Source organism: Amblyomma mixtum, chromosome 10, assembly GCF_055824585.1.
Source record: "Amblyomma mixtum isolate Tamu chromosome 10, ASM5582458v1, whole genome shotgun sequence".
NCBI classification, from domain to species: Eukaryota; Metazoa; Arthropoda; class Arachnida; order Ixodida; family Ixodidae; genus Amblyomma; species Amblyomma mixtum.
In genome coordinates, this window is record NC_143021.1 from 14,628,122 (window position 1) to 14,700,210 (window position 72,089).

Consider the following 72,089-nt stretch of genomic DNA (forward strand, 5'->3'; position numbering starts at 1 on the left):
TGCTTAAAAAGAAACTGCGCCGAGGGTGGGAATCGAACCAGAGTCTTTGGGATTTGAAGCGGAGACGCTACCACTCCGCCACGAAGGCTCAAGGTTCGAGCTTGAATAAAGGCACATGTAGTGAATGCATGAGTTTCATAAATAAAACAAAAAGAATAAAGTGAAGGAAAGGAAAAATAAAAAATGAAGATAAGAAAATAAACAAAAATAAAAACAAAATAAAAATAAGATATGAAAACAAAAATAAAAAGAAAAAAATACGAAAAAGAGCACAAATAAAAAATAAAAAATATAAAAAAATAAAAACGAACTGCGCGCCAGGAAACGGTTTCGCCTTGCAGTACTTTAGAGAGCCAAAGTGCCCCCTGAATTTTTTTCTTTGAAACTGTGGCTGAGGAGGCTCGAATTTTTTTATGCAACCTGAATAAGTCTGGCACTCGCTATTGCAGGTGCTCCTTCGCGAGGCCTCTTCGATACTCTATCGGGCAACGCACCGTCACGTGCACTTCAAGCAAGCAACCATCGCGCTTCCCCGAACTTGGCCCCGCATGGTGCAACATTCCGGCGTTGCAGTTCACCGGGTAGCTTACAATGGTCTGCACCGATCCGAGATACGGATAGTACAGTCGTCGAGAAGTTCCGGAGAAGGCGGTATGCGCGCAGTGAACGCCCGCGGCTGTGGACAGCGAGGAGACCACATTAAGATTTCCCAGGATGCACTGCCCAATGTCAGCAGCGATGCTACCTCTCTGAGGAGGGCAGGTGAGCAGCCAGCCAGGAAACTTTCGGTGCTGGCTTCTTAACTAAATTACCGACTAAAGTACATTAAAGCTGCACATAATAAGTAAAGGTCTTATTTAACGTTCATACTATTTCTAGGTCCAGAATATATTGTGCGGCTGTTTTGCTAAGGATGCTCCTCGTCTTACGTTGGTATTAGAATGTGAGCATTGCAGCAATAGGTGCGAATTACGGATCAATCCAGATATATGCACTTTTATAGTTGCGTCCTAAAATATTATAGACAAGGCCTATGGGCCCAGCGCAGGTCTCGTATATAATGCACCGCCTCCTATTTGCATTTCTTCCTTGCATCTTGAAAGTGTCGTTTTATTCTAATTCTGGGACATGTAATGAGCACTTGGTGGCCTCTTCATTCGGTCATTGTAAATGAAATCACTTGCCTTGGTTATGGCTGAAAAGGAAAACGAAAGTGACGTACTCGTAGGCCCCATTGCTCATCTAGGTTTCTCCGCCAGTGCAGCACGAAGCCTGTCCTTGTTTTGAATAAGGTTCGCATTTTTGGCATGCACCGTCGACTTAATAAATAGGCTGCTTTCGGCGTAATCTTGTTCATGCATACCATCGTCGTTGAAAATTGAGTATTTGATGATTATGTATAATTGCAGTTTCTGGCTTATAGCCGACAGCAGCCGCCTGGTTATTCGCTAATACGACTCCTAAGCAGTAACTGCCACATATTGCTTAGTGATGTCCAGTGGAGCACGAAGTACATTATGTGGAGATTCAACACCCATTTAGGTGCAACAGCTGTATTCTTAAGGACAATATTTTGCGGTCGTTCCTGAAGAAGCCTTTGTAGCCAGAGTACGTTGTCTTAAAATATCTGGACCAATAGGTCTCATAACATTACATAACGTGGCAGACAAGAATATTGTAGCGTGCAACGCCAAAAAGTACACCAGCGCAGAGACGAAAAACCTGCGGCGTTCCCTCAGTGGTTCGAGCGCGCACGCGAGAGCCAACTAACTTCTTCCTCTTCTAGTGCATGCACTACTTCTGTTTCTTCGAATGCATGTATCACTGCCCCCCTCTTCGGCAGCATCGACACGATGCGACTAGGAGAGAAAAATCAGGGAAAGGGTACAACACAGCTGCAGTGGACCGCAGTTTAGTCAGGTAGCCGGTCGTGGTAAGGCTTCACGCGAACAACGTGTACGACTTCAGTTCGGTGCGACCGGCGCGATGAACAAGCTGTCGGGGCGGGAGCAACTGCATAAGTCACATCACTGATGCGGCGCACTACTTCGTAAGGGCCGAAGTATCGGCGCAGCAGCTTTTCAGAGAGCCCGCGGCGACGAACAGGTATCCAAATCCACACAAGGTCGCCGGGCGCATAACTGACTAAACGGCACCCAAAGTTGTACCTAGCGGCGTCAGTCTCCTGTTGACGGTTGATTCGCAGGCGGGCCAGTTGACGCGCTTCCTCAGCACGCTGAACGAAGGTACCTACGTCGAGGTCAGCGTCAGAGTCGCAGTAAGGGTCGACGGGCAACATAGCATCCAACGGAGTGGTCACCTGGCGACCGAAGACAAGCTGAAAGGGGGTCAGTCGGGTTGTTTCCTGCAGGGCGGTGTTGTACGCAAACGTTACGTACGGCAGAATGGGGTCCCAAGTTCGATGCTCGACGTCAACGTACATTGATAGCATGTCCGCTAGTGTGCGGTTGAGTCGCTCTACCAACCCGTTTGTCTGCGAGTGATACGCCGTAGCACGTCGATGGCTCGTGTGCGTCAGCGTCATCACGGACTGGGTTAAGCGGGCCGTGAAAGCAGTTCCGCGGTCGGTAACAACAACGGCGGGTGCTCCGTGACGCAAGACAATGTTGTGGACGAAGAACTGCGCCACTTCAGCAGCAGTGCCTTTGGCAAGAGACGTGGTCTCAGCGTACCGTGTGAGGTAGTCAGTCGCAACGACTATCCAACGCTTTCCAGACGAAGACTTCGGAAATGGACCAAGGAGGTCCATGCCCACTTGTTGGAAAGGGGTCTTCGGTGGATCGACGGGTTGAAGAAATCCGGCTGGTTTCAATGGAGGAGTCTTCCGACGTTGGCATTCACGGCATGTTTTTACGTAGGCCCGCACCGATGGGAGTAACCTGGGCCAATAATACTTTTGTCTAATCCGCGCGAGTGTACGGCTGACTCCAAGGTGGCCGGCGGATGGTGCATCATGACAGGCACTCAAGATCTCAGACCGCAGCTGTGATGGTACGACAAGTAGGAACACTTCTTCGCTGTTGGCAAAGTTGCGCTTGTAGAGAACACCAGACCGTAAAGTGAAGGAGTGAAGCCCTCGAAGAAAAACACGCGGAATGGGAGCTTCACTGCCTTCGAGGTAATCGATGAGCGGCGCCAGCTCCGTGTCCGCCCTCTGAAGCTGCGCCATTTGGGTGGTACTAACAAAGCCCAGGAAAGGAAAATCATCGGTGGTTTCTTCGGTATTGATTGGGATAGGCGCGCGCGAAAGACAATCATCATCCTGTTGCTTACGGCCAGACTTGTAAACTACTGTTAACCCTTTGAGGGTCGAATTATTTTGAAGAAAACTTTTCCAGGTGGTCAAATTACTTTATTGCGGATCTTGAATCTACAAAATGTATATAATCGAGAATAAATAGTAAAAAAAATTGGGAACAGTACTTTGGTGACAGCATCACTCACAACTGGAAAATGTTCAATAGAATAGAATAGCAACGGTGATAAGCAAGCTAAGAGCAGCACCAATAAAGATAGAAATCAACTTCGGCAGCCCCTGCAAGATAGTGCTGACAAAAAGAAAACTCAAATTTCGCGCGACTCCCTTGCGATCACGCGGCGAAACCAAAACTACAAAAGGGGTGTTGCCGCAGTCTGTGCCGCCGCGCTAAAGCTAGACATAAGTTCTGCTTATCTCCGTAAGAAGGCAGCACAAAATTCAAACACTTCTTGTAAGTCCTAAGAGGTGGCAGCACCCCCCAGTGAGCACGCACTGTTCTTTTGGCGCAAAATTTCAAACGGAAGATCGAAACCGTACCCGTACGGCAAAGACCTTGCGGGACAGAAAACCGCCGCCGTACATATACGGCAAAAACCTTCAAAGGGTTAAGTCGTATTCTTGCGAGCGTAATCTCCATCTAGCCAAGCGTCCTGAGGGGTCTTTGAGGCTCGCCAGCCAGCATAAGGAGTGGTGGTCGCTTACCACACGGAAGGGTCGTCCGTAGAGGTACGGTCGGAACTTGCAGATGGCCCATATCACTGCAAGACATTCTTTCTCCGTCGTAGAATAATTGGTCTCGAAGCGCGTAAGTGTTCGACTAGCATAGCTGATGACCCGTTCTGCACCGTCTTGCCACTGGATCAGTACTGCACCAAGGCCAACATTGCTGGCGTCAGTGTGGATGTCCGTGGCAGCATGCTCGTCGAAATGACCGAGTATCGGAGTGCTTTGCAGGCGGCTGCGAAGCTCGATAAATGCAGCCTCTTCGTCGGTCCCCCACAGAAAGGGCGTGTCGTCACGGGTCAGTGCGTTCAGCGGTTCCGCGATTTTCGAAAAATCTTGAATCAAGCGCCTATAATAGGAGCACAGGTCCAAAAACCGGCGAACGGCCTTCTTGTCAGTTGGGCGTGGAAAACCTGAGACGGCAGCGGTCTTGTCAGGGTCCGGGCGAACACCTTGTGCGCTGAAAACGTGACCGAGAAAGCGGAGTTCCTCAAAGCCAAAATGGCATTTCTCGGCTTTGATGGTGAGCTGCGCGGATTTGAGTGCTTGTAGCACAATGCGCAACCGCTCCAAGTGTTGGTCAAAGGTGGTCGAAAATATAACGACATCGTCCAGGTACACGAAGCAGGACTGCCATTTCAAGCCGGAGAGAACAGTGTCCATCATGCGTTGGAACGTGGCCGGTGCTGAGCACAGACCAAATGGAAGCACTTTAAACTCATAGAGGCCGTCAGGCGTCACGAAAGCCGTCTTCTCTCGGTCTCGCTCGTCCACTTCGATTTGCCAGTACCCGCTTTTAAGGTCTAAAGAGGAGACGTATCGGGCATTCCGCAATCGGTCGAGCGCGTCATCTATCCTGGGCAGCGGGTAAACGTCCTTTTTGGACACGTTGTTAAGTTTCCTGTAGTCCACGCAGAAACGCAGAGTATTGTCCTTTTTTTTTCACAAGAACCACAGGCGATGCCCACGGACTGGTGGACGGCTGAAGGACATCGTCTGCAAGCATCTCGGCAACCTGATTCTGAATGGCTTCTCTCTCCGCCGGGGAAACACGATATGGGCGCTGGCAGACGGGTCGCGTAGTCTCATCAGTGATACGATGCTTGGCGAGTGGAGTTCGGCCGACCTTCGAGCACGTAGCGAAACAGTCCGCAAAGTCTGCCAAGAGGTCCGACAGAAGATCCCTCTGAACCGACGGCAGGGCGGGATTTATTCTGACTGACTCAAGAACGTGATGTGGGCCAGCATACTCCGGAGTGGGTCCTCCCACGGTGCACAAACCTGGAACGTCGGCAACGTCGTGAAGGAAGGCAATAGCCATGCCTTTGGCCAGATGCTGATATTCGTTGGCAAAGTTAGTCAGGAGGACGTGGGTGCGGCCGTCACGTAGTTGGACGAGACCTCTTGCAACGGCAAGTCCCCGCTTAAGCAGCAGTGGACTATGGCTGTCCGCTAGGCCCTCGTAGTCGTGAAAGAGGTCATTCCGCACGAGCACCAGAACACTGCACCGCGGCGGCACCGTAACGTCGTTCTCGACAATGTGCAGGGCGTTGCTGCAGGGATCGCGGGAGTCAAAGCGCGCCACGGCCTGTTTGGTCGAGAACGTGACACGTGCCTCCTGAAAGTCAATCACAGCGCCGTTCGACTGCAGGAAGTCGATCCCCAGAATCAAGTCTCTGGAACACTCGGGGAGTACGACAAATTCACCAACGTACGTGTAACCACTAACCCCAACTCTAGCCGTGCACTTGCCCACAGGGGAAATTAAGTGACCACCAGCGGTGCGGATGGGGGTCCCCGTCCACGGTGTCACAACTTTCTTGAGTTCACCAGCAAAGGCACGGCTCATAACAGTGTAATCAGCATCGGTATCGAGCAGCGCGGTAATCTGAGTACCATCAATTGTCACACGCAAATCGGATGCAGCGTATCTGATACTGTCGCTGCCTCTCACTGTGGAGGTATCGTCGGCTCGAGGGTCGCAAGATGGAGGGTCTTGACACGTCCCGACGTCAGCGGCCTTGCCTCCGGAGGTCGCTGGTGTTAGTTTTCCCGACGCGGACTCGGCGAGCGACGGCCAGCAGAGCTACTCTGGCGGCCAGGGCTGGAAGAGCGATAACGGAGAGGCGAAGGCGAACGGGTCTCGCGCCTTCCAGAGTAGACAGGGTTCTGGCGTGCCCAGAGATGCTGCGCAATCTCATGCGGTCGTTCGCCGTTCTGAGGGCAAGGTTCGTCGGGATGGAAACCGCGAAGGCCCACTTGGCGGTGCGGACATGCACGGTATAGGTGACCGGGCTCCCCACAGTGGTAGCAAAGAGGCCTGCGGTCCTGTGTACGTCACAAATCCGACTTGCGAGGGCGTGGTCCAGCTGTAGCAGATGCGGTTGCGGAATATGCGGCGATGTTACTCACGGGGGTCGTCGGGGCGATACCGTAGCCAGGCACGCTTGCGTGACATTGCCGATGTTGCTCACGCCAGGCGTTGGGGTAATGGGACCGTAGCCTGTCGTGCGACGTACAACGGATGCGTACGTGGGTCTGTCATCGAACCGGGACGGCGCTTCGGGGACAGGAGGTGCCTGCGCAGCCTGTCGCACCTCGTCCCTGACGACTTCAGTCAGCGCTGCCAGCGGCGCAGGTGCAACCTGGGGCAGATGGATCCGTTGAAGTTCCTCCCGGACAACTGAACGAATTAGTTCCCGCAAGGTGTCTGCACTGCCGCCGAGACACGACGAAAAGCCTTCGGGCACCATGCAGTTGATGTCCCGGTTGTACTGGCGGGCCCGTTGTTGCAACGTCGTCTCCATCGTGGTCGCCTCGGTTAGAAATTCCGCCACCGTGCGGGGTGGGCTGCGCACGAGGCCCGCGAACAGCTCCTGCTTAACCCCACGCATGAGATGGCGCAGCTTCTTCTCCTCTGTCATGTTGGGGTCGGCGCGCTTGAAAAGACGGGCCATGTCTTCGGTGTACATGCGCACGCTTTCGTTCGTGCGCTGATTTCGAGAGTGCAGCGCAGCTTCAGCCTTCTCCCGGCGGTCAGCGTTGGGGAACGTAGCCAGGAGACTCCGGCAGAACGTCTCCCAGGTGGGAAGGGTAGCCTCGTGGTTTTCAAACCACGTCCGAGCAGACTCTTCCAGGGCAAAGTAGACGTTATTGAGCTCGCGCTCGTCGCACCAGCCGTTGTAGCGTGCGACCCGCTCGAAGGTCTCCAGCCAGTACTCAGCGTCTTCGTACACGTCACGGTGAAAAGATGGCGGTGTTCGCGGTGGGTGGCAAAGGATTGGCGCCAAGGGCCTGGTGTCAGCGGCCATGGAAGTTGGACTCGACGGTAGAGGCTGGATCGGCGGCGGGGTCCTGGTGTCAGTGGCCATGTCAGTTGGACTCGGCGGTCGAGGCTGCGTCGTCCTTGTTGGCGGGGGAAGAGGCCCAAATTCAGGCGACTCTTCGCGGAGACGGCGGCTGGGTCACTGGTGAACCGGTGTGAGGTCCGTAGTGACGCTGTACGGAGTGTGCAGGTCGAGAAGCGTACCCAGCACCTCCACCAAACTGTAGCGTGCAACGCCAAAAAGTACACCAGCGCAGAACGAAAAACCTGCGGCGTTCCCTCAGTGGTTCGAGCGCGCACGCGAGAGCCAACTAACTTCTTCCTCTTCTAGTGCATGCACTACTTCTGTTTCTTCGAATGCATGTATCAATATGATGGTTGGATCGAGATCAAAACGTCATTTCATCCAGGCAGCTCAGACTAGCCTATAGGGAGGAATGCGCATATTGCATAGTTCTAAAATATCGGCTTGATTACTCACATAACTTCTAACAAATATCAATGTGAGAAGACAACCTCTACACCGCTAGGTTTCTCCAGAAACCACCCCTTCTGATATAATAAAATGTTTCCTTTACACCAACCATATTGAGTGCAAAATCACCTAAACTAAATCTGACTGTATACAGCTATGTTTTAATTTTGAGCAGCATCCCACGGCAGCTCCTGCAGACCTCTTTCATTAGAAGCATGCTTTCGCAAAATTTCTGTGGGATATGTCGCGGCTAGTTGCTTGACAAGTGTACGTGGGCCCATTGCGAGAAACGCGACTGGAAACCAGTGCCACCGCGTTAACTGCTGTCGAATTGCGGCGAGCTATACGGGCAGAGCTTAATAACGCGTTGCTTTCGAGCAGCTAATCGAATGCCAAAAGGAAGCCAGATGTATGCCTCGCGCCACACGCAGACTTCCAACGCTGCGTTTCTTATGAGAGCAGCTAAACAGATTGATGCGTAAAGCTCGTGAACATCGGTCAGCCAGCCAATATAGTCACCGGTTTTGAAGGCAAAAAACTCGCCTACGCGATGCATAACCTATGGTCTTTGCAGCAGCGGACAGCGTAGTGAGGAATTATTTTGTGTATTTCCAAAGCGTTTGGCCTCGCTAGTGCGGTGTGCAAAGCCTCTTTTTTTTTCTCGCCGTTCTTGCCAATGCATCGCAGACTGATGTCGGTTGGAAAAGATATAGCTGCACCGCTACACAAAAGGTGTCGACGTGGTAGCATCTTCGTGGAAGCATGCCTGTCCGAGAAAATCTTGACTTCACAAAATTTCGTACACCAGTAATCATGTCAGTCATACATACTGAAATTGATAATGAGTATAAAAGCTAGTTTTATTGGTTTACTGGTTTGGTTTATTGGGTTTAACGTCCCAAAGCAACTAGGCTACGAGGGACGCCGTAGTGGAGGGCTCCGGAAATTTCGACCACCTGGGGTTCTTTAACGTGCACTGACATCGCACAGTACACTGGCCTCTAGAATTTCGCCTACATCGAAATTCACCCACCGCGGCCGGGATCGAACCCGCGTCTTTCGGGTCAGCAGTCGAGCGCCGTAAACACTGAGCCACCGCTGTAGCTGATAGTGTGCAGGTCAGTAGCCGTAAATAAATTTGTATGCATCAAGGAACATGTTTTCGTTAGTGAACAGGACATAAGCCACTACTTTTCAAAACCTGCGCTTTGCACTTGCATTCCCAACATTTCTTCATTAAAAAAAATTTCTAAAGAAAGAATGTTTCAGATCCAATGCTCCTTCACAGCAATTCACTACGAACCACTCAAAACGCAATCTTATTAACCATCTATCGGGCAGGTTATACGTGCACGGTACATAAGGCTTGAGGGAAGACAATTATAGGTCTGTAAGTAGATATAGTTGAACAGTGGTTGCTCAGTGATGATTATTCAACTCTTTTATAGATCACCTTACGCCAGGCACCGAAATATCAAAGCAACACAAACGAAAAGCACAGGGTTCTTGTGTTTGATCGACTGCCGTGTTTTGAGTAAAATGGAGACCCCATATGCATTATTAATTATAGAGCACCACTCGCCATTCCATTACACTCTTTGCAGCCTTCCGGCTTGTCCGGGAGTGGGCTCGCTTCCGGTACGGCGTGTTCGATGAGTTCGGCGAGCCCGGAAGTGAACGCTACCCTGCCCTCTACTGCAGCCACGGGAAGGTGAGCTACACCGGCAAAACTATGTTCTAATATAGTTTCACTGGCTTGGAAATTTGTAACGTTTTATTGCCTACACATTCCTTCAGTACAAGTCGGTATGTACAAAGCACCAATAAGCATTCACAAACAGTACATTGCTGTTGGTCATAAGTAGAGGCGCTTCTAAAGAAATTATTTTGAGTACAAAATCTGTCGTAAAAATTCCACGCCAACGTATTTTTACAGTAACACCCTCGTTCATTTCTTCGTGTTCTTCCGACTTTTCCAGGTTCTGGCGACTGGCTGTGGCATCAGTGACTTCATTTTGAGGCCTGCAAACGGCACCACTTGTCGTATGATGCCTGGGTGTCGCTTTGGCGCCGACTGCTTGGTCGAGTTCAGACCTGACAAAGAGGGGGATCGAAGTGCCTCTATCATGTCTGTACTCTACTCGACTCACGTTAGTACAGTCAAAGAGATGTTCTTGCATGACTCCTGGGGCCATAATTAGCAACGATGCGTTTCATTGTCGATTTATTTGCTCTTCTGCATTTGGTCTGCTGTTTCTCAGGGACGTGAGGCGGGGTGGACCGAGTCAAATATATTTTAGGTTAGTTATTTATTCATGTTATTGATGCTAACACGGACCCGGATACGGGTGGGCACTGAAAGAAACAGCGGCATGACAAAATACAAAAAGCCGTACATCTGACATCCGGCGTGCTGTGCGGAAGAAAGCGCAATCAGTATGTACACAAACACACACACACACACACACACAAATATACATCGGCGGCATGAGTTACACGATAACAACAACATGATTAGCTTGTAATTTTGAACACTTCTTCAAGACGGGACCAAAATTGTTCGCGGTTTGCGATGTAACAGCATTTTTTTCAAGTCTATTCCAGTGTCGTGCTGCACATGGAAAGAAGAATTGTATTAGGCAGTCCTTTAAAACTGCACATCTGTCACACGTCTACTATGCTCATGCCGGGTTATTGGCAATGAATCATTCTGTATATTATGCTGTTTGTCGACGTGTACCAAGCCGTTCATTATGTCACAGAACAGGTTCAACCGCTTCTGTTCTATTCTGGGCTCGAAGAAAGTCAAAGAAGCGTGTTTTAGCACGCTGCTGAACTTCTTCAGGCGTAAGAGTTGGAGTTTTGGCATGCGGATGCCATGCTTCACATGCGTATTTCAATATATGACAGACGAAAACCTTGTATGCACATAGCTTTCTCTGAGTGGAGGCGTTTGTTTCTCCGTAGATAAGTTCGCGGCGCCATTTCGGTAGACAGCGCGGCACCATAATCGAACTGTTTTTTTTTTCAAGAAGACTATGACCAGTTTTCGTTTAAATAGGCAAAAATAGGAAAACACACCTTTTCCGTAAAGCCTCGCCGTATGACCCCACCGCAAACATGTCGGCGAGCACGGCGAAGATTTGATATGCCCGACGAACGTTTTCGGTGATCATGAGTGACGCCCCTCTCCTAATATTCTTGTAGCGCCTACAAACTTATAAGCCATATATTGCGTGCTCTGAATAAAATAAAGAGGAAAATACAGGACTAAGTATCGCGTGCTGAGTGGCCTCAATAGCTGTTTCTGAGCATGGCTCCCACTTTACGCGACAGCCGTTCTACAGAAAAGCCAGCATCAGCGTTGCCGTCGTCGTTGCTTATACCGAAACCTCCGGATTGGTTGTAAAAGTGGCTGCTACAAGAGGCTACAACCGCATTTGAAAACCTGGCAGTGTGCGGGTAGGTTGCAAGACAAGCTACCCGCACACTGCCGGGTTTGCAAATGCGCACGTACCCCTCTTCCCGAAAACTAAGGTGCTTGTTCACCACCAAGACAAGGTGACCCGGGAGCTGATGGAAGCCTTCTTTATTAGAAAAAACGGCAAACAGTGCGTCAGCAAACCTTCAGTGGCCTTGTGAGATATGGAATTCAGATACTTGAATAGCCGGGTGCCCACGCGCGCCGCTCCTGTTTAGATTCTCTTTCACGCCATGCACGTAATCTGTTTCCCCGAGGTTATGACGTAAGCAGTCTTAGGTGTTTACTGTATATATCCTTTTTCGTTTTTCTAATAAACCTGAGTTGCGAGTCAGCGCTTGTAGTGTCTTCCCTCTTGTTGTGTGTTCTGTGTCTTAGTTTGCGCTGTTTTTCCACCATGAAAACTGTAACCCGCTTTATTGGAAATATTGAAGATAATAGTCCATTCTTCCAAGGCGTAGCAAAGTCTTTTGTTTCAAGTCTGCGTATATAGCGCGAAGCTAATAAATATGACTCCCACAGAAAAGTAATGAATTTGACGGTCGCAGAAACGTCAGTAGCAAAAAAAATGCAAGCCTCCGAAAAGGCTATTGGCAGACGTGTTGATTATTATAGTGGAATCTTAAGATATACGAAAAAGTTCCGCTAATAACTTCTAGTTGGAAAATGCCCTTGCCCAGATTTTTTGAATATGGTGCCATGGACGCCCCCTCTTTCCTCAGCAGCCGTCTCAAAACAAAAATTACAAAGTTATCTCTCTTTGGACAGAGACCTTGGCGTAAAGCCCTCCACTACGGAACCTCTTTCGGTCCTTCATTCGCTCCATTCATCCTGCCTTCCCTCACGGCGTAGTTGAGGTGTCCACTGAGGAGTCAGGCAGTTCCTGCGCCATTTCCTCTCCTTCAAACAACAACCAAAGATTTTAAAACACTCCAGCTAGCTCTGACGCAGGTAATGTTTTCCAGCCACTTGGTCAAGCTCTCGCAGGGGGAAAACATGTCAAGCCTGGCGTAATCGCAGTTGCCGACCACTGTTGAACATATGTTGCCTCGTCTCCGGAACTGTTTCATCTCAGTGCAATAGATGTTGCCTCAAAATGTACGCTACTCTCTGGAATAAACTTCCGGCTTTGGAACGCTATTGAGAAGAGAACGGAAGGGAAAAGAGGCGCCAACAACCGCCTAAACGAAAGCTAACAGCCACTTAAACAGAAGCATAGGGATGTTTTTTTTTCTTTTTTTTTTAATTTGTGGTGTTTATAAGTGGGAGATTAATACCGCAATGATTACAAACCTAAAGACAAACCATATGTTGCCGATGGGATTTGAGCCCACGACCTCCGAATTTCGCGTCCGGTGCTCTACCACCTGAGCTACAGCGATGGCTGCCCAATCTTCTGCATTTGGGGGTTGTTTGTGTTTAGTGTATCCTAATCTCGAGATTGTTCACCTGCGCCACCCACGTCCACAGCGGCGGCCGTGGTACCTACTTATTACCGCGAGTGCCACGTGCAACTTGATCGAACGGTGAGGGCGGAAGCTGTGCGATAGACCTATTATGCTGCCCATGGCATCAAGACAGCCCGAATCGAGGTCATCGTTAGCTATTCAGCAGACAGGTGAAGGAAAACAAGGGGCTCTTTATGACGTACTACATCAGCAACGCCAACTCTTATCGCAACAGCTGCGCTATAAGAGGGGTATCGCACAGCTTCCACGCTTCCCCTTCGATCACGTTTTAGATGCCGCTTACGGTAATGCGGGACGTACTACCTCCGCCACTATAGACGGGGGTGGCGCTTGTGTACACTCTTAAGATTAGGTTGCATTACACACAAATACACCTGAAAGCAGGCATTTGGGCAGCCGTCTTTGCAGCATAGTTGGTAGGGCATCGCAAGCAAAATTCTGAGGCCGTGGGCTCGGATTTTTTTTTCTTCTGCTTTCTACTCAATTATGATAAAATAATTTCCCTAATCATCTCCACTAACGAACCCCACAAACTAAATAAAAGAAAAAACACCCCCTATGTTCCTTGCTTTCAGTTATTATTCGCTTGCGTCATGTTTGGAACAATATGCTATCAAGAGAAGGACCAGATGCTGGTTCGTTTGTACGGGCAATGGCTATTTTTAATTTCTTTTCACTTGAAAATGAAACAATCGCCTTTGAGACAGAAAGTAACAGAAAGTGTAGGATAAAGACTCACTACCAGGGAATCGGTAGCATTTACTGAAATCCTTGAAAACGGGCCGTTTTGGGCGTCTCTTCCTCTCACAGCGGTAAGGGATGGGCCTGCCTTTTCTCAGTTTCATTTAATTCAAAGATATACACTGATGGCTTGCATAGCCGGAGCGCTCAGTTCGTGCAGATCCCGCCTTTACCTAAGTGCACCGTGATTGTACGGTGCGCAAGAGTTCCTATAGTTTTCCGCTTATGGATCTTGATATTTGCTACTGGATTTGTTCCATGCGCGCAGGACCTGCAATTCTGCAACAACGAAAGTCACAACGCTGAAGCTCCCAACGAGCATAATCACCTCTGCGGCGGCAAATCTACCTGGCACGTCGTCTCACAAAGCGAAGATTTCAAGGGGTGAGTCTGAAGGTGTTGTCGATCAGATGCATGTTCACCATCTCAAACTGACCCTAAAGATACCGAGTGCAAGGAATGTCTTGATTTTCCAACGCGTTCGAAGTTACATCGAAGCATGGAAATTCCGACGGAAAGACTTTCGAGCTTAGAGCTATACTTCTGGTATTACCTAAGTAGCAAACAAGCTGTGAGTACACACCAACCTCGCAGGTCTCCTGAGAGTAAATTCTCATCTAGAGTATACGTTGATGCGGCGATGAACTCTTACACTTTTTTTTTCAGGGCGTCCTCGGGAATACCAATTAGCTAAGGTTTCATCTTATAAAAATGTGTTCATATTTTGGCGCCTACGTCCCCAAAATACAATATGATGATATTGTGAAACAAATTTAAGAAATGAAGGCAGCAGGAGGAGGGCAATACATCCTTACTGACAAACTGGCGTATTAGACTCAGTCATCGGGTGAATCCCCATTTCAGGAAGGCGTTGGCAGAGACAGCCCTCTTTGCTTAGTCAACCAGCCTTTTGTGCCGCCAGAGCGAGTCGGCCAGGGTTGCCGCCCACTGCTCTATGGATGGCTTTGGGAGGGGGGAGAGAGGGTATGTTGGGGTTGGTTTGACAAGCCCAGAAGACGTTTATGGTGTGGCTAGATCCTTCCGCATTGAAGGCATTCTGGGCTGAAGTCGGTTGGCACTTGTGTATGAGCTGTAAAGCTAAGAGTGTGTTTGTATTTAGTATAAGGAATTTGTTTTCGTGCATGAAGTTTCTTGGGGTATGAGGGTATTTTTGACAGTCTGCACTGTACTTCAAGGTTAGTTCGTGGTATGGGACATTGATTTCCTCTGCTTCGTTCAGGGTCTGAGGCTCGTCATTGCCCGCATCGGTTCAGCTATACGACCCGAGAGGAAAGGGCGTAGCTTTGGCTCTCTCCTCTCAGACCCTATAACCCTCGGTAGCAATGGCACCCCCCAGGGATCCGTTCTCTCCCCATTTCTTTTCAATGTCGCCGTGCCCACACTACCTTCTAAATTAGACGCTATCCCCCGGCTATCCCGTACCTTAGACGCAGGCGACATTACCCTCTGGGTTTCAACAGGCAACGATGCTGAGGTTGAATCCACACTTCAACAAGCGGTCGATGTCATTGAGCGCCATGTAGCCGGAGCCGACCTCTCGTGCTCCCCTCAGAAGTCCGAGCTGCTGCTCATCCGAGGTCAACCCGGCCTCCACAGCCATCCTCCCATCTGCATTGCTGCTAGTGCCCATACGCGAAGTATCCATCATTAGGGTATTGAGGCTCCTCATCCAGAGCAATCGGAACAACACCCACACTCTGGCTAGACTTAGTCTCTTTCTCGCAGACCATTCGGGTTATTCGTCGCATTGCTAACAAACATAAAGGCATGCGAGAGGCTGACCTCCGACCTCTTGTTCAGGCGTTGACTGACTCATTAGACAGGCATACAAGGCGGCTGTTCATCTCCGCCACCGGACCCCCACGTATAAACTACTCGCATTAGGGTTCTACAACGCTGTGGCGGAGCTCTCGGAAGCTCATCTCACTTCTGAGTACGAGCGTCTCATCCACACCTCCACTCGACGTCACATACTCGACAAGCTTGGAATACGCTTCGAAACAACCGCTGCCGACAAGGTCCAGCTTCCGCACCATATCCACAGTAACCTTATCGTTACCCCTCTTCCTAAAAACATGCACCCAGAGTATCATGACGCTCGCCGCAAGGACAGAGCTAAATCTCTGCACAAAAAGTATTTAACAGATCGGACAGCGGTCTACGTCGACGCCACCGAATACCCCGAGCGTGAAGCTTTTTCGCTCGCGGTTGTAAACTACTGTGGACGGCCGCTGGTTGCGTGCTCCATTCCCGTCAGATCGCCTGAAGAGTCCGAGGAGGTGGCCATAAGCTTGGCGATGGTCTCCACCTCTGCGGAAACCATCTTCAGCTGCTCTAAATCTGCGGTTAGTAGTTTCGCCGCGCGGCGGCTGAATTTCGATGGAGGCGAAATTCTAGAGGCCCGTGTATTGTGCAATGTCAGTGCACGTTAAAGAACCTCAGGTCGTCGAAATTTCCGGAGCCCTTCACTACGGCGTCCCTCATAGCCTCAGTCGCTTTGGGACGTTAAACCCCAATGAAACAACAAACCAACCAGTAGTTTCGCCAAAGGCCGGATCTCCCCTGTCACCCTGTCTCTCCTCCACTCCACCAACCTCCAACTCCACCCGATCCAATTGATCTGGATCTCTGCACACTCATCCCATCCAGGGAACGACGCGGCCCACAATTATGCCCGAGGATTCGTCGACCGAGATGTGGTGTCGCTCGCCCTGCGGATGGTGAGAGATCGTATGGTTACATTTTATGGCATAACCATGCACCACCGCACTACCACATATCCCTCCGCACATAGTTCTCTCACCAAACCCCACATACTCTGGGCTTGCCCTCGGGGCTCCCCTCCTCGAGGCTTGCAGCTCTCGAATCCTGACCAGTGGGAGGCCGCATTGCTCAGTTCCGACTCGGACAAACAGATCCTGGGTGTGACAAGACCGCTAGAAGTAGCCGAACGCCACGCGCTCATAGCCACTTGAAGTGGCTATAACTTCACATCGTCTGCTACATTTGTCGGCGGAAATAAAGTTTATCCTCCTCCTCCTCACCTGCATCGGTGGACTGGGAGGTGGTGTGCATGGTGGGCGAGTATCACGAGTGTGTCGGTAGGCAGATTCGTTGATTATGGCTGCCTTGTGCACCGGGATTCAAAATATCTGTGCTTGCACCGTTTCGAATTTCGACCTGAGAAGTAGAAGGATGCCGGCGATTTATATGCAGCATTAAAGACAGTTTCGGTGGGCTTCTTGGGAGCATGCAATGGTTTTCCTCTGCGGTTGGTGCTGATTGCGAGGGTTATGGCCGATTCTTCCGTCGCCGTTCGGTGCAGTTGGCTAGCTTGCCGAAGGTTTTGGTAGCTTTTATCACAATACAGTCGCCCACCGGTCCTGCCCTATCGACGAGGAGGGTGTCGGCGTGTTCGCCAAAATTCCTTGAAAATGTGTTTTGGAACTTCTGCTCTTCTGTCCAAGCTATTGTTCGTATTAATGCGTATTAGGTAGTGTCGAACCGGATGCCAGGTCTGATCTTCCACGAGCTGTCTCGGCCTTTGTCAGTGGGTTTTTGGATCCCATGTCCCTACATAAATAGTAGTAGTCTGCTAGGGTCTGCTGCTAACGGAAGCTGGGATGGGGCTTTTCTTTGAGAGTGATTATTTCTCCCGGTGTGGTGTGCACCCCCCCCCCCCCCTCCTAATAGCCTGCTCGTCGATAAGCAATGCGTAGGCTTAATTCAGTCTTGTATGCTTTCCTGGTTGCTTGTTTTATCTTTCATATCCGTGCTTGGCTAGATTGAGGTGATCCGAGATGTCCAGACCTTGCATAATAAGCAGGGCGTCCTTTTTCCGCGGTCCTTACTGGTTGATGACGATGACTGTGTGATCATGCGGGATACATGTATGTCTTCAGGTGTTGATGACTCTTTCTACCGCTGTCTTGTTCGCCTTTGCCGCAGTGATGGGTAATCCTAGGGTAATTGTTTTTTTGCGGGTGAAATGTTAATGTTCAGGTGTGGGATATGCACTGAGGCCGGACTGTATGCAGCGGAGCGCGCTCTATCTAGAGAGAGCGAGCTCCGCTGCATTCAGTCCGGCCGTGACTGAGGTTACTTGGTATTCTATTCTTTGCCTGCGTTTGCGGCAGTCTCAATTTTTCTGGAGCGAAGGTAAGGCCGCAGCCTGCAGCGTTGTTTTGAACAATATATGCCGCTGCCACTCCTTAGCAACTACCTCTGATATTCTCTTTTGTGCCGTATGGGCGCCAGAGAGATTTCAGTGGCATACAGTATGTGCAAGGTGCCTTCGCCCTAGTCCAATAGGTCCCGCAGTCCCTTAAAGACGATGTTGAACAGGAGAAAGAAGAGTATTGGCCCTGTCGAGCGCTTCGGGGCCTAATTAACTGGATGCCGTTTTGATGCCGTTGGTGTTAAGGACAGCCTTTCTGTTCGAGAGGAATGTCCTCGTCTTCCGCACCCCGTGTTTGCCACCGGCTGAGGACGCTTTCGCGGGTAGAATTGTCGAATGCTCCCATCAGGTATAAGGTACCAGGGCACGGGGTTGCGTACGGGCCTGGCGGTCTATTATATGATCGTAGATTTGGAGAAGCGCGTCTTGCGTGGAGGGATGTTCCCAGAACCCGGACTTGGCGAGGGGCATGAGCCAATTACTCCCACATATCTAGTCAGCATCACGTCGATAACTCGCTGAAGACTTTGCCCTAGCACAAGGTGAGGTAGATGGGGCGGTGGTTGCTGATTCCTGGAAATTTGTTTGCTTTAGGTATCAACCTGCTTGTGCTGTTTTGCAGCAGTCGTTGAAGGCTCCCTTTTTTCAGCAGTGTCTGTTGAAGTAGTGACTGCTTGCTGAGGGGATTCATCTCCAAGTCGAAAGAAGATCTTGCTGCCGGTGTTACGGTCCCAGCCCAGGCAGTTCAATTTTCAATGACTACTATTGCTGCCTGTATTCTGGCTACCACAATGAGAAAACTCAGCACCTGATTTTCTTTGCCGTCGTAGACGGGGTTGGTCCTCGGGGCTGTATGAACAGGAATCGCTCTGCAGGGGCTCTGGCTAGGTCCTCGTTGCTCCCTTGGGAGCAATAGAGGGCCCTAGGGAGTAAGTACCCGTTGCTTTCTTTTTGTTTTTGCGGGGATTCAGGATTCATCAAGTGCGGAATGCATTGGGTTCAGCCTAATTTTAGATCTTTCTCGCAGGTTGCGACCAGCTGTCGGCGCTTCTTTGTCGCCTCTGACCTTTAGACTCACCCAGGAGGACCGCACCCTGGAAAGGCGTCTCGTCTTTGTGCTTGCGGTGTCGTCAAAGGTGCGGTGCCGCTGTTTCCAAAAACTGAGTATTGTTGACATAACCACGTGGTTTGCGTTAAGGCCTTATATGTGCCCTGGTATCACTATCTATTGAAAGATCTTAGCCCGTGAAAGGTAAGCGTTTAGTTACTTTCTCAGAAAAAATTATCAGTGCCAGATTTGTTCGAAGTCAAATTTCGAGTTCCCGTGGCAATGTGCAGTGCCTTACTTTGCCCATGCGCTACAGAGTAGTGCGTCGGCTGAAATTCTCTTCTGATCACAAAGAGGGAAGGAAAATATTATGAAGTAGGATAGAGCCCTCGCTGGAGCAAAAGACGAGCTTCCATTACTATCGTATTCGTCACCCCTTAGAATTTGTGAAATAAAAGCGTGGAGTAGAATTGCAAGTGTGAATTGAATTTTTTGAACAGGGATTTCTAAACTGTAATGATATATATATATATATATATATATATATATATATATATATATATATATATAATCTTCTGATCACAGAGGGAAGGACGAAGGCCAGACCCTGGTCGAAAGGTTAGAATAAAGTTGTTGTTTTTCTACCGTGTGTCAACCGAATTACGTTTATATATATATATATATATATATATATATATATATATATATATATATTGTGAACGAAACAGGACTGCACAGCTCACAGTTTCAGCAAAGTTCAGCGCACAGCAGAAAACTCACAAGATGGCTGACTCACTCACTGACCGAACCACACGCACTTCGTCTTCGTCGACCGACACACGGACACTTCGGCTTCATCGTCGGCGCGCTACCATGAGCACGCGCCATTCCCCCTCCATCAAAGCGGCGGCCCGACGCCGGGAACGAACACGCAGGGCAATGGTATTTTCGGTATAGAGGGCGGAGGACAGAGAACACGGAGAGCTGTTAAGCAGGTAAAACTGTGGGTTGAGGCTTGTCATAGTAGGGCTTCATGCGCACCACGTGGACAGTCTCGGTCGGATGACGCCGACGTGGTAAGGAGGTCGTGTACCACGGGACAACTTCGTAAGTGACCTCACTAACACGACGGACCACCTCGTACGGACCGAAGTAGCGTGGGAGTGCTTTTCGGAGAGTCTGAGGCGGCGCACAGGTGTCCATACCCACACAGAATCGCCAGGCTCGTACCGAACGTATCGTTGTCGGAGGTTGTAGCGACCAGCGTCGAGTTGTTGTTGATGTCGAATCCGGCACCTTGCGAGTTGGCGGGCTTCTTCAGCCCGCTGGATGAATGTGTCAACGTCAGCATAGGTGCCGATGTCTGCGTCGTTATGACCAGCGGGTAGCATAGCATCCATCTGGTAGTGACACGCCATCCGTAGACCAGCTGGAAAGGTGTAAGGCAGGTAGTCTCCTGTTCTGCCGTGTTGTAGGCGAAGGTTGCATAAGGAAGAACTTCGTCCCACGTGCGATGCTCAACGTCGACATACATAGCAAGCATATCTGCAAGCGTCCGGTTGAGGCGTTCAGTCAAGCCGTTGGTTTGTGGATGATAGGCTGTTGTCTTCCTGTGGCTGGTGTGAGTGAGTTCGAAGAGAGATCGCATTAATGCCGCCGTAAAGGCGGTTCCACGGTCCGTGATGACGACTGGTGGCGCACCGTGACGCAAGACAATGGATGTCATAAAAAAACTGAGCCGCTTCTGCAGTACTAGCGTGGGCAAGCGCCTTTGTCTCGGCGTACCGCGTTAAGTATTCCGTCACCACAACAATCCATTTGTTCCCAGAGAAAGACAATGGGAATGGGCCCAGCAAGTCCATGCTCACTTGTTGGAAAGGCGTTGTAGGCGATGGGATGGGCTGGAGAAGCTCTTCAGGTTTAACTGGTGGTGTCTTTCGTCGCTGGCAGTCACGGCAGGTCCTGACATATGGCTGGACTGATGAGAGCAGCTTTGGCCAGTAATACTTCGCACGAATGTGGGCAAACGTCCGGGTAACATCCAAATGGCCAGCCGATGGCTTGTCGTGGCAGACTTGCAAGATTTCTGGACGGAGTTCGGATGGCACAACCAGAAGAAACGTTTCCGTGTTATGCGCGAAGTTCCTCTTGTAAACGACGTCATCTCGGAGACTGTAGAAACCCAAACCTCGATCGAAAAGCCGCAGAACAGCGACGTTAAAGGTGCATTGAAGAGGTATTTGAACTCGCCTTTTTGCCGCGGGAACTCGATCTACACGTTCTGAGCATTCTTAGAAACTTCGATTCATTGCCCTGTGTGGCTGATTTTCTACGCGGGTTCGATCCCGGCCGCGGCGGTTGAATTTCTTTGGAGGAGAAATTCTAGAAGCCCGTGTACTGTGCGATGTCAGTGCACGCTAAAGAACCCCAGGTGGTCGAAATCTCCGGAGCCCTCCACTACGGCGTCTCTCATAACCTTATTCACTTTGGGACGTTAAACCCCATAAACCGAACCAAATCGAATTAACGTCCGGCTCCCGCCTTTTTTTTTTAATTCTCCCTCGTACGGTGGGCGGAGTCGACCAACGCGTGGAGTGCCTTGCAGCCAGCTCCTTGGAGGCTTTGCTTTCGCTTTATATTGTTTTTTAGGTTTCCGCGAATAAATAGTTTCATTCGCAGATAATATAGCCGCAAAATAAGCCCGCAGAAATAAAAATACGCGCGCACTATTTGCTTTTACGGACTACTACGTATTACTCCGACGATGGCAGAGCGGCAAGCCGCCGCGGGACTGGCTGAAAGGCACTCCACGCGTTGGTCTACTCCGCCCACCGTACGAGGGAGAATTAAAACAAAAAGGCGGGAGCCGGACGTTAATTCGATTTAATTAGGAAAATCAGCCACACAGGGCAATACATCGAAGTTTCTAAGAATGCTCGGAACGTGCAGATTGAGTTCCCGCGGCAAAAAGACGAATTCAAATTCCTCTTCAGTGCACCTTTAAGGCCCTCCAGATGCTCGATGAGCAGACGCAACTCTGAGTCAGCCCGTTGACGTCGGGCCATATCGGACGACGTGACGAGAGCAAAAAACGGCAAGTCGTCCTCCGTGTCGGCCGCAGCAACGTCGGCAGGTGCACGTGACAAACAATCGGCATCATTGTGCTTACGGCCGGACTTCTAGACTACCGTGATGTCGTATTCCTGGAGCCGAGGGCTCCATCTCGCAAGCCGTCCCGAAGGGTCTTTGAGGTTGGCTAGCCAGCATAACGAATGATGTTCGCTTACAGCTCGAAACGGGCGACCATAGAGATATGGTCGGAACTTGCTAATCGCCCACACTACCGCAAGGCATTCCTTTTCTGTGGTAGAGTAGTTTGCCTCTGCTTTCGAGAGAGAGCGGCTGGCGTAAGCTATGACTTTCTCCTTGCCGTGCTGCCATTGAACGAGAATAGCGCCGATGCCAACATTGCTGGCGTCAGTATGAATTTCAGTGGCAGCTCGTTCATCAAAATGGGCGAGTATTGGGACAGTCTGCAGGCGGCTGCGTACCTCGTTGAAGGCAGCTTCCTGATCCTCGTGCCACTCAAAAGAGACATTGTCTCTAAAGTTTTCAACGAAACGTCTGTTGTAGGCACAGAGGCCCAGAAACCTACGAACGGACTTTTTGTCGGTTGGGAGCGGGAACTGTGAAACAGCGGCAGTCTTCTCCGTGTCAGGATGGACTCCGTCAGCGTTTATCACGTGACCAAGAAAACTCAGCTCTTGGAAACTGTAGTGGCACTTTTGTGGCTTTATCGTCAACTGTGCCGAACGGAGTGCCTGTAGCACCATTCGCAGCAGCCGGTTGAGGTGTTCCTCGAAGCTAGGAGCAAAACCGACATCATCAAGGTACACTAGGCATGTCTGCCATTTCAGCCCCGAAAGAACGGTGTCCATTATGCGTTGGAAGGTTGGTGGCGCAGAACAGAGTCCAAAGGGTAGCACTTTGAATTCATAAAGGCCGTCAGGTGTCACGAACGCTGTGTTCTCTCTGTCCCTTTCGTCCACTTCGATCCGCCAGTAACCATTCTTAAGGTCGAGTGAACAAAAATATTTAGCATCACGCAGTCGATCCAAGGCGTCATCGATACGTGGAAGGGGGTAAACGTCACGTTTCGTGACACAATTTAACTTCCGATAATCGACGCAGAATCGCAAGGTGTTATCTTTTAAAGCGAAAGCTTTACTACTTGCACTTTCAGCCTTTGCCGTGGCGCGGCGGTGCCACCATTGACCTTTAGTTGACCTCTGTGTGACGTCATGTGTGACATCACGCCGAAGAGAAGGGCGACCGACTCGCGCCGTCGCAAGCCGCGGCGGTGCCACCACCGGCGCCTAACGCCTGCTCTCTCCGCTAGGAGCGCGATTGTGGCGTTACGCTGAAGAGATTAGGCTCGATTCACGTCGCTAGAAAGCAGTAGCTGTGCCAAGCACCAGCGGCTTAACATTGCTTCGCGATCTCGCGCCGTCCGTGTGCGACGGCGGTGCACATGAACGGCGGCCTGATTGGACTAGATTGTACTGGATTGAATTGGATTAGAATAGATTAGATTACATTAGATTACATTGGATTGGATTGGATTGCATTGGATTGGGTTGGATTTTATTGTATAACCGATGCATCACCACAAGTCTAACCACAAGCAGCACCACCAGCTACACTACCAGCTGAACCATGGCGTAGGTACGGATATTGCTTTCGCAATTACCGGGCTTAACCAAGCTAAGCCACAGCGAATTTTTTCTTCACCAATTCCATAGGCGAAACCCAGGGGCTTGTGGACGGCTGGACTACGTCGTCTGCAAGCATTTCTTGCACTTGGGATCGTATAGCCTCCCGTTCCATCGGCGACGCTCTGTACGGGTGTTGGGATATGGGGCTTGTCTCCTCGTTGACGATGATGCAGTGTTCGGCTACCGGGGTGCGCCCTACCTTTGATGTCGTGGCGAAGCACTCTGCGAAGTCGTGAAGGAGCTCTAACAAGCGCTGCTTCTGACCCACCGACAAGCCGGGATTAATGTCTGCGGTAGACAGAACGGCTGCTGCATCGCGTCCATCCGGGGACGGTAACTCCAGAGCACATATTTCAGCGGGGTCAATGAAGTCCGTAACGTATGCGACGGCCGTTCCTTTCCCAATGGGCTGGAACTTGGTTCCGAAGTTGGTGAGCAAGAGTGTCGCAGAGCGATCCCGTAAGCGAACAAGCCCTCTTGCAGCGCAGATTCCATTCTCAAGTAGAAGGCTGGCATTTCTCTCTGTCATAACGTCTCGATCACCGGGCGAGTCACTTTGCAGGGGAACCATCATGCTGCACCGCGGAGGCACCGTCACGTAATCAGCAGCAATACGCAGGGCGGGCATCCTGGAGTCGTCTGGGTCGGCTCTTTCAATTGCTTGCGTGGGCGAAAACGTCACGCGCGGGTCTTTTAACCTAATAACGGCGCCGTTAGCTTGTAAAAAATCCAGGCCGGGAATGACATCGCGCGAACAGTGAGGTAGGAGAACAAAGTCACAAATGTAAACAAATCCGTCGATTGTAACTCTCCGCGTACACCGGCCAACAGGGGTGATTAGGTGCCCACTAGCTGTGCGAATCTGAGGCTCAGTCCACGCGGTTAAAACTTTCCTGAGTTCCTTTGCTAGCTCGTTGCTCATAACCGAATAGTCCGCTCCCGTATCAACCAATGCCGTAACTGCTAAATCGTCGATATCGACCGGTAAGTCCGAAGCTGCACATCCTTTGTGATCGCCACGTGTCCTCGTTTGATAGCCGTAGTCTGGTCGTGAACGCGATGGAGGATGTTCGGCTGTTCGCTCGTCAGCGGCCTTACCTCCGCAGGCCGCTGGGTCTAGTTTCCCCGGCGAGTACTCGGTGAGTGGCTAAAACCGCTTGTCGAAGGACGTGGACTCGGCGAACGATAGCGGGTAGAAGTGGGTGGGCGGTAGTCAGGTCGAGGGAAACAAGTGTTATCCCGGCACGTTGACAGGTGGTCCTCAATTTCGCGGTACCGTTCGCCATTGAGCGGACAGGGGACTCGCGGATAAAATCCAGGAATTCCAGCTCGGCGATAAGGGCACCACCATAGGATATGGCCAGCCTCACCGCAGTGGTAACAAAGGGGCCGCTGGTCAGGTGCCCGCCACACGTCCGTCTTCCGCAGCCTCGCTTCGGCCAACACAGGGACAGGCGGGGGCCGCGGCTGGAAAGCAGATGGGCTTGCGCTCCCAGGGGTGAGGTCGCAGTCCTGCCGGAGTACCGACGCGTACGGCTGCCGTTGGGTCGTCGGTGTAAGGGTGTAAGGAGATAGCGCCACCCAGCTGCGTTCGTGAGGAGAAGAAGACAAAGCACGAGGAGCGCGTGCGGAGAGAGAGAGAGAGAGAAAACTTTATTTACAAAGGAATTCGGGGCACGCCCCAGGGTCCCCGCACGACCCCACTGCACTCAAGTGTTTATGTTCCTGAGGTCCATAACACTGGCAGCACGGCCGGTGGCGATGGTCTGCACGGCCGGGTCCTCCGAATGCAGCAGGGTCTCCCAGTCCTCCCAGGTCTTGAGGTTCTCTAGGTCCCGCGGGGGAGGGTCCGCCGGGCAGAGGGAAAGGATGTGGAGGGAAGAAGCGAAGGGTTCTGGGCATAGGGCGCAAGCAGGAGTGGGGAAGGAGGGATGATAGTGGGTTAGGGTAAGGGGCGAAGGGAGAGTATGTGTTTGTAATCTGCGCCAGAGTGTTGCGTGTCTGTTATCTAGGGAGGGGTGGGGCGGGGGGTAGAGCTGGCGAGAGGCTCTGTATGCCTGGGTCAGCTCACTGAGTGAGTGCATGCGATCCTTCGTGAATCCGGGGTACGCCGGGACAGGTCGAAGAGGATTGCGTGGCAGAGAAGAGAAGAGCGCGGTGGGCGACGGACGTGGACGAGTTCTGCTGGCTCCCCGAGTTTCGGGCTTGGGCCTTAGCCGCAGACGTCCGGGCCACCAGACCTGGACATCCATCGTCAAGAGCCTCAACCACCAGGCCCAGGCGCCACTCTTCTGCGTCCATCCGTCAGCTGCTCCACACAGGCCGCCTCTGGTGCCTACGTGGCCTTTCCGGGATACCAGACCTGGGAACCGTGCTGGGAGCCCACAGACGCCGACGCTGCGGTAGCGTTGCATCAACATTGGAACGCCCAGAGACTCCCTGACTGCCCGACACCCAGCCAGTCCTCCCCGCTCGTTGCTCGAATAAGAGACAAGTAGTGTGACTTTCCTCTTTGACTTTCTTTTTCCTGAATTTTTGTAAGCACTTTGTTCTGTTCCCCCGTGTGTTTTTCCCGTGCGTTGTTGCCTTGCTCTCTTGTTCCTTTCCATTTTTCACTCTCATATTGAAATTGGTATCCTTTCCTATAAAGCCGCCTCGTTTATTGTTTGTACCTTTGTGTTTGTTTAAAATAAGACCTGCAATCTCACAGATCCTCACAAATTTGGCGGCCACTACGACAGGACGAGGTCGGTTTTTATTTCTTTGCCTGTTGTGTTAATTTAGGAACAGTATGAGCGCGTCAGAGTTGGTTGCCTTAGGCGAGCGCATGGGCTTGTGCGGCGCGGAGTTGCGAGCGTGGGTGGAGGACGAGCTTCGTAAGGCACGGGAAGAGAGAGCCGCTGAGCGTGAAGCTGCGAAGCAGGAGTACCTGGGTTCGAACCCGACCGCGGCGGCCGCGTTTCGATGAAGGCGAAACGCAAGAGGCGCCCGTGTGCTGTGCGATGTCAGTGCACGTTAAAGATCCCCAGGTGGTCGAAATTATTCCGGAGACCTCCACTACGGCACCTCTTTCTCTCTTTCTTCTTTCACTCCTATCTTCCTCCCTTCCCATATGGCGCGGTTCAGGTGTCCGCCGATATATGTGAGACAGATACTGCGCCATTTCCTTTCCTCAAAAAAAAACAATTTACAATTTACAATTTTACAAATTGGAGTTAGAGGCACGGAATTTGGAGACGGGGGGTGAAGCTGCGAAGCAGAAATTGGATTTAGAGGCACGGAATTTAGAGACGGAGCGAGAGGCTGCGAAGGAACGCTTGGAGTTAGAGGCGCGGAACTTGCAGCTACAAATAAGGCTCATGGAGGGTGGCGCAAATCCTCCGAGTGACCGTGGAGAGCGTAGCGTCTCATCGACCAGCTCCATTAACCCGCACAGCCTCATACCACAGTTCAATGAAGCGCGGGATGACCTCGATGCCTACTTAAAGAGGTTTGAGCATGTGGCCACGGGGCAGGGTTGGCCAAAAGAAAAGTGGGCAACGGCGTTGAGCTTGTGCCTTGGCGGCGAGGCACTTAGGGTCTTCGGTCGGCTCTCGCCTGAGGATTCCGTGGATTATGACAAAGCGAAGCTTGCCTTGCTTCAGAGGTTTAGGTTCACCGCGGAAGGGTACCGAGAGAAGTTTCGCAGAGCAAGCCCCAGGATGGAGAAACGGCCCCGCAATATGCTGCCAGGTTGTTTAGTTTCTTTGACCGTTGGGTCGAGATGCGGGGAGAAGGCCGCACTTTTGAGGTGGTTCGCGAGATGGTCGTGAGCGAGCAATTTCTGAACAACTGTCATTCTCGTTTAGCCCTTTTCTTACGTGAGCGGGAGGGCAAGACAGTTTCCAAGCTGGCGGAGGCTGCCGATCATTTTCTCGAAGCACAGCGGCAAAATAACTTGTTGTTCATTAAAGAGGAGGGTGAGCACACGATAGTTAAAGCCAAGGACGAGGTTTCACGTTCACAATCCCGCCTTCGATATTTTCTTTGCGAGAAGACTGGGCACAAGGCGTCGGATTGTCGGACAAAGCCGAAGCAATTGTATTGCCCCTGGTGCGGCGAGGTAGGACATGATGCCCAGTCATGCAAAGCTAAGAGACCAGGAGATCGTGAGGAGTCCGCCTGTTGCATGACACCTCGATATTCACATCCCGATAACCCTGCAGAGGTAACGCGCGTAGAGGGCCAGTTGGGGGAGATGGTCTGTCCTTCCAACCCGGTGGAAACTGCTATGCCCGTGGCGCACGGTGAGGTGTTCGGCCAGCCTGGTTCGGTATTACGGGATACGGGCAGCACCGGCATTGTTGTGCGTGAGTCCCTTGTACCGGCAGCGGCGCTTACAGGGAAACAGGCTACATTATTCTTGGCCAATGGGACCCGTGTAGAAGTTCCGGAAGCGGAGGTGGTGATTTCCTCACCATACTTTTCGGGTAAGGCCATCGCGCGGTGCTTGTCTACACCCCTGTACGACATCATAATAGGCAATGTCACTTGCGCTAAACCTCCATTCTCGGTCGACCCGCCAGTTCTCACTGATTAGGCAGTTTCCCTTGCCATTACGGGTGCGGTCGATGTTCCTTCTCTTACGGTGACAGCAAAGGTTTCAGAGAGTAGCAAAAGCCTCACTCTTAACACACTCCGCTTGTCACGGCCGGAGTTTCGCCTCAAACAGGAAGAAGACCCGACCTTAGAGGTGTGTCGCAAGAAGTTGGGGCAAATATTTCGTGGCAAGGGACAAACCACCCACTCTTTTGATACAGATGACGGTGTTCTTTTCCGAACATACCATGTGTGTCCCGGCCGAGTCGTTGAGCAAGCGGTGGTACCGCAGGGCTTACGCACGCAAGTCCTTAAGTTGGCGCATAAGGGTGCATTATCCGGCCATCAAGGAATACGGAAAACAATAGCAAGGGTTCTCAGTGAGTTTTACTGGCCCGGTGTACTGGCTGACATTAAGAGTTATGTCAGATCGTGTGATATGTGTCAACGGACTGTGTCGAAGGCAAGGGAGAACAGAATGAATAACATCGTAGGACGGGAACATGTAAAATCATAGTGGAGACCGAGGTAGGTTTGTAGAAAACGGAAGTACTAGCTGAAAGAGTTCTCGCGACGGTGAAGTGGTTAGATGTGAACAATGGAATACAGAAGAATGGAGCCCACACCTGTTCTTGTTGGAATTGTTTTTGTTTGTTCATGTTTGTTTTTGAGTGTCGACTATCTACTTTTGATGCCTTCCGTGTTTCTTCGCCCTCTATGGACGCTTTACGTTGATATTTCATATACTCTCTGTGCTGTGTGTACGAATGTCTGTGGACGCTTCGAGCATTGACGACCATCGTATTGTGTGGCGTGTAGTGTGCGCGCTGTGGTGCGGTGTTCTGTGTTGCGATCGTCGAACGCGTCTGGTGTCGCTCTCCTGAAGTTGAATTCTTTCCCTTGGAAAAAACTTCCGAAGAGGGGGCCTTCTGTAAGGAGATAGCGTCACCCAGCGGCGTTCGTGAGGAGAAGACAAAGCACGAGGAGCGCGTGCGGAGGGGTACGCCGGGACAGGTCGAAGAGGATTACGTGGCAGAGAAGAGAAGAGCGCGGTGGGCGACGGACGTGGACGAGTTCTGCTGGCTCCCCGAGTTCCCGGCTTGGGCCTTAGCCGCAGACGTCCGGGCCATCAGACCTGGACATCCATCGTCGAGAGCCTCAACCACCAGGCCCAGGCGCCACTCTTCTCCGTCCATCCGTCAGCTGCTCCACACAGGCCGCCTCTGGTGCCTACGTGGCCTTTCCGGGATACCAGACCTGGGAACCGTGCTGGGAGCCCACAGACGCCGACGCTGCGGTAGCGTTGCATCAGCATTGGAACGCCCAGAGACTCCCTGACTGCCCGACACCCAGCCAGTCCTCCCCGCTCGTTGCTCGAATAAGAGACAAGTAGTGTGACTTTCCTCTTTGACTTTCTTTTTCCTGAATTTTTCGTAAGCACTTTGTTCTGTTCCCCCGTGTGTTTTTCCCGTGCGTTGTTGCCTTGCTCTCTTGTTCCTTTCCTTTTTTCACTCTCATATTGAAATTGGTATCCTTTCCTATAAAAGCCGCCTCGTTTATTGTTTGTACCTTTGTGTTTGTTTAAAATAAGACCTGCAATCTCACAGATCCTCACAAAGGGCAGCAGGGGCGACAGGTTCAGGGACCTCCTGCTGCACATCCTCTCGGATAATTTGTGCTAACGAAGGACACTGCGACTGGGCAGAAAATACAGCTCTTCTTTGACGATAGACCGAACCAGCTTCCTCAGGGTGTCAGCGGAGTCGCTGGAGGCTGGCGCAAAGTCGGCAGTAGATACAGTGTTCACGGCGCGATTGTAATAGAGGGCGCATTGTTGCAGTGTCTTTTCGACGGTAGTGGCCTCCGATAGAAATTCCGAAGTGGTGTTAGGCGGGTTTCGCGCAAGCCCAGTGAACAGCTCTTCTTTTATCCCACGCATCAGGTGGCGCACTTTCTTGTCCTGGGCCATGTTTGGATCAGCCCTTCTGAACAGTCCTTTCATATCCTCATAATACATTGCGACGCTCTCATTGGGTCGGTGGTTCCTTGACTGCAGCGCCGACTCAGGTTGTTCCCGACGGTCGGTGTTGACGTAAGTCGCCAGCAACTGGCTCCGGAACCGTTCCCAAGAAGGAAACGTTGTCTCGTGGTTCTCGTACCACGTCCGCGCCGAGTCGTCAATAGCGAAGTAAACATTGTGGAGCTTCCGCTCTGCATCCCAGCCGTTGTACCTGTCAACGCGCTCGAAATGGTCAAGCCAGTCCTCCGCGTCCTCAAACACTTCGCCATGGAAGGTCGGCGCCGTTCACGGCTGGAGGACCAGGAAATGAGCAGCTGAGTTTCCGTTGTCAGCTATAGCTGCCGCGTCTCTGTTGGTAGCCATAGCTGCCACGTCAGTCCTGTGCGTCGCGGCTGGAGCCCTGGTCTTAGGGGATAACAGGCCGAACTCAGGTGACTGACCTTGGAGTCGGCGGCTTCCACTACGATGAATCGAAGTCAAATCCGTGCTCATAGACAGCCTTCGGGACACGTAGAAGTTGGAAAGTACCCAGCACCTCCACCAAAAATGTAACGAAGACAGGACTGGCACAGCTCACAGTTTCAGCAAAGTTCAGCGCACAGCAGAGAACACACAAGATGGCTGACTCACTCGCTGACCGAACCACACACACACTTCGTCTTCGTCGACCGACACGTACACCTCGGCTTCATCGTCGGCGCGCTACCATGAGCACGCGCCAATATATAATATATATATATATATATATATATATATATATATATATATATATATATATATATATATATGACGTTCTATGTCCCACCTGCGGTAACTCAGGACGTTCCACGTCCGCCGCTTATGAACTTGGGTGGCGCTGATGAACACTCTCAAGGTTAGGTTACTTGTAAACATAAATACCCCCGAAGGCAGAAGAATTGACAGCCGTCGCCGTAGCTCAGAGGTAGAGCACCGGACGCGTAATTCGGAGGTCGTGGGTTCGGATCCCACCGGCTGCATGTGGTTGTTTTTTCTTCTGCTTTTCCAATCAATTAGCTTTAAGCGATAACATATTCAGTAATATTTTAAATTGATCAACACCACAAAATAAATAAATAAATTTGAAAAAAATCCCCTGTGCCCCTTGGTTTCTGTGGCTGTTGGCTTCTTTCATATGTATAACGAGCCCCTCATCCCCTTCTATTGTTTGCTTAACTGCTTAGCGAGGGCCTCGGTTCTGGCAGCCTTGACGCCATAGGAGGCATAAGAGGGTTCTCACGCAGCTTCCACCCTCTCCGTTCGATGACGTTCTATGTCACACCTGCGGTAACTCAGGACATTCCACGTCCGCCGCTTATGAACTTGGGTGGCGCTGATGAACACTCTCAAGGTTAGGTTACTTGTAAACATAAATACCCCCGAAGGCAGAAGAATTGACAGCCGTCGCCGTAGCTCAGAGGTAGAGCACCGGACGCGTAATTCGGAGGTCGTGGATTCGGATCCCACCGACGGCATGTGGTTGTTTTTTCTTCTGCTTTTCCAATCAATTAGCTTTAAGCGATAACATATTCAGTAATATTCTAAATTGATCAACACCACAAAATAAATAAATAAATTTTAAAAAAATCCCCTGTGCCCCTTGGTTTCTGTGGCTGTTGGCTTCTTTCATATATATATATATATATATATATATATATATATATATATATATATATATATATATATATATATATATATATATATATATATATATTGTGACGCCCATAAAAGGCAATACCCATTCTGCGTGGTCGGCGCTGCTAGATAAGCCGAAGATGAGGAGAACAAAGTTGGTGGCGTCTCGTGCTCGGCAAGCGGACCCAGCTGGTTTTTCGTTCCCCCGTCCCAGTCTTAATAAACCACTGGGCGTAACATCTTGGTGGAGGTGCCGGGTAATCAGGTTCCTCCGAAGACGGATCCCCAGATCCACATTCGCCGCAGTCGTCGCATTGTTGGTCTGCCGCCTTCTGTGCCAATGATGTCCCTGGACGGCGACGCTTCGAGGTCTGTGCCCAGCAGTTCGTGGCAGCATTACCGGGAGCCACGGTCATTCGCGGGTTCATCTAGCGACGACGTCGATGAATGGCTCACCCACTACCTACGGGTGAGTCGCTACAACAAGTGGAACTCCTCCGCCCGGCTCGCGAACGTCGTGTTTTCACTAACCGACACAGCCCTAACATGGTTTGACAACCACGAGGATTCCCTCACGACTTGGGACCGCTTTGTAGAGGAGCTGAAGAAGTGTTTCGGTGATTCAGTCGTAAAGAAGCGGGCTGAACAAACACTTGCGCAAAGGGCTCAGCTCCCCGGTGAAACATGCACGAAGTATATTGAGGAAATCGTGAAGCTATGCAAGGTCGTCTCTCCTGCCATGACAGAGGAAGACAAAGTGGCCATTTGCTCAAAGGATTCGCCGAAGACGTCTACAATTTTTTGATCGGAAAAGAAAGTCTCGAGTCCGTGTCTGACGTCATCAAGCACTGCCGGACGTTCGAGACGTTGAAAATGCGTCGCATCACACCGAAATTTGGACGTTTGGCCGGGGTGACGACGGTGGCAGCTGTAGACACACCATCGTCATGTGATCTGGCTTCCACAATCCGCCAGATCGTTCGCGAAGAGTTAACCAGGTCATTGGAACTCACTCGAAATTCATCAGAGCTCCCTCCTGTGTATCTCACGCGTCCTACTCCGCCATCCGACGTTAACACAGCGGACTTTGATGATCACCGGGTACCCCTAGGGCTGCGGCCGAACAACACACCGCGATTGCCCCCGGAGCAACGGTCCGGCTTTTACCAGCCTGTGCCGGCCACATACGACGACAACTTTCGGCCCAGTCCTTCGTATGGTGACTACTTGCCGGCGCAGCCTGCTCCCGTTCCCTCTCTTGTGTGTTACCGCTGTGGTCAACCCGGACACATCTCCCGATTTTGTCCCCGCCGACAACCATCCCGTTACGGCTCCTCGACCTATCCTCGGCGTCCGGATTACCAACGCGGTCCTTCTCGATACCCGTCCTGCCCGCCTGATTCCGGCAATCCATGGCCTGCACAAATGCGGAATAATTCGCCGGCATCTGATAGAAGTGTGACGCCGCCTCCAGCCTTCCGTACACGTCGATCTTTATCACCCCGACGCCGCTCCTCCTCGCCTCCGCCGGAAAACTAGCCGCCGCGACCGATGGGGGTGAGGTCGCTGGAAGTCTGCCGTCGGAAGTGATACCCCTGCCTGTAGTTATGTTAAAGAACAAAGTACATGTGCTAGTGGATGGTGTACCTGTGATGGCTTTAGTGGATACCGGTGCTACTGTTTCGGTTATGAGTGCTGCGTTTAAGTGCCTCCTAGGAAGAAAAGTTTTGTTTCGATGGGACAAAAATGTCCAGTTTTGTGGCGTGAGTGGTGAACCGTTGCCAGCAGTTGGAGTGTGTAGTGTTAAGGTTTCTTTGGGTGGTGAAGTCTTCAGCACGCAAATGGTGGTGCTCAGCTGGTCGACGCACGACGTTATTCTTGGCCTAGACTTTTTGCAAATGTGTGGCGCTAAAGTCGACTGTCACACAGGTGAGCTCAACGTCGGCAAATGTTCCACCACTGATCTTCTAGAAGGCTCGTGCAGGGGAGAGAGAGTGTTTTGTGTTGCCCGAGATACTGTCCTGCCTCCTTCTTCGGCTGTGTGCGTACCGGTTTCCTGCCCCGATACCACTCTCGACGTGTTTGATGCGGCTGTGGAACCGAACCACTTGAACTGCATGAAGAAGAACATCTTGGTTCCTCATGCCATGGTTTCCGTCATCAACGGAAGAACTGAACTGTGGACAGTGAACAGTTCGACGGAATCTGTTGTTCTGCCTGAAGGCCTGAAGCTTGCGTCATGCAGCCAATACACGCCGGTATCCGTTGCCTTGGTTACCGACGCCTTGGGCGCAGCAGCACCAGAGTTTTACGACGAGTCGCAGTTGCTCCGAATGATCGACAACTCGCTTTCCACGCATGAGCGCCGTGCACTGTTGACCATCCTCCAGCGATACTCCACTGTGTTTGACTTTTTGCAGCCCGGCGGCCCATCTTCCATCCCCTCGTCTCGAACCCTGCACAGGGTTGACGCTGGTACGTCACATCCGATCCGCCAAAAGCCCTACCGAGTGTCACCGTCTGAACGCAAGGTAATCAATGACCAAGTGCAGGAGATGCTAACCAAAGGCGTTATACAAGAGTTCTCAAGTCCCTGGGCTGCTCCAGTAATTCTTGTTCGGAAGAAAGATGGATCATGGCGTTTTTGCGTGGATTACCGTCGTCTGAATGCCGTCACGAGAAAAAATGTATACCCCCTGCCTCGAATCGACGATGCCATCGACTGTCTTTTTTCAGCGTCCTACTTCTCTTCTATTGATCTTCGGTCGGGGTATTGGCAAATCCCCATGCATCCCGCAGACAAAGAAAAAACAGCTTTTATTACGCCTGATGGCCTTTATGAGTTTAATGTGATGCCATTTGGCCTTTGCAATGCGCCCGCCTCCTTCGAGAGATTTATGGACACTATACTCCGCGGTTTGAAATGGGAAATCTGCATGTGCTACCTCGACGACGTTGTCATTTTCGGAAAGACGTTCAGTGAGCACAACGACCGTTTAGCTCTCGTCCTCGACTGTATGCGCCAAGCTGGCCTTGTGCTTAACTCTAAAAAGTGCCACTTTGGTGCGCGTCAAGCGTTAGTGCTTGGACACCTCGTTGATAAAGACGGCGTCAGGCCTGATCCAGCCTTTCGAGGCTGCCCCTTCCATAGTCGGAGTCTAACATCGATACGTTGGACCACTGCGTCGCGTCAGTGTCACCTGTTTTTCCTGATATCGCAACGTTCAAAGCGGAACAGCAGGAAGACTTAACCCTACAGTCTCTCCTTGCGGAGGCTGAAGACCCTTCCAACGTCAGCCACTTTTGTGTGCGAGATGGTCTTTTGTGGAAGAAAAACTATTCTCCTACGGGCCAGCGCTTTCTGCTGGTAGTTCCGAAGAGCCTGTACTCCTCTGTCTTGCAGGCCATGCACGATGACCCTACATCTGGACATCTTGGTTCGGCACGGACGCTGCATCGTACCCAGGCGCGCTTCTATTGGCCGAAAATGCGGGCCACGACTGAGCGGTACGTCGCCAGCTGCACTCAGTGTCAACGATACAAGCGACCTACTAGCCTTGCATCTGGTCAGCTTCACCCTGTGACACCGTCTGCAGCACCGTTTGAGCAAGTGGGCATAGATCTGCTGGGCCCGTTTCCAAAGTCCTATCATGGGAACCGCTGGATAGTGGTTTGCGTCGATTACCTTACCCGGTATTGTGAAACGGCAGCTCTACCCTCGGCTACAGCGTATCATGTGTCCTCTTTTCTGCTCCGATTCATAGTTCTCCGTCATGGACCTCCAAAAGTTTCAATTAGTGACCGTGGTCGGCAGTTCACCGCTGACGTCGTGGAGCAGCTTCTCCGTTCCTGCGAATCACATTTTCGCCATTCCTCGCCTTACCATCCCCAGACGAATGGGCTCACTGAGCGCACGAACCGCACGCTCACTAACATGCTGTCAATGTATGTTGATTCAAGGCACAAGAACTGGGATAGCGTCCTGCCGTTCATCACGTATGCGTTCAATACCGCGCGCCATGAGACTACTGGCTACAGCCCCTTCTTTTTACTGTATGCACGCCCCCCACGCTACACCCTGGACACCATACTACCATATTCTGACGAGCTCCATGAAGATCCCTCTATCGCTGAGTCACTCTGTCTCGCCGAAGAAGCCCGGCGACTTGCTCGCCTTCGTGTTCTCGCCTCCCAAGATCGGTCAAAAGCGCGCTACGATGCCCACCGCCGTCGCGTTACTTACAGTGCCGGTGAGTTAGTCTTGTTGTGGCGGCCTATCAGAAAGCGAGGATTGTCTCAGAAGCTGCTGTGCCACTACGATGGACCCTACGTCATTATTGACCAAATTAGCGAACTCAATTACCGCATAGCTCGTCTCACGGCAAGCGGCCGTCGTTCAGCGCGAACCGAAGTCACTCACGTTGCCCGGCTGAAGCCCTACCATTCGCGCGGCGCTGCTTAACTCGCCCAGCGGGCTTCGGCTGCGTAGGGGGAAGTGTGACGCCCATGAAAAGGCAATACCCATTCTGCGTGGTCGGCGCTGCTGGATAAGCCGAAGATGAGGAGAACAAAGTTGGTGGCGTCTCGTGCTCGGGAAGCGGACCCAGCTGGTTTTTCGTTCCTCCGTCCCAGTCTTAATAAACCACTGGGAGTAACAATATATATATATATATATATATATATATATATATATATATATATATGTACCCCTACCCTTCTTTGCTTAATTGCTTAGCGAGGGCCTCGGTTCTGGCAGCCTTGACGCCATAGGAAGCATAAGAGGGTTCTCACGCAGCTTCCACCCTCTTCGTTCGATGACGTTCTACGTCACACCTGCGGTAACTCAGGACGTTCCACGTCCGCCGCTTATGAACGTGAGTGGCGCTGATGAACACTCTCAAGGTTAGGTTACTTGTAAACATAAATACTCGCGAAAGCAGAAGATTTGACAGCCGTCGCCGTAGCTCAGAGGTAGAGCACCGGACGCGTAATTCGGAGGTCGTGGGTTCGAATCCCACCGGCGGCATGTGGTTGTTTTTTCTTCTGGTTTTCTAACAATTAGCATGAAGCGATAGCATATTCAGTAATATTCTAAATTGATCAACACCACAAATTAAATAAAGAACTTTAAAAAAAAATCCCCTGTGCCCCTTGGTTTCTGTGGCTGTTGGCTTCGGTCATATATATATATATATATATATATATATATATATATATATATATATATATATATATATATATATATATATATATATATATTGAAAGGGGGTTCGCGTACTAGTGACCTCAGCTATACAGTTCACCAAACAGCTGAGCGGACGGCAGCAAAATCACAGTCAGTCTACACAGCCAGAGAGCTGGAGCCGCGCGCGCCGGCACACTTCGTCGTCAACTTCTTCGTCTGCCATCGAGGCAACCTGAGGCGCATTCATAATAGTTCAGGCGCGTTAATTGTAATTCACTACAATGGCCCCGGGATGGAAGAGGAGCCATCCTGGCGACCTATGGTGCTGGCAAGAGGAGCGGGTCGTAATAAGTCTTGATGCGACTGACATGGACAAGCTCACGGCCGCGACGACGCAAGTCCGAAGAGGGTGTAAGCGGCTCTACAATATAATTAACAGGGGATGTTGATTCGACGACACGGTAAGGACCATGATGTTCTCTGCGAAATTTCGAAGACTGTCCTGGTGTAGTGGAGGGGACCCACAGCCAAACTAATGAACCTGGAGAGAAAGCGTGCGCGGTTTGATGGGCATCGTGTTCATGCTTTCGGCGACCTTGGGAGTCCGAGGTGAAAGAACGGGCCAGTTGGCGACATTCCTCGGCGTGCTTGGCGAGTTCGGAAAGGGGCGTGCATTCGGAGGCGTCCGGAGTGTACGGCAAAACCGTGTCCATTGTGGAGGACGGCTCACGGCCATACAACAGGTAGAAAGGGGAAAATCCGGTGGTTGACTGGGTGGCGGTATTGTATGCGTACGTCACAAAAGGCAGTACAGAGTCCCAGTTAGACTGATCTGACGAGACGTACATGGTGAGCATATCGCCGAGAGTGCGATTAAAGCGCTCAGTCAGCCCGTTAGTTTGAGGGTGGTAGGCAGTGGTGGTCCGATGAATGATGCGACACTCTCTGAGGAGGGCTTCCACCACGTCCGAAAGAAAGACACGGCCTCGATCACTGAGCAACTCGCGCGGCGCACCATGGCGGAGAACAAAATTGTGCAGCAGGAAGTGGGCAACGTCACGAGCAGTGGCAGCGGGTAGTGCGGCGGTCTCTGCATATCGGGTTAGGTGGTCGACGCCAACAATTATCCAGCGGTTCCCAGATAACGTGTAGGGCAGCGGGCCGTAGAGGTCGACGCCAACACGATCGAATGGGCGAGCCGGGCACGGCAATGGCTGCAAGGGGCCGCTCGTACGTGGCGCGGGAGACTTGCGTCGCTGACAGGCGATGCAGGAGCGGACGTATTGGCGAATGTACCCGTACATGCCCCGCCAATAATAACGCTGAGATATTCTTTGAAACGTCTTCAACACACCGGCGTGGGCACATTGTGGGTCAGCGTGAAACGAGGCACAGATCTCAGAACGTAAATGGCGAGGTATCGCGAGGAGCCACCGTCGACCATCTTGCGTGTAGTTACGGCGGTAGAGCAGGCCATCACGGAACGCAAAATGTGGTGCCTGGCGGCGTAGAGTGCGCGAAGGCACAGCAGTGTGAGCGTTGGTCACGACGTCGATGATCGACGCAAGCCACGGGTCTTTGCGCTGTTCCGCAAGCATATCAGAGGCGGTAAGAGGCGAGAGGACGGGTTCAGGCACGGATGAGCATGCAGCGGCGGTGGGCAGAGGAGATCGAGATAGAGCGTCGGCGTCCATGTGCCTACGGCCAGAGCGATATACAACGCGGATGTCGAACTCCTGAAGGCGGAGAGCCCACCTGGCGAGGCGGCCGGCCGGGTCTTTAAGAGACGACAACCAGCAAAGCGCGTGATGGTCCGTGACGACATCAAACTGGCGGCCGTACAGATAGGGTCGAAATTTCATGAGTGCCCAGACGATCGCTAAACATTCCTTCTCCGTAACGGAATAGTTGCACTCAGCCTTGCTGAGCACCCGACTCGCATACGCCACGACGTATTCCTCATAACCATCTTTCCGCTGAGTCAGGACAGCTCCGAGGCCGACGCCACTTGCATCAGTATGCACCTCGGTAGGGGCTCTCGGATCGTAGTGGCGAAGTATGGGCGGCGAGGTAAGGAGACGGCGCAGTGTGGTGAACGCGTCTTCGCATTCGGGGGACCAAGCGGACAGGTGGTTGTCTGTTCCAAGCAGTTTCGTGAGTGGCGCAATGATCGACGCAAAATTGCGGACGAAGCGCCGAAAATAGGAGCACAAACCGATAAAGCTCCGAAGCTGCTTCATTGTTGTCGGCTTGGGAAACTCCGCAACAGCGCGAAGTTTGGCCGGGTCGGGGAGAACGCCTTCCTTAGATACAATGTGACCCAAGATGGTTAGCTGCCGGGCGCCGAAGTGGCACTTCTTCAGATTAAGCTGTAGGCCGGCGTCGGTGAGGCAAGTCAGAACCTGCTGCAGGCGCGTGAGGTGAGTGGAAAAATCTACCGAAAAGACAACGATATCGTCCAAGTAACAGAGGCACGTATGCCACTTCAGCTTCCGTAAGACGTTATCCATCATTCTTTCGAATGTAGCTGGCGCGTTGCACAGGCCGAATGGCATAACGGTGAACTCATAAAGGCCGTCGGGGGTAACGAATGCGGTCTTCTCACGGTCAGCGGCAGCCATCGGGACCTGCCAGTAGCCCGAACGCAAGTCAAGAGAGGAGAAGTATTCGGCGCCTTGGAGACAGTCAAGAGCGTCATCGATGCGGGGAAGCAGATAATTGTCTTTGTGGGTAATTTTGTTCAGTCGCCGGTAATCGACACAAAATCTGATAGAACCGTCTTTCTTCTTGACCAGCACCACCGGAGAAGACCAAGGGCTGTGAGAGGGACGGATGACGCCACGGTGCAGCATGTCTTCAACGTGCTCACTTATCACTTGACGCTCAGCCGCAGACACGCGATAGGGGCGCTGCAGAAAAGGCGGGTGGGAGCCGGTCTCAATGCGATGAGCCACGGTTGATGTACGGCCTAAAGGCTGATGGGCTGCATCGAAAGCGAAGCGGAAAGTGTGGAGAAGGGCTGAAAGCTGCTGACGGTAGGTGGACGGAAGAGTATCGTCGATGGCGGCGCGGAAAAGTTCGTCAGGCTCAGGTTCAGTAGCGAACTCGGAATGCATGGCGTTTAGAGAGGGACCGCTGGCTGCCTCGTGGACATTAAGGGCAGAGAGAAGGCAGACAGGTTGAATGCAGCCAGGGGACTCACCAGGTAGCAGGGTAAGGGCACACGAGGATGGATTGTAGAGCAGCATCTTCGTGACACCCCGCCGAACATCGAGGACAGCAGAAGGTAGCGGCAGGTTCTTCCGGCGTACAAAGGAAGCAGACGGCGTAAATAAAACGGTGTCATCCGACGCGGCACGGCACGACAGGGAAACAAGGGCAGATGCTCCCGGCGCTACTTCAACATCTTCAGCGATAGTGACCTTGAGTGGCAAGGGGGCAGAGGTTTCAGTAGTAAGCTCGTCAAACAAAGGGGAAAATTCAACTTCAGCGCGGGCGCAATCGATGACGGCGTTGTTGTGTGACAGAAAGTCCCACCCGAGAATTATGTCATGTGAGCATGAGGACAGCACCAACAATTCGACTGAATACAATATATCGTCAATGATGACTCGCGCTGTGCACGAGGCGAGAGGGGCAATGCACTGTTCACTAGCGGTGCGGAGCGAGAGACCCGTAAATGGCGTCGTGACTTTGCGCAAGCGGCGGCAGAGTTTTTCGTGAATCACTGATACTGAGGCACCCGTGTCGATAAGCGCATGTACCGGCAGTCCGTCGACGATGACCTGAAGAACGTTGCGTGGGGAAAACGGAGGCCTTGAGCTTTTCGAACAGCGCGCAGTTCTTGCCTCCGGAACTGCGGATCTTAGTTTCCCTCTTCAGCGGAGGGAGGGCGACGGCGCATTGGTGACAGTGAGCGACGGCGCGGTGATGGAGAACGTCGGATCTCGTAAGCACGACGGTCGGGGGCGTACGCGTCTAGCGGCGAGGATGGAGAAGCCGAATAAAACATCTGGGATGGATGCACAGGGGTTGAGATGGTTGGCGATGCCACAATGCGACGGCGACAGTGGCGGACGACATGTCCCGCGTACCCACAGGAGTAACAGATGGGTCGGTTATCCGATGTGCGCCAAGGGTTGTAAAGCCGCTGCGGAGGCGGCGAAGAAACCGGGGCTGGTCGTAGAGACGGGGCGGGGCGCAGGACGGGCTGACGAGGTGGAACAGTCAGGGGCACGGAGCGCGCCGCTGCTTCTGCGTAGGTCATCCGGGAGGGTATAGGAGATGGTTGGGGATACTGAGCCTCGGCGTAGGTTAAGGGAGCAACCGAAGGGACTGGATGTGCAGTAGGAATAGCCTCGGCAACTTCATGGCGGATGACCTCCTGAAATGGCGCCACCAGAGGAGTCGCAGCGTCGTGACTGGAGGGCATCAACGAGAGCTGACGCGCGACTTCCTCCGGAACAAACTGCTTTATCTGCGGTGACAGTTGCGCCGGGTCGGTGTCAGATGTGAGGGAAGCAAGCGATTCCTGCTGCGAAAGCGGAGAACGGGTGAGGATGCGTCGCTTCCGAAGTTCGTCAAAGTTCTGGCAATGAGTAATGACGTCGGCGACTGTGGTGGGATTGCGTGCCAGAAGCATCTGGAACGCATCGTCGTCGATTCCTTTCAAAATGTTCTCAATCTTGGCGCGCTCAGACATAGAGGCATCAACTCGTGTGCACAGGTTCACAACGTCCTCTATGTAGCTGGTGAAATTTTCACCAGGCAGCTGCGCCCGACTTCGCAGGCGTTGTTCCGCGCGCAGCTTGCGCACCGCAGGCCTGCCAAATACATCAGAAAAATTGGACTTGAAAGCTGACCACGTGGGGATGTCGGATTCGTGGTTTCTGAACCATAGGTTCGCAACGTCCGAAAGGTAGAAGATGACGTTGTTGAGTTTGAGTGCATCGTCCCACTTGTTATGGGCGCTCACCCGTTCGTACGATGCCAGCCAATCCTCGACGTCATCGTCGCCGGTGCCACTGAAGAAAGCGGGATCACGCTGCCGCAGCGCTCCAGCGCACAGAACGGTCGAGGTGGGTGGTGCAGGACTGGGCACGGAGTCCTTAGGCATTGTGAGCGGCGGGAGAAGACGGCTGCGAAGGTCCAGGGCGTCAGACGACCGCAACCTCCACCAAATGAAAGGGGGTTCGCGTACTAGTGACCTCAGCTATACAGTTCACCAAACAGCTGAGTGGACGGCAGCAAAATCACAGTCAGTCTACAAAGCCAGAGAGCTGGAGCCGCGCGCGCCGGCACACTTCGTCGTCAACTTCTTCGTCTGCCATCGAGGCAACCTGAGGCGCATTCATAATAGTTCAGGCGCGTTAATTGTAATTCACTACAATATATATATATATATATATATATATATATATATATATATATGCCTCGGTTCTGGCAGCCTTGATGCCATAGGAGGCATAAGAGGGTTCTCACGCAGCTTCCACCCTCTCCGTTCGATGACGTTCTACGTCACACTCTGCGGTAACTCAGGACGTTCTACGTCCGCCGCTTATGAACGTGGGTGGCGCTGATGAACACTCTCAAAGTTAGGTTACTTGTAAACATAAATACCCCCGAAAGCAGAAGATTTGACAGCCGTCGCCGTAGCTCAGAGGTAGAGCACCGGACGCGTAATTCGGAGGTCGTGGGTTCGGATCCCACCGGCGGCATGTGGTTGTTTTTTCTTCTGCTTTTCTAATCAATTTTCTTTAAGCGATAACATATTCAGTAATATTCTAAATTGATCAACACCACAAAATAAATAAAAAAAAAAAATCCCCTGTGCCCCTTGGTTTCTGTGGCTGTTGGCTTCTGTCATATATATATATATATATATATATGCGCCGCCGCGGTGGCTCAGCGGTTATGGTGCTCGGCTGCTGACCCGAAAGACGCGGGTTCCATCTCGGCCGCGGCGGTTGAATTTCTTTGGAGGAGAAATTCTAGAGGCCCATGTACTGTGCGATGTCAGTGCACGTTAAAGAACCCCAGGAGGTCGAAATTTCTGGAGCCCTCCACTACGGCGTCTCTCATAGCCTTAGTCGCTTTGGGACGTTAAAACCCCATAAACCAAACCATAAACCAACCATATATATATATATATATATATATATATATATATATATATATATATATATATATATATATATATATATATATATATATATATATATATATATATATTCCTCATACTAGCGCTCACACAACCACTTCGTCTCTCTCCACCTTTCTGGCTCTTCCATTCCTGTAGTCACGCAGTGCAAAGTTCTTGGCTTTCCTTTGAATGCGGCCAAGAACGTGCAAGCCCTCCGCCACCTGCCACTCCGTAACTAACCTACTGCGGCGCGTGGTCACCCGGCGCTCAGGTCTCCACGAGGCTCATGCGTGCCGAGTTGTCCACGCGCTGGCCCTCAACAAGGTCTTGTACTTTGCACCCTACATTTCCTTCAATCAGACTCAACTTGACACTCTCGAGGTTGCCCTTGTGGGCCTCTACAAGGGAGCTCTAAACCTCCCTATCACTACCTCTACCGCTAAGATCTTTGCCCCAGGCCTCTTTTATCCTCTCCGTTCTCTTCTCTCCATCGTAACTCGCAGCTTGCCCGCCTTTCCATTACCCGTCAGCCTCTGTGGTTACTGACTCAAGCGGGTATCTCGCCCCCTTCCCATCGCCCCTTTTACCTCTCCTATTCCAACCCCGGCTCCCAATCTTTGTAGCCCCCCCCCTCCCGACCAACATGTCCCCCGTCCTGCACGCCGGCCGTTGTCATGCGGCCGCGCAGCACCATTCCCCTCTCTTTTTTACCAAGGGTGCAGCCTACATGGATTCCTCCTTCGTTGCTCCTCGAGGTTCCTGCGGCTACGCCCTGTACCATCCCCATCTCCCCGCTCCTGAATACCACACCAGCGGGTCGTATCTACACCCTCCGGATGCACTGTCCCTCGAGGTCCTTGCATTGCACATGACCCTCAGTCACTTGCTCTCCTTCCCTCTCTTAAAGAGTACACAGTCTATTCAGACTCACAAGCCGCTATACGGCACATACAGAAACGCACCCTAACCCCTTCTCTCCAACAGGAGGTCGAACGAGCGGTCTCCGCATTGCAGCCTTCCATCGTTTTCCTCCGCTGGGTCCCTGGACATTCAGAGATTGACGGCAATGAGCTGGCCCATCAGCTCGCCCACGACACGCTTTTCTGGGCACCGTTGATCCCCTGGCCCAAGCCCTCAGAGGACGGTGGGAGACTCACCCTTCACAGCCCCATAAAAGTCTACCTCGAATTCCGCCTAGACAAACGCCTTTACCCTCCCCCTCATCCATGGCTCATGGTGCCGGAGGCTCGCATTCTTCGGCACATCCAAATGAATGCAGTTATCACCCCGACTCGCCTCTTTATCGCTATCGATCAGACCCTTCGTGTCCCAACTGCCCCTGTATCTATGCGGACCTGGCCCATTGCCTCTTATATTGCCCGGCTGCTCAGCAGTCGGGTTCCTATCCCCCACTTTCTTTATCCATCACCACCTGGCTCGACTGGCTTGGCGCTGAAGGGGAGGAAGAACAGCGACTTCCGATCGCGTGGGCGGTCGACACGCTCGGCCTGTAAATTATGGCCGAATAAAGATATATATATATATATATATATATATATATATTCCATCTGCATGTACCAATGTCGTAGTTACACATAAAGGACGTCGGTCCAATGTTTTAGGGAAATCCCCAAGGTGGAGACTAGATTTGTAATAAGGGAATAATTATTAATAAAGGAGGACGGCGTGAAGATATAAACAATCAGCGCCCTATCTCAGTCTTCCCTGTGTTCTTAAAAAGTTTAGAGCGTCTCCTGAAAATGCGATTAACTAGCTTTCTTGAAGAGAAGAGTCTTCGCTGAAGAGCAATACGGTTTTCGTGAAAATAACTCTACAGAAATGATATTACTAAATGCTAAAGAAAAACTGTTGAGTAATTTCGAGAGTAAGCAATTTACCATTGAATGTTCTTAGATATCAGGAAGGCTTTCGACTCAATCGACCGTAATATTCTGCACCCAAAACTCCCATTCTACGTCATTCGAGGCATAGCGCTGTTTGATTTGCACGTATTTATCTGGCAGATTGCAATACACAGGCCTTTATGGTTTTCGTTCCGAGTGAAAAGAGATAATATATGGTGTTGCGCAGGGTTCTATACTTTGACCTTTGTTGTTTATTATGTACATTAATGACTTTATACGCATTCCACATACCCCTCACACAATTATTTACGCTGATAACACTACAGTCCCTATTCTCTGGCAATAATTTGGGTCATCTTGCATGCCGAACTCACGCATGGTTAAATGAATTATACACTAGGCTGGGGGTAAATCTACTGCAATTCAATGTTAGTAAAACAAAATACGTCATATTTAAACCAAGAAGTAAACCATATGACAAAAACTTTATTGTTAAATATAATGCCTCTGTAATAGACAGGGTTTCTAGTTTTCAAATTTTTGGGTGTTTACTTTGAGCACTTGAGCTGGACGCCTCAAGTAGACAAGGTACAAGCAAATGTATGCAGATCTGTTGGTATGGTGTACAGAATTAGATGCCTGCTTACTGTCTGGCTAAAATGCCTACGCCGGTTATGCTACGCTCTTGTTCAGTCACGTTTCAGTTACCGCTTACTAATCTGGGGCTGTACTACCAATTGTAACCTTCGTCCAACAAGTCTAACAAGTATAACTTTCGAAAGAACTTCTTTAGACTACCTGCCGTAAGAACGAGCTTTTGTACACAAACACAAACACACAAGATCATTAATCAATGTGCACATTTCATTTATTAAAGTGTGAAACGTGAAATATTTTACTTAGCTTCAGAAACGCTAATGTGACCAGTAATGGGTCCCCTTGCTAATTGTTTAGCATAGCCCCAAGTAAGTACGGTTCGCCACTACGCACAACATTCCGAATGCAAGCCAGCCACATCGCTCCATTTTACTCATCGATGGCTGCGCATTCTGAGGTAACCACTACTAGCATTCACAGCTAAGTATTACTAAGTTTTAGCAATCGAATCTCTAGAAAAGGCTGCCATTGAGACTTATCACTCTAACGGCGATGCTGTTTAAGCCGGAGGTGGTTCCATTATGTCGGTTAGTCATGCGCAGCGGTGGCTGTGTTCGCAGTAATGAGATCACCCAGGGACGCCTGACGCCCCCCTGTCGGAGCGGACGACAACTATCGTATTAGTTTTCGTCCACTCCGACAGGCGGCGTCAGGCGTCTGTGGGTGGTACTGAAATAAGCACTGGTACGTACTGATGAATGAGTGTTCGTTAGTCTTGGGGGGTGCGCCATCAGTTTTACACGACAGTGTAATCTACCCTACAATTTTTTAAGGTGTGAAAAAGCGTTTGATGTACTCGGTGAAGAAGATAAATGGCCCCCTCACATGCATAGCACGCTACGTTAGGCCAAGTACACATTGGAACTCAACCTAATATGAATGTCATTGATCGCAATGGGAACTGATCATGAAGTATTTTCATTTTGTACATAAGTCCTTCAATGGGGAAATATAAGTTAATATGTCTACTGTGCGAGAAGTTCCGTAGCAAGAAGTTTTTACAGCGACAATAGCATTCTACAAGCCATTTAATAAAAGCAGTTAAGGGGGTACAACGAGTTAGCTGGATATTGGCACGAACATCAAAGCGTGAATGAGGTGTCCCCTGACCCAGGGAGCCAGTTATGCGCTTTAGTTGCTCAAAACCGATCGAGACTAAGCCTTCCGTCTTTCGAGACAAGTCGTATAATTGCCCCAAGTTATAGGTAGAAAGGACCGCTAGCTTAGAGCCACGGAAAATGTTCTAGCGACTCTACGCAAGCTGACGGCGCGATTGAGGGGCCTGCATGTCCTGATTTCCTTCGTTGAAATGAAGTTTCCCTCTCTCTATCTGCCTACTGACCCAATAAACCAGTTATACACCTTTCCTTTCGTTACAACCAACGGAGCGTGTAGACAGCGAGTAATACAGCGCACTAAGTACTAGACTAATTACTTCGTCCAAGCGTGCACCGGAGTCAGTGAAGTGTGCCGGCAACACGATGGAATCGAAGGCGGCAAGCAGAGGAAGGCCGAGGACACCCCTTTCAGGCGCCATTTTTGTTTTGACTGAAATCATTTACTTTTTCACCTAAGTAGTATATTCAGGCCTCAATAGAGGGAATTTGTTAGTTTTCGAACGTGAAAGACCAGCAGGTAAGTTTTTACAACGATGTGGAGGATTCCGTTCAATTTGTCAGATTTGTTAGAAATAATAACATCGAAATGTTCTAGTGTGTCAGGTAACACCCTAGGGATCGAGGAATCGCTTCGTGTTTCGAAAATTCACATTACTTTCTATATTCAGCAAAAACAATCGATGTTTTCACTCGCGGCAAAATCTGTCTCCACAAAAGCGGCGGAGAAAGTGCTACCTAGCTCAATCTTATGTGAATAATATTTGCTGCATTCGCTACGTGGTACAAAAAGGCAAAAAGAAGGGTGCTCAATTTGACTGAAATAATGAAATCACTGTTAAGTGCTCCCATTTCTTAGAAAAAGCTGTAAGTTTGCCGCTTACGCATTTGTGTACAAAGCGCCTGAAAGGGATACAGTGAGCCTATAGACCCCAAAAAGGGTCTGTGATACGCTACACCGGGCACTCGCCTTTGAGAAGTCAAGATGGTTATGCCACTCCTCACTTCTCGGCCGATAATCCCAATCAGCGTTCGATGATTAATGCGTTAAGCCGGTGCGGTTAGATCGAATACCTGTTTATCCTTGAATCGCACCGGTTGCAGGTGAAGAGTCGCATTTTGACCTTGAAGAAAGCCATGAGCTTGTTGCTTAATGAAGAACTTCCGGCGAACGCCTGGGTCTCTCTAATAACCTCTGATGGTGACCGAACTGTGCGTCGCCCGCTCTCCCCTCTCGACAACCGCACGAGGGCGGCGCTGATCCGCCAGGTGGAATCCATGCAGCCTGACCACCACCCCTGCAGGAGCTGTGGTGTGCTGGCTGCTCTTCAGGTGCGTGTTTTGCGAATATTTGCGCTGGCAATTGTGTTCCTTAATCGCAGAACATAGTGCGAATAGCGGTCAATGTTCCAGTGCCTTAACCATGATAGAACTAAGAAACAGTATCTAGGAACTATTTCAAAAGTCAACGTGCACGACTGCGAGATTCACGACTTTTCGCTCTATGGCTCCTAACGCTACGATTACTCTTCGTTTGCGTGATGACTGCAGTTCTGATTTCGGTCAGACTTTGTAACTATAACTATCATGGTGTGCGTTTGACGCGTTCCACAGCTTTATTGATGTCGGTCAACAAAGCTCTATACATTGGGCCTCTTGAGCCACAATAATGCAGGCTTGGAAGCCTCTTGTGACGTGTAGAACATGAATGCCATTGGAATCATTTACTGTATTGTGTATCACGACATCTTTCCAGGTTCTAAAAGCTGAGCTAAACAAAAGGTGACAGAATTGCTTACCTTTAAGCTACAATAGCTGAGCTTAACACCTGCGCTATTTTTCAAAGGTTCTGTCTTCGGGCCCCACGAACCACGCTGAAGGAAGCACGATCATACTCGCTACTGACGGCCCCCTTGACCGTGAGACCCCCGCCGAGGACCTTATCCCGCTGCTGCGTGCGAAAGGCGTACTCCTTCACGGCATAGCACTCAGCGGTGACGCTCGTCCAGACCTTGAGCTGCTGGCGTCTGAAACGAGTGGAACATCCTTCGTGGCACTGGAGCCCCGTGCGCTGTCAACTGCGCTCCAAGAAGTGTTGTCCCGTATATTCGACGTTTCGGACATGCCCCCGAAACCTATCAAGTCTCCTGCTGACCAGACGCCTAAGGTAAGACTTCTCACAATTTGCCGCGGAGAAAACTATTTTGCATAGCTCTCAGGTGATCGCTCTCGGGATGGTAAAAAAAAATGCAACTCTCGAGATTTACGTAGCCCATTGTTGTGAGAGACAACGGAAAATCCTGGGGGCAATTGTTCGCCACTCCAGGTCAATCATATTTGAATGCCCAGTGCCATGGTCACATCGCGTGTCTCAAGTGAGTAATACGACCACATGGTGCAGGTTCCCGAGAGCACCCACGCCACGGCACGCCTTAACACTCTGATTTAGGGCACATGAATGCTGTAAAATCAGATATGGAGAAGTTATGAAAAACTACTGTGAAAACAGCGCCGTCATTGTTTGGCTTGAACAATGACGCATATCGACTGCCGTGCTTAGGCTTCCTGAATAACATATGATGCCATGGGTAACTTTGGTAACGTCTCTTTAATTCTAACGAAAGTATTATTTTGGTCGAATTTTTTTCGCACTGTGAGCTTCCACCCCAGCAAAATATGTACTTGCTAAATACCCCGCATAGCAAGCGCCTCAGAAAAGACAACTTCTGCTGTATTGCTATGATAAAATATTTGACGTTCAGAAGCTGAGATTTCGTTCTTGAAGGCACTCTAGGAGAAGGTTACCGTTTAATGTCGACCAACTAAGCTTCTTTAACATGCACTCTCATCTCACAAAGCACGATCGTTTACTTTTTTAATTTCTCTATAATTGGAAAGCGGCCGCCAGAGTCGAGATTCTATCTAGTAATACAAGGCTCGATTCCGATCTTAACGACCAGGGTGCATCGCATTTCCTCTGTGATGCATCTGTCCGTGAGCGTTACAATAAATTAAATTTCAGTTCAAACGCCTCCAACTTCCAAAAACTATGTCGCATGCAGCACAAAAAACAAAAAATCGCGGACGATTACGATACTTCCTACTGCGAAATTTGTGAACAGTTGTTTAGGTGTTATGATTTCGCGCACGATTCTTCGAAGCTGAAACTACGGGACGCGCTCGCCGACTGTGCTGAACGTCCTTCATATACAGCGTGGCATTTTTAACCTTTATAGATTCTTGTTTAATAAACTGTGAGACATGCGCTTGTGTGGCCTGAGGAGCAGGATTGTGCGCAAAGTGGACATTTTGTACAATCGGCCAAATCTTTAGCTAGCGTGCGTGACGGCCGCTTTCTTCATTCTCCTGCTGGTCATCACGGCGAAAATTTGCAAAAATATCAAATCCTAGCACAGGCTCACTAAGCCCGCGCTTAGTATTGAGCTTTCCACTAGTTTGCTTAGTTGTAAAGCGCAGGAGCGCGGAAAAAGCGGCCATCGCGCACGCTAGCTAAAGATTTGGCCAAATGTATATTTTATGAATGAATAATTAGACCAGTAATGAAATTACCCCTGTGCGATGGCCTCGTAATGAGGGTCTTTACGCTTATAGGGAATAAAATGGGATAAAGTTTTCTAAGATTGGTTTTAGGGACGAAGTCATGGTACGAAATTGACGGCCTTCAACATCGAAGGTGAGCACTGTTTTGAAGTTCAATAAATGGGCAACGAGTTTCGAAATATCGTACGTCAAAAATGCGCTTTTGCAAGCTCATTGAGTTGGCTTTCCCGCTTTGCATGTAGATAAAATGGCGTCTCATACTCCTATGCATCAGATACAGGCGCAGCTGGTGTATTTAATGATGCAGAAGTTTACTTGATTTCGGCGGTGGTGCTACGCGCATCGACGTCATTTTATATTTAACTAATGCGGTAAATACAACCCAACTAGACCCCGCCGCGGTGGCTCAGTGGTTATGGTGCTCGGCTGCTGACCCGAAAGACGCGGGTGCGATCCCGGTCGCGGCGACCGAATTTCGATGAAGGCGAAATTCTAGAGGGCCGTGTGCTGTGAGATGTCAGTGCGCGTTAAGAACCCCAGGTGCTCCAAATTTCCGGAGCCCTTCACTACGTCGTCCCCCATAGCCGAGTCGCTTTGGGACGTTAAACCCCAATAAACCAAACCAAACAACTCAACAAGCTTTCAAATGCCTATTTCTGGCTTTCCATAGTTCGGACCACTTTACCAATTATAAAAATTTCGAAACAAAGCTTGCCACCGCTACTGATGACCATCAATATCGCAATACAACTGCGCCCCTTAAAATAAGAAAAAAATTAACTTGTTAATTTAAGTTCATTAATCGCCTAAATTTCATATCAGTTACATAATACCCACCTTGCTGAATAGCAATCCAGCTCAACAGGCCGCACCGACGTATCTCTAACGAGTTTTTGAAATAAAAATCTGCAAACGTTAAAAAAAACATCTTGAATGCAGCGCGCCGAGTGTGTTCGTCACTTCGCACCAAAGCAAGCGCGCACGCACACATAGCGTCCAATGTAGAAACGCTCCTCAAAAGAGCACTCTGTGACTATACAGATATAAAACGCTCTCATGTTCACTGCCTCATACGTCGTTACACAAAAATTGCTTGCCAGCTCTCGTTGAATCTTGCGTTATGCACTGGTTTTGAGTTTTTGTGAGTTTTTTTTTTTTCGGTGTTCGCATGTGCACGGGTTTCAAATCTTCAAACTGCCTTATTAACTACCATCCTTCACTTTCCTGGTGGCAACAGTGAAGGTGTATTGGATTTGATGCCATTCAGAGTGTGACCTTTTGCCCTACTCTTCACTAGAATTTTTGAACAGCCCCCCTGTCGTTTTTGTTCTGTACCTGCAGAGATAAGCCTTTGGGCTTTTGTGAGACCATTTATTAATCCTTGCAGATTACCAACGATATATTGAACACTTCCGGGTCCAGAATAGCTCCGCAGCTGGCAGCCTTCTATCCATTTGGAAGGTACATCCTAACTCCTGATTACAAACCCGTCGTGAAGAAGTTTGAAGATGCCCGTTTCTCTGTCACTTTAACGAAAGGAAAAACTTGGATACTCAACGCCAGTGTCACTGCCACGTTTCAACTTCACGGACAACCAATCTCAACGCTTCGTCTCGTCGACACAGGTCTAGGTGAGTGACGGGGCTTGCGTTCTCTATATAAACTGGTACTATTTGCACTCTACACAATTTTGGGTCGGTTCGAGAGTAACGCTGGACCTTATCCTCTACAGAGAATACGAACAGATAATACGAATTGCTGACGAACCATTCTTTATGCTGATTTCAAGCACTAAATATTTACTTCCCGGTTGCAAAACGGAGCGACGGACCAAAACATATTAGCAAGAACAGCAGCTGAAGTTATCGCCTGCTTGCGCTGTATCTTAACTACGCTCAACTATGGGGCACAAACTAGGCGGCTAACGAAAAAAAAAAAGAGTTCTACTCACGGTAAGGACAACGCGGCAAGAGAACCGGTAGTCGTTAAGGGTAAGGCACTGCGTACCAAGAGACGGTAAGCATAACACAGGACAACAAAGGGTTAGGTGGGTGGATAAGATTAAAAAGTTAGCGTTGATAGGGGACCGCAGTTGGCACAGGACACGGTTAATTGGAAAGGTGTTGGAGAGTCCTGTACTCGGCTATGGGCGTAGGTGTTCAGGCTGATGGTGATGATGATAGTGAAGGATGAAGTTAACAGCGCAGGACGCAGATGAGGGCATGAGACGAAGACGCAGCAAGCGCTTACTTTCAAAACCATTTATTTTTAAAATGCAGACGCTTCTTATACCTTCCCCACGAACGCATGACACGTGCCACAGATGTCACACCAAAACATGCGAAGTCACACTGGAAGTTCAGTTCAATGACGTTTAAATTGACGAGTACATTTTTTTTAATGACAAGAACGGCGTGCTAAAGCAATAGACAAGCAGCGGAGTGATTTCAGCTGTCTCAATAATCTCGCGAACAAACTGCTCACTGCGTTTACCAAGCAATTCGGAGCGTCTGTCTTCCAGAGCACATGTTTTGAAGAGGGAATTATCTGCAGAGAACAAGAGCATGAGAAGAAGTTGCACGAAGTCGCAGTGTTGCACGAAAAGTGCAGCAGGCACTGGGCACCCCGGCTGCAACGGCCACAGAGCCCCAGGCCATGACCTACGCCGCTGCAGTAAGCACTCCTCAACCCCAGCAACAACCCATACGTCCTCCCCGACTTGAACCATTTGTTCCAGAACGCAGCCTCCCTGCCTCGCCCGCGCAGCCTACGAGTGACGCTCAAGAACCCGGAAGATGCGACGCCTATAGGACTTCTGAGAACCGGCCACTGTGCTTCCATTGCAGTGAGGCCGATCATATTCTTCGGGACTGCCCCTACGGAAGAATGACCGAGCGTGGCTATTCAACAGATGGCCCACGACCCCACCCCAGCCAACGACCCCGGGAGATCAACGAGTACCTGCGCTGAAAAGAGTACGTGTCATTGAGCCATCTGTCCAGCTCATCATCCCCATCCACAACCCATCTTGCGTCGCCGGGCCGCAGCTACGCCGCGGCTGCTCCCTAAAGGTACCCCAAACCCCTCAGCGGGAAAAATAAAGAAAGCAACCTTTGGAGGTGACGTTGCTCGTCAGTGAAACGACGAAGAAAGATCCTGGGCGAGCTGAGAAGCGACGTCTTCCCCACGCCGTGCAAAGGCACACCCCAAGGATCCGTCATATCGCCCGTCCTCTTCAACGTGGCAATGATTGGACTCTCAAGACGGCTCAAGGAGATCCAGGGCATCCAACACGCGATGTACGCCGACGACATCACGATATGGGTCACCCAAGGATCACTCGGGGAGAAGCAAGAAAAGCTACAGGAAGCGGCAACTTGCGTAGAAAATTACACCAGAGAGAGGGGCCTAAGATGCTCGACGGAGAAGTCGGAACTCCTCAGGGTCGGCAAGCATCCCACCCAAGCGACACTGGAGGTCGTTCTCGAGGGACAGAACATCCCGGAAAAGAACATGATAAGGATCCTGGGCATGTGGTTGCAAGGAAGCCGGAAATGCAGCCACACCATCAGCCTGCTGAGTAAGGCGGCAGAACAGGTGGGCCGTATGATCAACAGAGTCTCCCAAAAGAGATATGGAATGAGAGCAGAAGACACTCTCAAGCTAGTTAACAGCCTAATTGTCAGCCGAGTCACGTACTCCCTGCCGTACCACGCGACGACCAAGGCGGAAAGAGAGCAAGCCGACATCATTCTCAGGAAGGCGTACAGGACTGCTCTGCACCTACCCAAGCACACGTCGAACGGAAAGTTGCTCCAGCTCGGCATCAGCAACACCTTCAGAGAGCTCCCCGAAGCTCTGCTGGGAACGCAAACCACGAGACTCAGGGGCACCCCCACGGGACGAGCGCTCCTAGGAAGGTTGGGTCGAGACACGAGCGGACTGGTAGACAGATACGCGGACGTACCGAACTACCGTAGGAAAACCATTAACGTGGGACCATTGCCAAAAAACATGGACCCCAATCTTCACGAAAACAGGCGAAAAGCGAGGGCCGAGTACGTGGAGAGAACGCTAGCCCAGTTAGACAACACCGTATACACGGACGCTGCCGTATATCCGCGCGAGAGAGAACGCGTAGCCGCGACGGTAGTGGTAAACAAGGAAGGAAACATGAATACGTGTGCCACAGCAAAGGTCGCCGGCACAGCGGAGGCCGAAGAGATTGCCGTTGCGCTGGCGGCAGCAGAAGGCTACCGAACGGGCCGATCTCTCAACAAACTGACGGACTCGAAGGAGACGTGCAGGAACTACACGAGGGGCAGGATCAGCAGAACAGCCCTTAGAATACTCAGCGGGGTAACCTCCGCCGAGGAGAAGCCCAGGCATAACCTAATCTGCATCCCGGGCCACGCGGGCATAGGGGGGAATGAAAGGGCAGACAGCCTAGCTCGAGGTAACGCATTCCGAGCAGGGCAGTCAAATGCTCCGGAGCGCCGCCTACAGGCTTGCGAGGGGGGATACGCAGAGACCTTGCACTTGCATAGGGGAGCTAGAATTAGATATCCACCACCACACAAAGCCCTAACAAAGGAGGAAGCGACCGGCTGGCGCAGATTACAGACCAACTCCTTTCCTAACCTACACATAATAAGATGTTCCCGACACAATACAGAGCCACCTGCCCTTGGTGCGATGCCACACCTACACTTTATCACATCACGTGGGAATGCGAACGCAACAAAGCATTCCACCAACACGAATACCGGAGTGCGGAGCAATGAGAGAGTCGGCTCACCAACGGCGAGCTCGCGACCCAAAGGGCCTTAGTGCAGCACGCGAATGATGCAGCACGACTCAGTGGAGCCTTGGAATAGGGGCCCACCCTTGCTGACGAGAAGCCTCAAGTCGCCAGCGCCAGAGAAGACGACGGAGACTTCAGAACCGCGAAACCCTTGAAAGATCCAATAAAGTTTTCACTCACTCACTCCACCGAACACGCCGCATGAAGACGCTGCACCGGCTACGCCGACGCCGCACACAAACAAGAGCTCGGCCACGATGCAATCGGGCTTCAGAATGACTCCGCCAACCAGAAGAGCTCCGACGACACATACTACCCACGATCCAGATGCACGCAGAATCCGTGATCCGACGCCGAGGGCAACTTGCAATGCAAACAGAACATCCAGAACATCCGACTTAGATGTGGCTGTAGACAGCCGGAAAGTCACTGCTCTAGTCGACACTGAAGCCGATTTATTTATTTATTTATTTATTTATTTATTTATTTATTTATTTATTTAGAGTTAGAGTCAGTCGGTTAGTTAATTAGTTAGTTAGTTAGTTAGTTAGTTAGTTAGTTAGTTAGTTAGTTAGTTAGTTAGTTAGTTAGTTAGTTAGTTAGTTAGTTAGTTAGTTAGTTAGTTAGTTAGTTAGTTAGTTAGTTAGTTAGTTAGTTAGTTAGTTAGTTAGTTAGTTAGTTAGTTAGTTAGTTAGTTAGTTAGTTAGTTAGTTAGTTAGTTAGTTATTGTATTACCCGCAGCGCCACAAGCGGCATTACAGTGGGAGGAATAACACATAATGCAAACGAAAGAGGTAACAAACTCCTACACATACAATGCAACCACGAAAGTAGCATCATTACAGCCCAAGAACAGAATTCACACAGGTGAAGAGAATGAAGCACACGACGAAATTAGCACTACCTCTTCAGAGAGCCTATTCCAATCTCTTATATACCTTGGGAGAAAAGCACACTTGCACATTTCTGATTTACAGTTCATTTCCCTCACTTTTAATAGATGGTCACGCTTTAGGGAAACATAGTTTGATGCATGGATACACAGGTCATGGTTTCAGCTAGTTTTACAATAGTAAATACTATTAAAGAATTTTAACCTCAAACAATATCTGCGTTTTTCTAGCGTCTGCCATCCAAGCGAGTTTTCTTGAGCGTAAAACGCTAAAGTTCCTGCTACAATTATTAAACACATATCGAATACCGAATATTTGAGCTCTTTTTAGTTAGATGATATCTATTTTATGCCAAGAATTCCATACTGCGCAAGCATATTAGAGAACCGAGCGAACGTTAATCTTGAAAAGAACTCCTGTGCTTCTAAAGGGAAATGTTTGGTGTTACGCCTTAAAAACCAAGAACGCGACACGCCTTTTTTGTTAGACAGTCCACATGTCGTCCCCAATTTAGAGGTTATGTATACGCCGTGGTATTTTTACTCTGATACTGAAGAAAGTTGTACCCCATTAATTGTATCAGAGAATTCATGCTGTTTTTTTTCTTTTTTTGTGACTCGCATGTCTACAGATTTTTGCAAGTTACTGAACATCCCCCATTTCTTACACCATTCAGACACCATATTGAAATCATTCTGTGACACCACACAGTAATTCATAGTGTCAGTGACTCTATACAATACACAATCGTCTGCAAACAGACGAATATTAGAAGCGATATTAGAGCAAAAGTCATTCATAAATAAAATTGGCAGAGGCTTAGCTTGGTTAAGCCCGGTAAGTTGCGAAAGCAATAGCCCTGGCTGCGCCTGGTTTGGCTGGTGATGTGTCTCGGTAGTGCTCTTAGTAAAGCTTATGTTTATCAAAGTTTAGCCCATTTGTTTTACATGGCATTATACTCACCACACGAGGGCCCCCACGGGCTGGGAGATTTATGCGTGCCTCGGTCGCCAAAACGAGCGACTGACGCTAACGGATGATTGTCTAGAAACTCCGAGCTACGCGGCCAAAGCCGGCGGCCGAGGTTGCGGATAACCGCTGGATGGATAGATGGATAGATGGATGGATGGATGGATGGATGGATGGATGGATGGATGGATGGATGGATGGATGGATGGATGGATGGATGGATGGATGGATGGATGGATGGATGGACGGACGGACGGACGGAGGGACGGAGGGATGGATGGATGGATGGATGGATGGATGGATGGATGGATGGATGGATGGATGGATGGATGGATGGATGGATGGATGGATGGATGGATGGATGGATGGATGGATGGATGGATGGATGGATGGATGGATGGATGGATGGATGGATGGATGGATGGATGGATGGATGGATGGATGGATGGATGGATGGATGGATGGATGGATGGATGGATGGACGGACAGACAGACGGACGGACGGACGAACAGACGAACGGACGAACGGACGAACGGACGGGAGCGCCCCCTTTGAAACGGGGTGGTGGCAATTGCCGCCATGCTAAGCTTTTCTGTTTTTTTTTTCATTTTCTTTATTTTTATTTTTTCACTTTTTTTCGTTTTATTTTTTTTATTTATTTATTTTTTATTCGCGGCAGCGGTGCGCAGCTGCTGCGCGGCGCGGCGTGGATCCGCTGGGACAGCAGTGACGAGCTGAGTTGGGCCCCAGTTTTCTCTCCGTCTGGCGTGACGTAACAACAGAGGTCAAGCTAAAGGTCAAACGTGGATACGCCGGGACGACGCTGAACGCTCAAAACCTAGCGCAGTATTGCTTTCGCAATAAAATGAAAATAACAATGGTCCAAGCACAGATTATTCGGTGATGAATGGAACATTCCCTGCGGAGCTGAGGAAAGTCACGACCGCTTGGGGCGGACAAAAAATTGGCACCGCATGAGGCCGCATCATTACGCCATCAGGACGATGCACAGCGCGAGCTACTGTCAAGGGACATACCTATCGTGCGACTTTCATTGTGCTACCCCTCCCCCCAACCAGTAGGATTTCTGAACACTACGGAACCCTCCGCAAAGTCCTTCCAGCAGATCGGCATGGACCTGTTCGACACTTTCCCGAAGTCGATGTGTGGAAATAAGTGGGTCATCTTAGCGACCAATTACCTCACCCACTACGCCGAGGCAAGCGTCGCATCGAACGGAACAGCAGAACAAGTCGCCAAATATCTCGTGGAGTGCATTCTTCTGCGACATCGCACCATTGTTGTGTCATCACGGACAGAGGAGCAGCGTTCACTGCGGAACTGACGCAAGCCATCCTGCAGTACAGCCCAATAAGCCACCGCAGGCCAACTGCTTATCATCCGCAGACCAACGGACTGACGGAACGCCTGAACAAAACGATCGCTTAGATGCTCGCCATGATTGTTGATGCCGAAAACAAGACCAGGGACATCATCCTCCCTTACATCTTCTTCGCCTGCAACCCCACGGTGCAGGAGACCACCCAGATAACGCTGCAATTCAACTACTCCTGAACCTGGTTAGAGAGCGGAAGCTACGGCGTATCGGGCAACTATAAGGAGCTTGGCGTCTCTAACGCTGAGTGCGTTCCGGACACTGGATAGGCAGCGCACCCACCCTGCCGCCCTTCCAGGTGGCAGTTAATGGTTGATCGAGATAGTTTGCTCATACAATGAACGCTGCGGCTTATTGCTGCAGTGCCGCCTGTCTGCCACAACGTTTTCAGCACTAACGCATGCAGCCCACAATACTTTCTCATCACCCACGTATGTACCTATAAGCGCGATTCAGGCGTCCACTGACCCAGAGCTAGTTATGCGCACTTTCTTTCCTTGGAATTAGGCGACGCGCGTTCCGGCATCGGATTGGCCAGCAGAGATACCTCATGATAGGTTCTAAAATTTCTCATATTGTCAAGCTTGGTTAGTCACAGGCAGCGCGGAGTAGTTTCGCTTTCAACTCTACCCGTGTCTCGCTCTACCCCGCTTCCGCTTTCGTCCATGGCAGGGAGGCCGTGACCAGGCTAGACGCCATGCTGTCCAACGTTACCGAAAAACGTACCGCCGACGCCGCCACCTACTTTAAGCGCGCAAAAGCAGCCGTAAGGCCTGCCCGTTTATGGATCAAATACCAGCAGTGGACCGACGCCAGACGCTACAACCTATAAAGACGCTACGCAGAATACAAGCCAGGAGACCGGGTCTGGCTTTCAACGCCCATTCGTCGCCACGGACTGAGTGGAAACTTTTTGCGCCTCTATTTCGGCCCGAACAACGTTCTTCGTCGCCTAGGTGGACGGGACTATGAAGCTGTCCCCGGGGAAATTACGGCACCCCAGCGACGCCCGGTACGACCTGAAGTTGACCATGTCGCCCGTTTAAAGCACTATTATGGGCGCTGAATGGCTCTGTGTTTGCACTCTCCGTGTTCATTTTGCACAGTCTGTTTTATTTGTCTTTAGTCACCTTATTCGTTTTAAAACATCGGGTCGATGCTTCTTTGAGCGGGAAGTAACGCCGCGAATATTTGTGCTGTTTGTTCATCCTTCAAAGCCTCTGCACGCGGCTTATCACTTTGCAATGCAATACGGTACAAGATTTGCCTCGATTGATCGCACTCAGGCGAAGTCGATTCAGTGTTGTTCCAGACTACTGTGGTAGCAAATTGTGAAATGGACCTCATACTATGCGCTCACTCTGGCATCGTATAGAATGTTAGGTCCACGGTAAGTCCCGTTGTAGCGAACGAAGAATGGTGAGGTCTCGTATTAGCTTAGATTTGAAAAGGGAACGGGGGAAAGTAGTGAAGCGGAAGCCCAATAACGAGTTAGCGGTAAATGGGAAAGTACAGGAATTCAGGATTTCGCTGCAGAACAGATATTCCGCTTTAACTGGGGAAGACGACCGTAATGTTGAAACAATGAACGATAATCTCACAGCTATCGTTACGGTGTGCGCCGAAGAAATAGGCGGTAGGATGGTTCGACAAGATACCGACAAGCTATCTAAGGAGACGAAAGATCTCATTGCGAAACGAGAAATCATCAGCGTCTAACTCTGCAGAGTTAAAAGAACTAGCAGAGCTATCAAAATTAATAAATAGGCCCAAGGTAGCCGACATAAGGAAGTTTAATATGGAGAGAATCGATCATACTCTAAAGAAGTGAGGTAGCCTAAAAACGGAGAAGAGGAAACAAGGCATAGGTAAAAAATATGTGTGCGTTAAGAGACAAAGAGAGCAATGTCATTAGCAATATCGATAAAAAGGTTAATGTAGCCAAAGAGTTGTACACAAATCTGTAGAGTAGCCAATGCAATCAGAACATCAACGAGAGAGGCAGTAGACCACAGCAATGGGACACCCCGCCAGTACCGAAAGAGGAAGTAACGAAGGCTGTACGAGAAATGCAAAAGGGTAAAGCAGCTGGTGGGGAACAGGTAACAGCAGTTTTGTTGAAGGACGGCGGTGAGATAGTGCTAGAAAAAATAGTCACCCTGCATACGCAATGCCTTGTGACCTCGAGCGTACCAGAAGTTGGTAACAACGCTAACATTATCTCAATTCATAAGAAAGGAGGCGTCAGTGACATAAAAAGTCACAGACCGATTAGCTTACTGTCCGTTCCCTGCAAGGCATTTACTAATGTATTCGCTAATAGAGTCAGCTTCTTGAAGAAACAGCGCGAACGAAGACGACCACAAAAGACAAGCAAACGGACGACAGCGCTGTGTCGTCCGTTTCCTTGTCTTTTGTGCTCGTCTTCGTTCGCGCTGGTTATTCAAGATGCTTAACCAACTAGCCCGCCAAAACGTGTTAACGTAATAGAGTCAGGAAAAGGTTAGACTTCAATCAACCAAATGATTGGGCAGGCTTTCACGGAGTATACTCGACAACACACAATGTTCACACTACCAATCAGGTGATAAAGACATGCGCAGAATATAACCAACCACTATATATAGCATTCATTGATTACGAGAAAGCGTCGCGGAATGAAGGTGTAGAAGTGTGTTACGGGAAAATATTGGAAGATATCTATACGACTGCACAGCTACCATAGTCCTCCATAAAGACAGGAATAAAATTCCAATAAGGAAAGGTGTCAGGCAGGGAGACACGATCTCGCTTATGCTATTCACCCAGGAGATATTCCGGGGCCTTCAATGGGAACAGTTGGGGATAAGAGTTAATGGACAATACCTAAGTAATTTGCGATTCGCTGATGACATTGCCTTGCTAAGTCACTCAGAACATGAACTGTAAAGCATTATCCATGAGTTAGACAAGCAGAGCAGAACGGTGGGGCTAAAAATTAACACCCAGAAAACCAAAGTAATTTTCAACAGTCTAGCAAGAGAACAGCAGTTCGCAATTGGTGGCGAGGTGCTGGCAGTAGTAAGATAATATGTCTATTTAGATATAACTAGAAGAATAAGAATGGGGTGGAGCGCATATGGCAGGTTCTCTCAGGTCATGAATGCCAGTTAGCAATATCCCTCAAGAGGAAAGTATACAACAGCTGTATCTTACCGGTACTCACCTATGCGACATAAACGTGGAGGCTAAGGAAGAGGGTTCAGCTTAAGAACAACGCAGCGAACTTTGGAAAGAAAAATGATAGTTGTAACGTTAATAGATCGGAAGCGAGCGGAGTGAGTGAGGGAACAAATGCGGGTTAATGACATCCTAGTGGAAATCAAGAGGAAGAAATGGACCTGGACAATGCATGTAATGCGAAGGCAAGATAACCGCTGGTCCTTAAGGGTAATGGAGTGGATTCCAAGAACAGGCAAGCTCAGCAGGGTGCGGCAGAAAGTTAGGTGGGCGGATGAGATTAAGACGTCTGCGGGGATAGGGTGGCCGCAACTGGCAAAGAGCAGGGTTTATTGGGGATACATGGGAGAGGCCTTTACCCTGCAGTGGGCGTAGTCAAGCTGATGATGATGATGATGACTGTGTTAACTTTGCACGCCGTATCTGTTAAGTTGTGTACCAGTGGGCTACGTCGCGAGTAACTATTTAAGATGTTTTCAGTCAAACGCATGCCTGTAATGATTCGGAAGGCGCTGTCCCGTAAGCAGCGGTAGAAATGGCTGACGACAACAGTTAACGTTCTAGTACAAACAGGAGAATTTCATGTAAACAGTACTGCTCTAAAATCCTGCGCCACTGCGTAAGCATACCCACAAATTCTAGATAAGTACATTTCTCATTTTCCAGTTGTTAATTAACGCGATTTTTTTCACATATCTTAAGATTTTATTTTAAGAATCGATATATCCACAGACCTTTTTTGCTGTGATGATGTCATAAAGGTAATACATTAATTTTCTATGGAAGCCTTAAATACGCGATGCGACCGAACGAAAGAAAGATTTTGCTGCGCATCCAATGATTGGACCATTACCCTCAATATTACCATAACAGTGTTTGACAATACTTAACCTCTCGCTCAGAGATAGAAATGATGTCCCAGAATGCTGGCCGTGTGCAGCGCCGGTCTGCAGCTTTGGCGCGTCAATTTGCATACAAGTTCTCACAGTGGCGAATGACCTGGTTGTGTTATTTGAGCGCATTCTTGTTCTTTGCTTCTTTTCAGGTGCGGACCTCAGAGGAGGCGATGCCATATACTACGGCTATTTCACCAAGTTCGTTGGGAAAGGCCGCTATACTGTTAATTTTTACGCTTCTAGCACGCCGCACTCCCTTTTCCTCGAGTTCATCGATGAAGTCGTAATCGGTAAGCCAATCGGTAGAGCGCCAAAACATGAGATTATTCTGGTCTCTGTGACATGTCCAGTATGCTGTCAATGAAAACCTAGGAACTGTCAGCTGGACTGTTCCTTTCAGTTTTTAGAAAGAGCTTTATGCACTGCCGGTTAAACTAATTGTTGATTATCACTGGTGATCTGAGAGTTGAAGGTGCTTCATCTTCCAGACAACTTGCCTGCAAGCATAACTTCACAGCTGCCGTATACCGTAGACCGCAATCTTCGTCGCAAAAGCGGCACAAATTGTAAAGGCAAAATATCCCGTACACTGTTCGCAGCGGCCTATAACTTATAGTATACTATCTAAAGCGGCCCGACTTTGCCATACTGTTCAGCGATTAATGCAGGCTACGACTCTGCGATATAAGCACCGAGGGGGCAGCTAAGGTGTTCTCCTGTGTAGCGTGCCTGTAGTGTATTCTTGTACGAAACACCTGTACGAAATGCAAGGCATGACTCGGCGCATTATTCTGAAAGCTCAAAGATATTTCTAGTGTGAGTGCAAATTATGGGTGTGCTTCTACGGCAAATGAGCTAAAATTAATTACAGTCATCTTTTTCACTTTGGAAAAAAAGTTAACGCACTTCACGGGATTCCCGAAGTATAAATAATTGTACTAAACAAAGAACTGAAGTAGACCGCCGGTTTACCAGCGCTCCCTGCATCATTGCGGATATTACGTAAAGAGCGCCGTGGTTGAAATGTCCCCGAACATAACACAACATGTCCGTAGGTAAGGAAAAACTCTTCAAGATTATTTATGACTGTAGCTGACGCGTAAATATGCAATTCATTGTTTTAAAAGCCACTGTACTTATTGTGCCACTTTAGTTTCGTCAAATGACGCCAAATATAGCGGGCGTCATGCGATGGCAGCCGCTACTCCCGTGTCTCTCACTTCCATGCCATTTCCTAGTTAAGTTTCCCTCCCGCACATGCTTTGACCTAGAACGCAGCGCCAGCGCAAGTATCATGCGCTGGGGACATTAGCGCTATAAAACAAATATAGGTCTTACGGAGTGGGAGAGATGCCAATTCCTCGAAGCCGCCCTTTCAGGCGGCGTGTTAAGAAATTACTGATCGTGTAATCCTGATGCTTAAGAAGTGCGCGCTCTTCGCTGCTTAGCCCCGCTCATTGGGTTCTGCGGAACGCACTAAAGGGGTAAGAACTGCGACCTCTTCTTTCCGTTCCGACCACAGCCGCTACGCACAGAACCTCCAGTAGTACCGAGGAAGACTAGTACAGCCTCTTTAGCAGTGTAGGAAAGCTAATGTCCGGCATAAGAAAACGGGAGCGGATAAAGGTTTGCGATATTGTATAAATGTGTCCTTTCGATGGCTTTACCGATGGAAGCTGGAATCTGTGCGATACTTCATCTGGAGACGGAACAACTTTTTGCCGATGACTTTTCGATGTGCGATATGGAGTGCGTGCTTTAAAAGGATACTGACGACAAACCGAAGCGGGCCTGTGTCAACAGACTGCAGCTTTATAACGCCAAAGAGAGTACTTTAAACAAAAAAAAACTTGGGTTTCATAAGCTAGACCAGAAAGTCAAATGCAGGGTTCGCCATCACTACCGGACTTTGCAAATCAACTCTCTGCGTCTGCACCGAGTTTACTATAAAATAGCGGCATCCATTCTTTCACTGTGTGGACGTCAGGAGCTCTGCTCATGTGGCGGAAATATATTGCCGCATATCTTTGTAGCTTTTGTTTGTTGTGTTTATTTGTTCATGCTTCAAGGCTGCCGGCAGGCCGCTTTATCGCTTCGTTTGTGACGCAAGACGCGCCTAGAATTATCTCGATTGATCGCATCCGGACGGAGCTGATTCTAGCTTGCGCCAGAATGTTCGAGTAACTTCTAAAGCTTTATCTCGAAGATTCGCTATCAGCTTTAAAAAGAGCACGGCCGACAGCGGCGGTCATCCTGTTCGACGACCGCCGAGCACGCTTGTTGCTACGCCGCCGCCGAGTGATTCAGTTCTTTGCGGGCGCAAGTCAGCCCGAATAAAGAGTTCCGTTTCGAAGACATCCTCGTTATTTTCATGTTCGCCGGACTGCAGTCACCACTTCGTGACATCTGGTGGAGGTGCTAACGGATGTCCCTGTCGCCCTCACCCCCTGGGAGCCGTCAGAGCAGCCCGAGCCGTCTCGAAGAAGATCCCGCGAAAGCCGCAGAAGCCGTCCCCCCCCCCCCCCCCCCCCCCGCAGGCGAAGGGCGAAGCAGCCGTCGTCTCCAGAGGTGTCCACCCGAATTCGGACTGCTACCGGACAGCACGCGAACGAAGAAGGACCCCTCAATTTTGTCTTCAGCCATGGCTACTACACCAGCCCCCATTATTTTACACCAGCCCCGACTGCCGCCCACGTTCAACGCTTCACCGGGCGAGGATCCCGAGGAATGGTTGGAACACTTTGAGCGTGTCGCCGTGTTCAACAGTTGGGACGACCAGACTAAGATGAGCCATGTTTTCTTCGCCTTGGAAGGACCAGCGAGAATCTGGTTCGAAAACAACGAAGCTTCTCTTGCGACGTGGGAATTATTCAAGCGGGAGTTCCTGAAGGCCTTCACGAACATCATCAGGAAAGAAAGAGCTCAGCTGCTTCTACAGACTCGCATCTAACACCCGAACGAGTCAGTGACCGCATATGTAGAAGAAATGAAGCGCCTTTTTCGGCGAGTCGATCCTGACATGGCGGAGGAGAAGAAAGTGGAGCTTTTGATGCGTGGTGCTAAAGAGGCACTTTTCGGCGGTCTGACCCGCAACCCACCGAAGACGGTCGCGGAATTCACCAGTGAAGCAGCTGCCATAGAGAACCTTGGAAGCACGAGCGCGTCATTTTCCTCGACAGCCCCAAGTGACCTCGACTGCCCTCTCGGATGGCACAGCATTCGGAGGCAACCTGCGGGATGTTATCCGAGAAATTGTACAGGAATAGCTGCGTCGCCAGCTACCATCTCCCAACCAGCCTCAAGTAGCGACCCTTGAGGAAATCGTACGCGAAGAAGTGCAGCATGCGCTTCGCACCCCGTCATCTTCGCCTCCTGCTGAAGCTCCAGCATTAACCTACACCGCTGCACTACGCAGTCCTCAGCCCCAACGCGGGAGCCGATGTCCGCCTCTAAGACGTGAACCAGCTGTTCCCGAACGCCGTCCCCCTGCCTCCGCCCGCCCAGATTATGAACGACGCCCAAGCCCAAGGAAGTGCGACGCCTGGAGGACTTCCAACAACCGCCCGTTGTGCTTCCATTGTGGCGAAGCAGGTCATGTACTTCGCCACTGCCCGTACAGACGCATCGGCCTGCGTGGTTTCGCCATCGACGCCCCAAGACCATTCCCCGGCCAGCGACCACGGGAAATCGACGACTACCTGCACAGAGGGGAGTACGCGTCTTCAAACCGTCTTTCCCGCTCCCTGTCGCCGTCCACCGCACGATTTGCATCACCAAGCCGCAGCTACGCCGCGGCTGTCCGAGGAAGGTCCCCTAGCCCCCGTAGGGGAAACTAAACAAAGCAACCTGTGGAGGTCAGGTTGCTTGCCGAGGAAACGACGAAGATCCTCCAGCGACCACGCCGTATGAAGACGCCGCACCTACTACACCCACGACGCATACAACAACCTCGACCACGACGCAAACCGCCTTCAAAACTACGCCGCCATCAATAAAAGCTCCGACCACACGCCTCACCCACGATTCACATACCCGACGAAGCCGTAACCCGACGCCGAGGACGACGTGTAACTCCAGAGCCAGGACATCCGAGAAGTGGTTATCGATGGCCGGAAAGTCACCGCTCTAGTCGACACAGGAGCCGATTATTCGGTAATAAGCGGACCATTCGCTGCGCAACTGAGGAAAGTAACGACCGCTTGGGACGGCCCACAAATTCGCACCGCAGGGGGCCACCTCATTACGCCATCAGGACGATACACAGCGCGAGTGACTCTCAAGGAACATACCTATCCCGCGACCTTCGTAGTGCTACGGCAATGTTCCCGCGAAGTGATCTTGGGCATGGATTTCCTTAATGAGCACCAGGCGATCATCGACCTGCGATCCAAGATGATCACACTTTCCACGGCCGAGGCCATCCCATCGATGAGAACTCCGGAACATCACGCTGCGCTTAGTGCCCTTGAGGAACAAGTGAGTGTCCCACCCCGCTCAAGCGTTATCATCACCGTAGGCGCCACGGAAGCGAGTGACCCTGCTCACCCCGGTGCTAGCTAAGCACGTGTGTCCGAGTGTGTACGCGAGTGACATATGCAGACTGTGCGCGAAGGAGAGAGCCACCGCGGCTCACATCCTTTGGGACTGTAGCGTAAATCCGCGCGAAGCCAGCGAGAAGACGACGATCCCGCCGCAGCTAGAGGCTGCAACGAGGAGCTGTGATCATAAGACACAACTCAAGGCCGTCCAGCAGGTCTCGGCAGCTCTCGAGAGGCAGCGACCGAGCGAAACCGAGTAGAGGGGGGCGGCACCCCCAGGAAGGGGGCCCTCTCGAACCCACGGAAGTAGCGAGGAAGACCTCAAGGAGCACAACGCACGAGATTGACGTAGTGGCCGCGTCGCGGTAAAAGCTTGTCCTCCCTGCTTGGAGGGAGCCTAACCGACTCTGCAGGCTTTCTAAATAAAAATTGTTCTCTCTCTCTCACACTCAAGCCATTATTGAGGGGAACATGCAGTTGCTTCTCGACCGAGGAATCGGCATCGCAAGAGGCATTGCACATTTCCGCAAAGGCCTAGCCGAAGTACTGCTGACTAACTTTCAAAGTAACTTTAGAGAAGAATACCGGCACATTAACAAAGGAACGAGGATTGCTTTCCTCGACATAATATCCGACGTACGAGACTTCTTCGCCCTCTCCGACCCATCCGCAGATTCGCCTGACCAAGAAAACTCACCCACTTTCTACATAAACCCAGCCCTGCCCCGGAACAGACAAGACCAGATCCGCACTCTCCTTCGAAGCTACAGCGAGTGCTTCTCCTCATCGCCGAAGGTCCGACAAACGCCGATTGCCAAACATCGCATTATAACCGACCAGCACGCCCGACCTCTACGCCAGAGCCCCTACCGAGTGTCGCCGCGAGAACAACAAGCCATCCGGGACCAAGTGAAAGAAATGCTGCGCGACGACGTTATCCAGCCTTCAAAGAGCCCCTCGGCGGCACCTGTTGCTCTGGTGAAAAAGAAAGACTTTGCACTTCGATTCTGCGTTGATTACCGGCGCTTGAACATCACAAAGAAGGACGTCTACCCCCTCCTCGCATCGACGACACACTGGACCGGCTCTGCAACGCCAGATATTTCTCATCGATGGACCTCATGAGCGGCTACTGGCAAATTGAGGTCGATGAAAGAGATCGCGAGAAGACCGCATTCATCACTCCAGATGGCCTCTTCGAGTTCAAAGTGATGCCGTTTGGTCTCTGTTCCGCACCAGCGACATTTCAACGAGTAATGGATACAGTGCTGGCAGGCATGAAGTGGCAGATTTGTCTGGTATATTTAGATGACGTCGTTGTTTTCGCCTCGAACTTTGAGGAGCACCTAAAAATGCTTCGAACGGTACTAGACGCAATCAAATCGTCCGGCCTAACCTTGAAAGCAGAGAAGTGCCACTTTGCCTATGAAGAGCTGCTGTTTCTAGGCCACATTGTTAGCAAGGAGGGAGTACGCCCAGACCCGCAGAAAACAGCTGCTATCGCAATTTTTCCGCCACCGGCCGATACAAAAGCTGTGCGCAGATTCCTCGGACTGTGCGCGTACTACCGACGTTTCGTCAAAAACTTTTCGCGCATCGCCGAGCCACTGACCCGCCTGACAAAGGCAGATGTGCCATTTAAATGGTAAGCGCCGCAAATAGAAGCCGTCAATGAACTTCAGCGTCGTTTACAGTCCCCACCGATCCTTGCGCACATCGATGAAAATGCCGAGACTGAAATTCATACCGACGCAAGTAGTGTGGGCCTAGGCGCTATCCTCGTTCAGAAAATTGACGGAGTAGAGAAGGTCATCGCGTACGCTAGCCGTTCCCTGTCCAAAGCCGAAGCTAATTATTCGACAACTGAGAAGGAGTGCCTTGCCATCATCTGGGCTACGTCGAAATTCCGCCCCTACCTGTACGGACGACCGTTCAAGGTGGTCAGCGATCACCACGCACTGTGCTGGCTAGCCAGTTTGAAGGACCCCTCCGGCCGCCTCGCTCGATGGAGCCTACGGCTCCAGGAGTTTGATGTAACCGTCTTTTACAAGTCCGGACGCAAGCACTCTGACGCCGACTGCCTGTCACGAGCCCCTGTAGATGCACCGCCGCCGGATGACGATGAGGACGCCTTCCTGGGACCCATCAGCTCCAGCTCTTTTGTACGACAGCAACGCGCGGACCCCGACATAAAATGCCTCATCGAATACTTGGAAGGCAAGGTTTCTTCACCCCCCGCCTCGCTCAAGCGAGGATTGTCTTCGTTCTGTTTACAGAACGATGTCCTCGTGAAGAAGTACTTTGCAGCGAACAAGACAGCCTACCTCATTGTTGTACCTGTAAGTCTGCGCGGAGTTCTTCAGGCCTCACACGACGAGCCGACAGCTCGACATCTCGGGCTTTCTCGCACCCTCCGCCGCATTCAAGACAAGTATTACTGGCCCCGACTGTCTGCCGATGTCGAACATTATGTGAAAACCTGCCGAGATTGTCAGCGACGAAATACCCCTCCAACCCGACCAGCAGGATTTCTGAACCCCATTGAAGCCCCCTCAAGGCCCTTTCAGCAGATCGGCATGGACTTGCTTGGCCCGTTCCCGAAATCAACATCTGGAAATAAGTGGATCATTATAGCGACCGACTACCTGACCCGCTACGCCGAGGCAAAAGCCCTACCGAACGGAACAGCAGCAGAAGTCGCCAGATTTTTCGTGGAGAACATTCTTCTGCGACACGGCGCCCCCGATGTGCTCATCACTGACAGAGGAACAGCATTCACGTGCGGAACTGACGCAAGCCATCCTCCTTTACAGCCAAACCAGCCACCGGAGAACAACTGCATACCACCCGCAGACCAAAGGACTGACTGAGCGCCTCAACAAAACCATCGCCGATATGCTCGCCATGTATGTCGATGCCGAACACAAGACCTGGGACGTCATCTTGCCTTACGTAGTCTTCGCCTACAACACTGCAGTGCAGGAGACCACCCAGATGACGCCTTTTATGTTCGTCCATGGCAGAGAGGCCACGACCACGCTGCACGCCATGCTGCCGAACGTTACCGAGGAAGATAACGTCGACGTCGCCGCCTACCTACAACGCGCAGAAGAAGCCCGAAGACTTGCCCGATTAAGGATCAAAGACCAGCAGCGGACCGACGCCATACGCTACAACCTACGAAGACGCAACGCGGAATACAAGCCAGGAGACCGAGTCTGGGTTTGGACGCCCATTCGCCGCCGAGGATTGAGCGAAAAGCTTTTGCGACGCTATTTCGGCCCGTACAAGCTTCTTCGTCGGCTAGGTGAATTGGACTACGAAGTCGTCCCTGACCAAATGACTGCATCCCAGCGACGCCGCGTACGACCCGAAGTAGTCCATGTCGTACGCCTAAAGCCCTATCATGCACGCTAAAGGACGCCGTGTTTCCACATTCGGTGTTTATTTTTGCACAATCCGTTTTTTATTGTTGATAGCCGCATTATGTTCTAAAGCATCGAGGCGATGCTTGTTTGAGAGGGGAGTAATGCCGCGAATCTTTGTAGCGCTTGTTTGTTGTGTTTATTTGTTCATGCTTCAAGGCTGCCGGCACGCCGCTTTATCGCTTCGTTTGTGACGCAATACGCGCCTAGAATTATCTCGATTGATCGCATCCGGACGGAGCCGATTCTAGTTTGCGCCAGAATGTTCTAGTAACTTCTAAAGCTTATCTCGAAGGTTCGTTATCAGCTTTAAAAAGAGCACGGCCGACAGCGGCGGTCATTCGGTTCCACGACCGCCGAGCACGCTTGTTGCTACGCCGCCGTCGAGTGATTCAATTCTTTGCGGGCGCAAGTCAGTCCGAATAAAGAGCTCCGTTACGAAGACATCCTCGTAGTTTTCCTTTTCGCCGGACTGCAGTCACCACTACGTGACAATATCTGTGTCGTTATTACATTGATCATTTTGCTTTCAGTGTTTAGTGTTTCATTTCTTGCATGTATTTTATTATCCTAGTTTTACAAATTGCGTACTTACCGTTGTTATATATGTATTTTGAGACACAGTAAGTATTCTGCGCTGCCCCTTCAATTCTTTCTACATTCTTTCTTCAATTCTTTCTACATTGTGGTAATGATAACGAATGGCCGTTTTTGTACACCAACATTAGAAGTGTTGTAGCTAACGGTATTGCACTATCATCTTTCATCGATTCATGTCAAGCTTATTTAGTGGTACTAACTGAGACGTGGCTGAACGACACTATTCAAGATGTCAACATCTTTACCAGTGCATGCAATTTCAAATTTTTTCGCTGTGATAGACGATTGCGAAGGGGGGGGGGGGGGGGGGGGGCGTTCTATCGCGATAAAGGAAGAATTCATTGCCGCACCTATCGTTATCGATTCTTTCCTTGAATGTGTTTGGGTTTCTTTGAATGATGGTGCATTTCGTGTCATCATCGGCGTTTTCTACCGTCCGCCCGTCATGTCTGGTGCGTTTTCAGATGAATATCATCGGGTGCTCAGTGAAATGTATGGGCGTTTTCTCAGTTCCGCTGTTATTATATTTGGAGATTTTAATTTTCCAAGAATTGGTCAACATTTTCCGTAGTGGACACAGATGCAGAAGCACATTCTTTTCTCAGCACTTGCCTTGATTTTTCATTAACACAACTCATTAACCAACCAACACGATCAACTAAAGCCTCTTCCAATGTACTTGACTTGGTTCTCACAAACAAACCTGATATATTTTCAGGCATAACTCATGAGGAACGCATCTGTGACCACGATGTTATCACTGGGTGCATTAAATTTCGCGCTAGTAAAAAGATAACTACTAAAAAGAAAAGATGTTACGGCAAAGCAAATTTTGATGCAATTAATGCAGAATTATTAAAGTTTTCTGATAAATTTTTGCATGATTTCTGCTCTCGCTCTATAGAGCAGAAATGGATCCTTTTTAAAACTGCCCTCAATGATCTCATCGACCAGTTCATTCCCATGTTAACCATTACCTGTGATAGCAGTTCTCCTTGGTTTACCAACCGTCTTCGGCGGCTGAACAACAAAAAGAAAAAACTATACAGACAGGCAA

At 50.4% G+C, this 72,089-nt stretch overlaps 1 non-coding gene and 1 pseudogene across 1 annotated transcript; both read left to right on the forward strand.

Annotated features, from left to right (window-relative positions):
* Positions 1-32,097: 32,097 nt before the first annotated feature.
* Positions 32,098-33,305, forward strand: LOC149325182 (uncharacterized; annotated as a pseudogene).
* Positions 33,306-36,720: 3,415 nt separating this feature from the next.
* TRNAT-CGU (transfer RNA threonine (anticodon CGU)) lies at positions 36,721-36,792 on the forward strand. The gene has a single exon. It is a non-coding gene; the product is annotated as a tRNA-Thr (tRNA).
* Positions 36,793-72,089: the final 35,297 nt, after the last annotated feature.